We start from the raw sequence: 72,089 nt of genomic DNA on the forward strand, positions 1-72,089 counted from the left end.
GACGAGGTCTAGAAAGCATTAGAAACTATGAAAAGGGGGAAATCAGCTGGAGAATTAAGATCAGATAACTGCAAATTTGTTGAAGGACGGGGGGGGATATCGTGCTAGAAAACTGGCCACCCTGTGTACGCAGTGCCTGGTGTCATCGACGGTACCGGAACCGTGGAAGAATGCAAACATTATCCTCATTCATAAGAAAGTGGATTCCAAGGACCTTAAAAATTACAGACCAATCAGCATACTGTCTGTTACGTATAAGGTATTTACTAAGGTAATCGCTAATAGAATCAGGACAACCTTACACTGCAATCAAGGAAAGGATCAAGCAGGTTTTCGGAAATGGTACTCTACTATGAATCATATCCATACCATCAACCAGGTGATAGATAAATGCTCGGAATATAACCAGCCCTTATACATAGCAGTCATTGAGTACGAAAAAGCATTTGACTCAGTTGAAACCTCGGCGGTGATGCAGGCATTGCGAAATTAGGGGGTAGACGAGCCATACGTGAAAGTGCTGGAAGATATATATAGTGGCTGCACAGCAATCATAGTTCTGCATAAACAAAGTAACAAAATTCTCATAAAGAAAGGTGTTAGGCAAGGAGACACGATCTCCCCAGTACTATTCACAGCTTGCTTAGAGGAAATATTCAGAGACTTGGAATGGGAGCAGTTAGGAATAAGGGTAGATGGAGAATACCTCAGAAATTTGCGATTTGCTGATGACATTTCCTTGCTAAGTAACTCGGGAGATGAACTGCAAATAATGATTGATGACCTAGACAGAAAAAGTAGAAAGGTAGGTTTGCAAATCAATATGCAGAAGACTAAGGTAATGTTCAACAGCCTCGGGAAGGAACAGCAGTTTACGTTAGGTAGCGAATCACCGGAAGTAGTAGGCGAATATGTCTACTTAGGACAGGTAGTAACCGCAGATCCGGACCATGAAAAGGAAATAACAAGAAGAATAAGATTGGGATGGAGCGCATTTGATAAGCACTCGCAGATTATGACTAGCAGCTTACCGGTATTGCTCAAGCGGAAAGTATACAACAGTTGCACCTTATGTGTGCACACCTATGGAGCTGAAACGTGGAGGCTGACCAAGAGGGTTCTACTTAAGTTGAGGACAATTCAGAGGGCTATAGAACAAACAATGGTGGGGGTAACATTAAGAGATAGGAAGCGTGCAGAGTGGGTCAGAGAAATAACTCAAGTTACTGACATTCTAGTGGAAATTAAGAAGAAGAAATGGGCATGGGCAGGACATGTAGTGCGAAGAGAAGATAACCGATGGCCGCTTAGGGTAACAAACTGGATTCCAAGGGTAGGAAAGCGCAGCAGGGGGCGGCAGAAAGTTAGGTGGGCGGATGAGGTTAAGAAGTTCGCAGGGGTCAAGCGGATGCAGCTAGCACAGAACCGGGTTAATTGGAGAAATATGGGAGAGGCCTTCGCCCTGCAGTGGGTATAGTCAGGCTGATGGTGATGATGATGAGTCGGATTCTGCAGCGCTGTCGACGCAAAAACCGTTCTTGCTTGCGGTCCCATGCAATAAAGCATGGAACGCACCTGCCCTTTAGTTGTAGCGTTACAAAGTCCTGTTGCATAAAAGTGGTCTTCAAAATGCAGGACCCATGAGGATTATATACTTGGAGTCGGTGGCCGTAGCGCCGAGTAGAGACTGAGCGACAGCGGTTCCCACGGCGAATCAAATCAATGTCGTAATATTAAGACCCAATGAGTGTATTCGCCCTCGCTTATAGACGAGGGGCGCAGTGGAGACACCTCGTGACACACCACAGGCTTCACTACGCCATAATATATCAGCGAAGGACAACCGGTCCTGGTGCCTGACCTTTACAAATTGGTGTGACCTGACCTGATTAAGCGTGCTGCGTCTTCCTTTCCCTAATACCTAACATAAGAAAACATAAAAAACCGTGGATTCACAAGGCGGTGTTAAAGAGGTAATCGCGGTTAATCTCGAGGCGAAGCTCGAAGATCCCCTGATTCAAATCATCAAACCGTGCATAACCATGCCTAACAACTTTCGCTCGTAGCACTAGGTTCAAGCTGCCATAAACCCTAACAATATTTTGATGATGCGATTCTTCAAAGGAGTTCTTCATGGTATCGATGCTTGTCACTTGCTAACTACAACTACTGACGCACCCCTGTGATTTTCCGAGGCTTCAAGGCTTCAAACGATCGACACAGATGCGACTGGACAATTTTTGACATAGGGACGTTTCGTTTAGCTCTGGGACGTTTCGCCTTGGAGAGACAAGCTCGCGATTTTCTTAGGCTGGGAAGCTCCAGACGGTGGACGCCGACGGACAATTTTTTTCGACATAGTGGCACAAAAGCTATCGCGATAAAATATCATCGTGTCTAAAAATACGAAGCAATGTAGTTAAGCCATGGCTAACGCGGCAATTTAAGGTCGAACGTCAGAGCGCAAATAAAATAAAAACAAAATCCAAGCTTTGCGAAATCACTGCGTACAGAGGTCGCAGAATGGGACTCAATTATTGCACGTCAACTCGTGAGGATCCCGTGACAACAAGGGTGACTACGTTTAACCTACGTCACGGTTACAATTCTGGTTCTTGGCTGCGTTTCGATGGAGGCGAATCGAAGTGGCATCCGTGTGCTGTGCGATGTCAGCGCACTTCAAAGATCTCCAGGTGGTCGAAATTACTCCGTAGCTGTCCACTACAGCTTCTCTTTCTACTTTCACTCCCATCTTCCTTCCTTCCCTTACTGCGCGGTTCAGGTGTCCACAGAAACAAGTATGACAGATCCCCCGCCGCGGTGGTGCAATGGTAAGACCAGAGCAGCAGCTTGAGCTTGTTGGTCATTCATCTTCAAGTAACAGCGCAAAAAACCATGGACGGGACGGACACAAGAGCAAGAGCACACAACGAGCGCTGACTTTCAACAAGTTTATTCAGAGGCATACATTGCTTTATAGATAGTGAGAAAGTGAGAGATAGATAGTGAGAGACCGGAAAGCATGGCGTGACATGGTCCATAGGGTCACGAAGAGTCGGACACGACTGAACGACTGAACTGAGCATTGCTTTATACACTGTTGCGCGCCGCACGAGACACAGACACATGACTTCTGCCACACATATCATCATTCTATAACATCCAACAGCTCCAGTTCTTTTCTTTAGTCAAAAGTACAGATTTACTGATGCAGCCATCTCCAAGCTTAGCTATCTCAGCTGATTCAATTATCTCCCGAATCAGCTGCTCGGCGTGTTTATCGACAACTTTACATTGTGCATACTCTGCCATACAAGTTTTGGAAGGGCAATCTCTCACATGTATTCCAATATGTCTGCGTGCTTCATCGACGTTAACTTTATGTTCTTCCAGTCTATAGTTAGTACATCTGCCGGCCTATCCTTTGTACTTTTTCCTCATTTCAACGGCAGGGAACAAACAACACTTTCCGTGCATTCGACAAAGCGAGTCTGGGGATTTATAGTACACCCGAGTAGTGTTTCTGGCTCTTCGCCGTTGACCCGCCGGCAAATGTTGTTTAGTTTATTCGGGGCTGGGTGCACAACGTTAACTCCAGCTTTTCGGTCTATCTTTTTGAGGCGGTGGGAGATGTTGTGGATGTAAAGAAGGGCCACAATCCTTAGTTCGTCTTTCGGCTTCCTTCTGCTGTCGCGCAGTTTAAGTTTTTTGCCAAATCGTTTCGCGGCGGATACCAGTAGGTGTGAAGGGTACCCAGCTCCCATAAGGCGTTCAATCTGGCGATGAAAGCTAGCTTCCATCGTGTAAATGTACAAATTCTTGAGCGCGTTTGCCAAACACAGGTTAGCAATAGCCCTTTTAACCAGTTTGGAGTGTGCCGATTGGAAAGGCAGTGGCGCCTTGTCGCCTCTGGGTTCATTGGCCCAGCACACTTCTTCCTTAGTGAAATGAAGTCTTGGATCAAGGAATCTGATCGACCCTTGCACAGGAAACTCATGCGTTATGCTTAACGGCTGGAGAGCATGACTAAAGCAGGCTACAGCCTCTACGGTCACGTCAAGGGGGTTCGTTCTGCCGCCATCACAAAGCACTAGGTAGTCGTCGACATATCTGAACACTTTCCGCACGTTGATTCCCGTGACTTATACCTTGCACTAAAAGATAGGTATCTTCTCAACGCCCTCACAGGGAGCAGTAGCTGTATGTTACTAGACAGTACAAGAGTAGAATGTGCCAGCGAATTAACCAACCTTAGTGACATACTTTTTCAATTTACAAAAAAAAAAGATTGGCATTGCATATGTAATTCGAAAGCAAGGTAGACGATGGCAGTTAACGTTAGGGGGCCTAGGTACCATGAAAGGGGAAGCGCAGCATAGGGCAGATGAGATTATGGAGTTGGCGGGATAAGAGGCAGTCAGATGGCATACACTCTTAAAAAAAAGGTTGGTGAATTCACTACGTTACTACTAACCTTTTACTTGTCACATAGATCACTACCTTCTTAGTAACTCGAGGTAGTAAAAATACAGCTAGTGAAATTTACTATCTCAGGAAGGTAGTGAACAGTACTAGCGGCAGTTAGTAGTAGGTTAGTGAACACCAACACCTTCGTGCATTATAGTTTGCCATTGATGGGTAGTGGAATATACTACCTTCTAGGTAGTACGCACTACTACCGCACCTAGAGATTCTTACTACATAGGACGTAGTGCTTATTACAACATATACCTAGTTCTTATTATGGGTTACCATTGAAAAGGTAGTATAATGTGCAACCTTTTCTTTAGTATAAAATACTACCTGGCCTAGAGGTTCTCACTACATAGGTACTAGTGCTTACTGCGGCAGAAACCTGGTATCAGTTGCTACCTGTATGGAGCCAATATATGCATCGATAGGTAAATTATTTCTGAAAATATTGAATACCGTAATAAAGATTTGGTAAATAAAAATAATTGTATTATTCGTAATATGGGGTGAATTGTAATTGGCTTCAAGTTCGGTGCAACATTGAGCTGATCTACAAACAAGATGCTAACTAATTTTACCTTGTTCGCACCAGTCTTCAAGCAATGATGACGACAAAATTTCGGGACAACAAATACTAACTTTATTCGTATTTAAAGACAGTGTGGCTATGCCCTTTTTAATGGCAGAAATCGCCCTGAGAGCTAATGGGCATAGTGGCGATGAGCTTCTTAGGCTGCATAAATGCTCTAGCACTGCGCAAACATTTTCGTTGCGCGTTGAATGCTTGACATTTAATATCCAGTAGCTCTCAATGGCATGCGTGATTCCCACGATGACGTCCAACATTCGATCTTGATATCTTCAAACCCAGCATATATTGCGTCAGCGTCATCAGGGTTCATCCGGACGAGCTGAAAAGCTGGGTAGGTGACCTAAATTGGAACATTGAAAGTAATGAAATTAGAACTTCATAAATTAATTTATAACAAATTTATACTTACTGGCCTCACCCGGAAATGTGGCTTTCAATTCTTTCACAACCATGCAGAGGCAAAAGTTCCACCATTCAGTAGCAAAGTGATCTGCAAGTATTACACAATTCACATATATTAAAATCACTTCTTCAATGACAATAAAAGGGAGCAATAAAGACTTAGAACTTATGAAATTCATTTTTTGTTTCTCTCAAATAATGAAGTGCGCAGTTTATTGAACACGCCTAAATTCCACTGAAAAATATTACCTTTATTTCATATATTCCTGTGTTTTCAGATTTACAGGCTGTTTTGTTTTTGCTGAACACAAAACAACATTCATAGAATTATGATACCACACACAGATAAATATTTTTGGGATGGGTATTTTATACAATCATTTCCAGAAAACAACAGATTTTCAGCGCTGACAAATACACATACATAGGACAGGCACTGAATATCTTTTTTTTTTTCGAAACACCACAATGAAACTTCTTTCAAAAAAAAAGCATTTTATATGCAGTTCAAAAAATTGCTACACCTTGACGTGAACTGGAAATGATTTAGTCATGTAAAAACAATTGCTACGCTAGTTGGTTCATTTCACAAAATGAAATTAAAAAACAATAAATATAGATTCGCAGATATACATTTTGGGATGGATATTTTATAGAATAATTTCCAGAGAAGGAGAGATTCACAGCGCTAACAAATAGACACTCACAAATACACACACATAAGAAAGGCGCTGACTCCATCTTCTGTTTCGAAAGGACACCAAAATGAAACGTCTTAAAAAAAAAAAGAAAAGATCTGTATGCAGTTCAAAAACTTCCTACAACCTTGTCGCAAACTGGACATTATTTAGTCAAGTAACACCAGATGCTAAGCTAGTAAGTGCCTTTCACCAAAACAAAGCTTCTCCCAAAAAGATAGATATAAACACACAGATATAAATTTTGGGATGGATATTTTATGCAATCATTTCCAGAAAAGCGAAGGTTCACAGCGCTAAAAAATACATACTCACAAATAGACACACACAGGACAGGCGCTGACTCCAAACTTCTTAAAAAAAACAAAACAAAAATACATACGTTTCATTTTGCTGTCGTTTTGAAAATAAAAAAAGAAAGTTGGAGTCGGCGTCTATTCTTTGTGTGTCTATTAGTGCGTACTTGCTAGCGCTGTGAATCTTTCCTTTTCTGTGAAATGCACAAACTAGCCCAGCAATTGGTTTCACTTGACTAAATCATTTCCAGTTTGTGACAAGGCTGTAGGAATTTTTTGGACTGCGTACAGATTACAGAAACATATTTCTAAATACCCGCGTAGCTCGAGCAGATGCACTAGGATCCAATAACTATACGCAAAACAAAGCAGAAAAACTCAGCTTATACGGTGTTGAAGTAAGTTTGTGACCAAGTTATATGTTCCCGACAAATAACAAAAATGTCAGCAAAAGTTTGAATTTACTACAAACCTACAGTTTGCTACAAAAACTTCTAGGACTGCGGGTGCCAAAAAATAACAAAAATGTCCACAAGATTTGGGTTTACTACAAACCTACAAATTACTACAAAAACACGATGGAACTGCGATGTAATCACGTGCGAAAAAACATGATTTAGTTAGACTTGTGCAAACCTTATTCCAAAAAATAAAAAAAAGGACACATTGCTTCCTTCGCACGAGGCATAGTTTTTACTGTGGTAGGTTCGTTTTACTTTCAGCGGCGTTTATGCTCAACAAAAACAGCATGTTCACGGGACAAAGAAAGGCGACAACAGAACATGTGCTACTGTCCTCTTAAAACATGTCGTTTTCGTTGAGCTTAATGTTTGTAGCAAATGGCACTACAGCTTACTCTGTTCAATTTCACTTCAACAGAGGTGGTATTATTTCAACGGCATTTACTTCTTGTCAGGATCAGGAAACACTCGGCCACAATTTATTAACAATGGCGATAAATAATTACTTTTGCAATACACAGGTCTTTGCATTCCAAACAGTGAAGGTGAAAACGGGCAACTTACCTCGAAGCGCACGTTTTCTGCACCATCCCTAAATCGCCATCCAGCAAAGCATTTATCAGATCTTCCTGCCGATGCTGCCCGCTGGCTTGAATAACTCTTTCGGTCTTTCCAAATCACTAGACATGGGCGACGAACACAGCGCTTCGGCGTCACTCTTCCCGCCAAAATCAGTATCGGTGGCAGACGGCGAACACGAGTCGAAGCAGAACGAATGAAAATAAGCCAGTCTGACAAGTCAATGCTGGCCCAATGCGCGGCAAACGAGCGGCGGCGCTGCTGTCAAAAACGATGGGATCCTGGAGTCGATGTCTGCAAGAGCAACATTTACGTGGTGCTTGATGTGTGGACTTTCCGATGGTGCTCATGAACTTTGATATGTGGACCAGGACACGCAGACATTTACGAAAGTGTGAGACTCGACGACCAATATTCCAGCAGCACAACGATGACGCTCCCGTCCACAGCGCGCAGTTTCGCACAGCGGAAAGCATGCGTAAAGTGTGAGAAGAATATGCCCGAGTATTAGCCATCGCCCCACTGTTCTTTTTATAGCCGCGCGTGAAACCGTTTCATATTTCGGCGTCTACCGTCCGCCGAACTTCGGCCACCTGCAGCGCCGGCACGTTTGGATGCCTGGATCAAATGTCGACGGTACAGCCCCTGCCAGCCGTCCAGCCCACGCGCATTCCTCCCGGCACCTTTTTTTCTTTTTTGTGTGTGTGTGTGCGTGTGTGTGTGCGTGTGTGTCTGTGTGTGCGTGTGTGCGTGCGCGCGTGCGTGCGTGCGTGTGTGCGTGTGCGTGCATGTGTGTGCGTGCGTGCGTGCGCGCGCGCGCGTGTGTGTGTGTGTGTTTGTGTGTGTGTGTGTTTACAGGATGTTGATGCTTGGACCATACGTAGAGAAAATGGAATAAATGTTGTTTGCAGGCAACTACATGCGAGGTGGAATGGTATTGATTTCTGGCCGTTGTGCATTTCTGTTGCACTGGTGGAAAGCACAATGTTAAGATGAACAAAACAACAGCAGTAGACGCAAAAACCTTGTGCTATGCAACGTGAATACAAATTATTTTCAATTTTGTTAAAAAAAGTGTTGCTTCTAAAATGACGCCATCCGCACTTGAGCGTTTGTCCGTGACTGACTGCAGGTCGTTCCCACAAAGCATCCCAGTTCACTATACTGCAGGCTTTTCCTGAAAGAGCTAAGTGTCGCTCTGACTTTTTTCGTCACCGCATTACGCTGTCAGGAGCTCGCATGGGGCAAGAAAATTCAAATTCTGTAATGTTTTTTCTTTAGCTTGAAGAGTGCACAAAAACTAGACTTAAAAAAAATAAAACGAACGCCATTAAATGATTGAAAGTAATGTATCTCGTTAATTCTGGAATAAGTTTTAATGTATGACTGGCAAGAACAGCCAAAGCATGAATTTCTGAAAATATTGGTAAAGTTACGCTAGCAAGATACTATGGTAAAGTTGCCCAGGGATTCTAGCACTTAACTCGTCAAAACCACTAACAGAAACTCACTTGTTAGTAATGGGAGCCATTACTACCTAAAAAAGTTGCGAGTTAGTTCAAGGTTAGTAAAAAGGTAGTAAAACCTATTCGAAGTTAGTAACTGCTGCATTTACTAGCTTCTTACTAAACCTTTTTCTAAGAGTGTATGACAGTATCAATTGCATGGAGAGACGTGGATGAAAATTTCGTTCTGGTGTGGAGGAAGAACTGCTGATGAATATGGATTTATTCTCATGATTAATAAGATTCACTGCACAAAAATCTCACGAAAGGCAGTTTTATTAGAAACCTTAGAGCAACAGCGCACTGGCAAACTTTCCAAGCTTGTTTTATATCCCTCTCTGCCCCTGCACCCTAGTGTTTAGACACTGGCTGATAGTCATCTCCACATTACAGGGGAATAATATACACATTCTTTTTGCACTTTAGCTAGCACGGACAATGTTTTACTTCACCGAGTGGCTCTACAATGCTCTCAGAATTACCTTCCCTGCACCACTGGTTCAATTTCTTTGGCACGGAGAAGGCAACATCAATTTGTGTTCTCCTTCAAATCTTTTTTGTGTTGTGTAATACAGTATGTTGAGACAGTATGAAAGAGCACTGAACAAGGTTTGAGGGCTAGCCACAGTTTACCAGCTGAGCCAACATTTCGACAAGAAGGCTTGTCTACATCTGCACCCGGATGAAGGCAAGTCCTTGTGTCAAAACGTTGGCTCTGCTTGTAAACTGAAGCTTCTCCTCAACCTTTGTTCAGTGCTTTTTTATACAGTATAGCCATCTTCTTCCTCTTGTTCTTCCCAGTATGTAAACAGAGTATCATTGACAGTTTCCTTTGGCAGTTGCTGGCTTTAGGTTGCTTCCTGATAGCAGAGAGCATGCTAAAAGCATGCTCTCGGCGGCAGCATTTAAAGGATTTGCTAGGTACCTGGTTTTGGTCTCAAATGCGTCTTCCTGATTGCATCTGTATGATTTCGCAAAAGCGCTCGTGAAACAAGACCTTACTCTAAATCTCTTTACGTGCTTCGAATATGCCGAGGCATGCACAAGAGCTGGCTTCTTGCCCCCTAGCTCATAGGCTCAGCATACATGTTCAGGGCCAAAATGGAAGCACAAATTCATGTTCTTAATGTGGCCTCAGCTGAGCACTGAAATGTTACCTTTAACGTTTGAAGGCAGATAGTCAACATGGTTGCAACTTGGGACACTTGTGCCTCAACACACCCTTTGACGTAATTCAAAACTACAAGGAACGCATCCGAAACTCAAAGACCATGGCTTACTTAGAGCTCTGTGCACTGATTCTGAAACTTCCAGTCTCAGAGAGACAGATATACATATCACTCAAGACTGGCGCGACACATATGGTAATACACATTCCACTTCGTTGAGAGACAATACGACCTTCACCTTCACACGGTTTTAACAGACTTCAGCTCCACCTTTGAGAAATGAGGTCTCAGAGAGGACGATATACATCACTCAAGAAATCTCACAAACAGACGGAAACTCGAGTGAGGTAAGCAAACACTGCAGAAAGTGTAAGAACTGCACACCTGCCTTTCAAAGAACAGCTGTTCTGCACAAATGCTGTGACACAGGCACAAGACTGATAGCAGAAGCTCAGGCCATTTCAAAAATGTTTAAGTGTGTTACCATGCCGTGCATACACTTGAGTGGAAAGAGTTGTTTTTAAATGCCCATGAACTTGCTAAAGATTAGAGGGAAGGACTGGAGCAACAAAGTAATCATTTAGCAGTTGCGTGACATGTTTTTGTTTCTATTCTTTGTATTGTCTTGGAACTGGTGGCTCTATAAGTCGCTTCAATTCTATAAACAGCGTTGTTAGCTCCTGTGTTTGCATCAGTCTTCCTTGTCCCTGTCACTACTGCATTGCATTCTTCTGTTTCAAGCAATAACTTTAAGAAAAAGAGAAAAGTAACTCAACACTTTATGTGACTCCTAAAAACAAAGGTGAAACGAGAGAAATAACATGGCTGCAGTATAAAAAAGCACTGAGCAAAGGTTGTAGGAGAGCCCGAGTTTGCAAGCCGAGCCAATATTTCGACACGGGTACTTGTCTTCGTCTGGGCAGCACAGTCATCGTGCTCCTGTGAGGAAAAATCTGCCAATGCCTGTCCAAAACCTTAGTAAGCGCAAAGCCAATAACAAATCCGACACACACGAAATACCAGAACCTACAGACCTGGCAACCAGACACAAGATGGGCATAAAAAATGTTCATTCGGTGAAAAATGTAAATCTAGACCCAGAGAAATTGACCTTTGTTTGTAATACCAACAGAATCGCGATCCAAGTTTGGATGGATCTAGCTGTCAAATGACTAAGCCCGGAAAGTGCATGCTAAAGGGACCTTAGTGCCCGTGCCCACAACATAATGCTGTTATCTTGATCAACAACTATAAATTTAAGCTGGCGCACGTGTACATGAACACACATAAACAAACCCACATACAAAAATACGGGAAGTTGGACGAGCTGAAATGCGTAGAACGAGACACAGATGGGGGCCGATTAGCACTTAACATCAAGCATTTCAATTTAAAAAAAAAAGGCTCAATCTGCCTCCTGCTGAAGCTAAAATCACAAAAAGCATTGCACACACACGGTAGCATTATTTTTTAAATAAAAAACGACAAAGTCTATACCAATGCTGCAGCCTTTCTGCGCCACGCCTTCTCGCAACAAATCACCAGGACTTCAACCCACAGGTGCCGTGATCACTTTACGGCACTCGAAATGAAACGCCTACAACCCTATTTAGAGGCTGTAAAGACAAATACTGCAGCACTACGATTATTCACCTATGTCGTCTCTCTAACTAGGCTTACTTTGCAATGTAGACAAGTACTTTAAATTTAGATTGTAAACATTGCTTACCTCAAGACAACTGCCACAAAAGCTTGTAGGAATCTGAAAAACAGCGCTACAATGAAAAGCTGTACATTGACGGCGTTGTGCACCCTGGCCCATTTTCTACTCCTGCAACACAATGAGAAGTCCTCCAGACTTTGGCGTGCGCTCCACCACCGTTGGGCATGGCAAACAGTGTACTTGATTTTTTATGTGTGTCGCTTCACTTCTGAGATCGTCCAGGCGTGCAAGTCCTTGGAGGCATACAATAATTTTGAATCAGGTGTGTGCGCGCGAGGTCAGCAACGGACATATATGCTAGCTACCTATTTTTTCGTTTATTTTCTTTTTCCCCGGGGTATCGCTATGGTTCTTATATATCATTCTCCGCTTTCTCTGCGGTTTCTAGCTCGTCTTTATTTTTTTTCTTTCCGTACGGCGCACATCATCCAACGCGTGCTCGAATAGTACCTCCCCATGCTATTCCTTGAACCAATGCCATATTCACCCATTGCCTGGACCCCGGCCTGCTTTTCTCCTACCTTAGCGTTGAAGTCACCCATTATTACAGTATACTGCATCTTTACTTTCTCCATTTCCAATTCTACATCTCCATAAAAGCTTTCGATTGCCTGGTTGTCATGGGTATATGTAGGCGCATAGACCTGTACAACCTTCAGTATATAACGCTCATTAAGCTTAATTAGGATGCCTGCCACCCTATTGTTAATGCTATAGAATTCCTCTGTATTACCAGGCAAAGTCTTATTGGCAAGGAACCCTACTCCTAGTTCTCGTCATGAGATAGTTCATAAAGCAGTATATGCCTCATTTTGGTTTCCTAACCTCTCGAAGCCCTATGATACCTCATTTCATTACCGCTAGTCCCTCGAAGAGCGCAGATATGCTTCCAAACGCTACCTCCTGCCGTTCTCATCCACACCGACTTCAATCCTGAATTACCGGCCCTAGAGTTAGCACAGATGGCATAAAACGCATTTTGAGGCTTTAGAGTTAGCACAGATGGCATAAATCGCATTTTGAGGAGATGTGAGTCAGATCTCCAATAAACAGGGAATATTCTCGTCTCAAATTAACAGTCACAAATTCTCAGAGCTGTTGGCGGGCCTATAGCCTTTACGAGTTATTTGCGAATAGGCCACCACATGACAGCCTGTATGACGTTGCCTATTTAAGGCGTTTATTACGCCGAGTTTTAGGTTCTTGCAATGAATGTAACCTCTGTCTGGCATGTCATTTCGTCATCTTACCTATTCCATAAGGACAGTACACAATGTCAAACCCCACACCGCCACGGTGGTGTAATGGTTATGGCTAAGTTATGGTTATGTGGTGCGGTGGTGGTGGTGGTTATGGCTAAGAGGGCGGTATTTAATCCCGGCCGCGGCGGCCGCTTTTCAATGGAGGCGAAAAGTAAGGCTCATGTGTGCTGTGCGATGTTAGTGTACTTTAAAGAACCCCAGGTGGTCGAAATTTCCGAAGCTCTTCACTACGCACTTTTTCATACCTTGAGTCACTTCGGGAAGTTAAAACCTCCAGAACCAACTAAAAGCAATGGTTTATTTATTTATTTTATTTTTACTTATCTTTACATACTGCAGATCGGCGAGGCTATTGCAGTAGTGGTGTACAGTACAAAACAAAGAAACACAGAGAGTAAATATACGACATTACGAACAGGCTTCTAAGAGTTCCTCTAGTGATAATGAGCAAATGTTGCCTGTAGTGGTAAAGAATTTCAAGCTTCAACGGTGGGAGGAAAAAAATGTACTTAAAAACGTTAGCGTGCACGAAAAAGGAGGAAATAATCAGGATGTTGTGGCTCCTTCTAGATGAAGACTCGGAAAATACGCGATAATTATGGAGCGAAGAATATCGAGGAGAATTTACTAAAGTGTACATCAACTTCAAGCCATCAAGATGACGACGTGCAGCAAGTGTAATTAGACCTAATTGTGGAATAAAATCAAACAATGTAAAATCCATGTCGAGTCTCCAGCAAACAAAACGCACAGCATTCTTTTGTACAGATTCTAGTCTGTTGATGTCCCACTGTTGATACTGATTTCAAATCACACAAGAGTATTCGAGGATGGGGCGAATGAGTGTTTTATATATCAGGAGCTTAGCTTCTTGAGGAGCAGCGCGCAAGGTGCGATGTAAATATTCTAGTCTTTTAAGGGCCATATTAGAGATTACACCAATGTATTTTGACCAAGACATGTCGTGTGCTATAGCTGAAGACCGAGATACCTGTATTCGTGCACTTTGTGTACGTTTACCGCATTTTATGAATATGTGACGAAGGAGGGACACGGAAGTCGTGACAGTCTCAGAAAAGTTTATGTTAATTTGCCCTGTGTTAACAGTTGCAGAAATAAGCGAAGGAATTGTTGAGGCTTTCATGATCAACTAAATTTAATGGTTCGATATAATACGCAGTCGTCGGCATAAAGGCGTAATTTTACTGAAGCGTTAAATGACAGGTCATAATTGCATAAGATGAACCGAACAAGACCCAAGGCAGCTCCTCAGGTTACCTCAGATGAGACATTAACTCAAGATGAGTTGGTAGAGTTGAATTGTACATACTGGGCGCGTGATGACACACACCCCTCACTCGCCTAAAGCCATGACTCACGCGTAAGGCAATACCATTACCATGTCTAAGCATATATACTAGCGTGATATTTGTCTACAGACGCGGCATTTTTCAGTCTACCTGAGAGGCCAACTTGAATACACTGAGAGAAAAGTTCAATAAACGTAGAAAAAACTACATTTCGAGAACATAGTTCTCAGCGCAAAGGCACGCGGCCAAAGAAAACAAGAAGGAAGACTAGCGACGAACACAGCCATTATTAATTTAAACCGCGTGAACAAGAAGGCACAAGACAAGATAAAAGGAAGCCACAGTACAAGCGCTTCTACTATGGCTTCCTTTTATCTTGTCCTGTGTCTTCTTGTTCGCGCTGTTTAAATTAATAATAGATGTTTACCAACTCGCCTAACAAAGCAAATGACGACCACAGCGCTCCTTTTCTTTGGCCGCGTGGCTTAATTTGCACTGAGAACTATGTCATACCAATTAGCCCAACAACTAACTCTACATTTCCAGTTTTGTTTGCACCCTAACAGCTCGACGATGTCAATACAAAGATTCGATTTGATTTTGATTTGCATCATATCTGGCTACCCTCTGGTAGTGACGTCACATGAAAGCTACCAAGCGGTGCAAATATAAATTCAAACAAATACACATCCCAACGCCTGGAAAGCTAGCTCGCTTAACACTGTCCTGTACCCGTACCCAGGCTCAGTACGAGCATACGAGGTACATGTGCGAGGAATGGGAATATTTTTGCCTCAAGAAAACATGACCCGACCCTGCAATAAAGTATATCTTCCCAGAACAGGCCAGTGAGATAGACTTCCTCAAAAAAATTACAAGGGTTCAACGCTGCTGAACCAAAGATTGAGCGAAAGCATTAGCTGCGGATGACCGAGCGTTCTTCATTTTTTCTTCTTCCTCAGCCCACATATAAAGCCCCGCTTTAATCAAGCCGTATAAACGTATCTTAGTGGCCTACAGGGATAACGTGAATACCAAGGTCTTAGCAGGCTGTTCTGACCCCGTTATGTGAAACGAGAGACCCAAGTTGGCAGCTCCTGCCAGCCCATCTCTCGCTTTTGTGTCACGTGGGGTGTGACGTCACGCGTTGCGCCGTGGCTACGACCGCGCTACGCCGACCGCTTGAGCTAGTAGCCCAGCTCTCACCCTAGTGCCACGTGAGGTGTGACGTCACAGCTTCACGTGGGTGCGGCCACGCTACGCCGACCGCTTGAGTTGGTAGCCCAGCTCTCACCCTAGCGTCACGTGGGGTGCGACGACACAGCGTCACGTGGGTGCAGCCGCGCCACGCTGAAGGCTCGAAACCTAGAGTAGAATTGTTTTCGCAACAAAACTCGAGACACATTCACCGCGGCCATAAATCCGCGGCGTGCTAGGCGTGCTCCAGTGGGCAGCTTCCGGCAGTCTCAGGGCTGGCAGGTGGCGACGTGTACGAACCGCCAGTGTCCTCCGGGCCACTTAGACGGCGTCAAGCGAACGAGCCCCGGGGGCCGACACTCCCTGTTGGGACCGACCCAGGCTTCTATCTCTTCTTCGTCCACCAGTTCCGTGAGTATGCACATCGAGCTCACGCCGTTCCAGTGGCCGAGTGTCATGAATTTCCTTGATTCAGTTGATGACCAAAATTTTGATGTTTCGGGGAACGGCGGATCGAGTACATTTTTGATGAAATGCCTCATTACTTGTAAGCTCATGCACCGCCGCGCTTTTATCCAGTAAGTCCAGTGACGGGGCTTTTTTCGGGTGCATACAACTGGATTGTCACAACGCATATTCATTAATAGTTGAAAATTGTGCTTGCACCTTGACAACAACTATATGGCTAATATGAAAGAAGTTGTCTTGAGCCTACATATTGTTACGTGGCTGCAAGCAAGACAATTGCACACATGGCGACAGGGTGAATGATGATTTAATGGCTGGCCTAGCATAAGGGCTCCTCTCGCGCCACTGCCGATCTTCTTCTTCGCAACAATATCAATGATTATTTTCTATACAGCGAGACTTCTACACTTATCTTCTTCGTAGAGACGTTCTATGAGTGCCCAGTTACTGGTCGCGGGTAGGATCCCAACCGCGTATTCATTATTTGGAAGGCGGTAAAATGAATAACGCCCATACATAATTTAACCACTTACCAAGGAACCCCAATGGTCTAAATTAATCAGCACCCCTCCACTAGAGCCTCCCTCTTTGTATACATGTTTCTCCAGAACGTTAACATCCAGAATTTAATTGTTTGCTCTAACATAGTGCTTTCACTGGTTATGGACTTTTTTTTAGTATTTATTTATTTGAAGTGCATTTCATTTTTTTACACTTCAGGAAGGAGGCCAAAAGGCACGACGCCTGACGTGGGCCTTCCTCCCTGGGGGAAGCAAATTGCATTTGGCACATGTATACAAAACAAGCAAATACAATATGATTAGCGGTCATCATGACATCAGTTTCCACAAGCACATGAAACAAAATCCATTACAAAAATAACAATACCTGAACCTAAGGTGTTCCGAATAAATAAGAAAAAAAAACAACAACATGAAACCATCACAAGCCACGACTGCTGGTACAGCAATCTACGATGAACATACAAGAACGAAAAACTGTACAGAGCATGTTACAATAAATTAAGATTTCTTGAAAAGAAGCAATGATGAAATACAGGAAGTTATGAAAGGAAAGAAAGAAAAAGAATCATGTTTACTGATATGAATACACAGTATATCAAAGATGTACCGAAACGTCATGCAGTCAGCAGTGCAATCACCTTTCTCTTGTAATTTTTTTTTACTTTTACATTGGTACAAGAGGTAATGGATATTTCTGTTTTCATTTAAAAGCGCAGTCATTTGATATCTAATCGTTTTAAACCCGTAATTCGTTCTTGCTTTTGGTGTTCTTATTTCCATATGCCGAAGGTGATATGGATTTTGAGGTAGTTCTGGCGTTACAAAAAACTGAGGTTCAGAATGAATTGTAGTATACGTTTCAAGCGCTAGCCGAAGAGTTTTTAACTGAAAAACGGTTAATAGCCCTAAGCTGTTCCACCACTGGTCCGTGCTTTCTAAGTAAGCTAGGCTAGCAGTTGCTCTAATGGCCTTTTTCTGTAGTAGAACAAAGCATTTAAATTAGCCTGTGTTGTATCGCCCCCTACCAGCAGACAATAGTGAAGATGCGATTGAATTAAACAGAAATAAAGTTGTTTTTTTAGCCACATTGGTAATAGAAGCCTAAATTTGTTTAGAAGGCCCACAGATCGCGAAATCTTTTTTCTTACTTGATTAATATGGTCAGCCCACAGCAGGTATTCACTAAATATAACTCCAAGAAATTTTATTGACTTTACACGCTGTATAACGTTTGAATTGTATAGTATAGTTGGCTCATCTCCTATGACTTTATTTTTAGCTCTGAATATTACATACTTCGTCTTCGTGATGTTTAATTCTAACCTATTGGCCCGCAACCATAATGAGAAATTTTCTAACCAGATATTTGCTTTACTCTCTATAGCTTGTAAACTCGCGTCAGTAAAGAAAATATTTGTGTCGTCGGCGTATAAAACTGTTTCGGAGCAAGGAGGGATATTAATAATATCATTTATGTGAACCAGAAATAGAATGGGACCCAGTATTGAGCCCTGTGGCACACCAGTGCATATAAGGCCGTAGCTAGAAGGTATGTCGTTGATCATTGTAAATTGCACTCTGGATGACAAGTAGCTCTCAAGAAGACTGAGGGCTGAGCCTCGTACCCCGTAGAATTCTAGTTTGCGTAGTAAAATTTCGTGACTGACTGAGTCGAAGGCTTTTCTAAAGTCTAAAAATAGCCCAAGTGTAAACAATCTGTTTTCGATGTTATAGATTATTTTGTCTTTTATGAGAAGTAAAGCGTTTTCCGTAGATTTGTCCTTCTGAAATCCAAACTGTTCTTTGGCAATAGCTCCGGTCTTAGCGAGGTACGAAATAAGGCGGGTGTTGATAACTTGTTCGGCAATTTTCGCGAAGACAGGCAGAACGGATATTGGACGATAATTATTAGGATCGTTATAGCTTCCTCTCTTATGTATCACGCAAACTCTCGCAATCTTTAATTTCTCTGGAAACTTGCTTTCTTTGAGCATTTGGTTGCATATATGTGACAGCAAAGGTGCGATAATATCGGATACAGCTTTCACTACCTCACCCTTAATGTTATCAGCACCAACGGAACAATTACTTTTCAGACACATCGTATACCTAGAAATTTCGGCTGTTGTTGTTGGGGAGAGAAACATTGAACATTTTGGACTGACTTGAAGAAATTACATTGGATCAGTGCACGTCGTTTGTGCGGCCTGATTTTCACCAACCGTCAAGAAGTGTTCGTTGAACATGTCTGATAAGGGACGACCTCTGAGGTGGACGCCATCTACCACAATTTCTACTGGCGCTGGTTGAGATCGTTTAGATATTAAATTGTTGTATGACCTCCATATTTGATTTGGGGCATGTTTATTAGCAAACGCTTCTGCGTAATATTCCTGTTTTGCGGTTTTCAAACCGGTGTTGAGTTTATTCCTTACGGTTTTATACAGTTTCAGTATATTCATGTCCCTACACTTTAAAAAATCAGCAAAGAGATTGTGTTTCTGTCTTATTCTTTTGTACAGCTCTTTTGTGACCCACGGCTTTTTAGACTTTTTGTATTTAGAGCTGCGAACAAGAGGAAAGGCGGCATTATAGGCATTTTGAAATTTTTCTTCAAAGACATCGTAAGAGCGACTAGGATCCATTTCATTAAAAACATTTGACCAGTCCACTTCTGAGATCATGCGTCGAAAAAAATTTATTGTTTCGCCATTAATTTTTCGATAAAAATAACTAAGTTTCTAGAAAAAGTTTTCCTCGAAGGCAGAAAAATAAAAAATGGAAGATGGTCACTGACGTCGCATACCATCACACCCGACTTGACATCGTTTGGTAAAAAGTCAGTGAAGCATAAATCAAGAGCAGTACCGGTACTTGCGGTGATTCTTGTAGGCAGGTTTATAACATTTGTGCAACTGTAGGTGGACATAATAGCAATAAAGTTCTTAGATACAGTACTCTCAGTTAATATATCTATGTTAAAATCGCCCAGGACGACAATAGATTGGCTATGTCCTGTAAGCGAGTGAAGCACACTGTCGAGGTAAGAAAAAAAACGTTCAACGTTCCCAGACGGTGGTCGGTAAACGACAATTATAAGAACATCACAAGATTCTGCAACAAGTACTTCCAAATCATAATCAACAACGGAAAATGTCTGTAGACAGGCATGTGATACACCATCACGAAAATAGAGAGAGACACCTCCGCATTTTTTGCTGTCTCTGAACAAAGACACATCAGAATAGTTTTCAAATTGAACAACATCAAGGGAATCAGTGAACCACGTTTCTGTAAATGCTAAAACATCAAATTTATGGGCAAGTGAATTGAGATAAGTGTCAACGGCGTCTCCTTTATTTCGAAGACTTTGCGAGTTTAAGCAAAATAAAGAAAATGTCTTATTCGGGTGGGAAGGTAATCCCATTACTGCGCTGTTAAAATCATCTATCGCGTAATAGCTGTAGTTTTCTGGAAGTGCTCCGTAGTCCATACTGCCAGAGATAAAGAAGCAGAAGGAACTCAATCGATTAAGGTTCACTCCTCCAATTCATCGCTTTCAGCCCGAGTCGTTTCCCTGATGTTGCACAAATCTGCCTCACATGCAATGCGCAAAATGGGTTCTCCGGGGCCCTTGCGGACCATCACCTTTCCGTTCTTCTGACATGTGAAGCGATAACCCATTTGCTTTGCCCTTGTGCGTGCCAGCCACAAAAGATGCTTGTTTCGTCGGGTAAGGTTATCGTAGAAGCGGATATCTGAACCACTATCGAAGACTTGCCTACCCTTGTCCTTCCAGATCTCTTGTTTTCCTAGAAACGAACCTTACAAGGATGGGAGCCTCACGCCCCTTTTTTGCGGAAAGACGGTGGATGCCGTCAATATCGTCCTCGTCAAGAGAACAGAGACCAAGGGAAGCAGCCAGCTCATTGATTTTAGACAAGAGGTTTTCATTTTCTTCCGATTTGAGCCCATGTATCTCGAGATTCTGCCGTCTGCCATACTGCTCAAGTTCGTTAACTTGATCCTTTAAATCTAACATCACCTTCGAACTGCCGGAGTCTTCGACTGCTGCAAGACGCGCCTTGATGTCTGTTAGTTCACGGTCCTGCTTGGTTTGACGCTGGAGCACTTCATCATACTTATCAGACATGAGTCCAATAGACTCTTGTACATCAGTTACTATTCGCTTCAACTCGGGAAGTGCATTCATCATCTCAACTAAAGGCATCAGAAGGCATAGTTTTTTTGTTTTTTTTTTTTTGCATATCTGATACGATAGCCATTAGTCCCTGTTGGGAGAACTCCTGCTGTTCGTTATTTGTATAGCTATTCACCGGGGAAGAGTCATCTGAACAACTTTGTTTGCTAGACTGCCGCGCAGTGCGCTCTGACGCCACTACACATGTCCGACATTTCCACTGCGTAATGCTGCTATCAGCCTTTTTATTTTTGTAGACTTTGGCTGTTAGACCTGAACATGCTTTTCCGATGTGGTAGTTGAATTCACACGTCACACAGGTTACAAATGGGTCTTTGGGCGGGATAGCAGCATGGCAAGAAAGACACAGGTCAGGGTCCTCTAGTCCCGTAGGGTTAAACATAGCTATCACTAAGCAGTTGCACCCGGCAGCAGCAGCAGATGCAAACAAAAAAAATAATAAAACAAGCAAAGCCACCAACCTGCCAAGTGGAAGAAATGCGTCAGACACTTTTCAAGACAAGCGTCGTCGATGTATTACTGCTGCTACTGCCGAATGCAAATGCGGAGCGGTGCTTCCCAGTATCGCCGAAGAAACCTCGGTAGTTCGAACGTCGTAGCTGGGGCCAATGGGAGCAATCCAGACACGGTGGATGTTAGACGCAGATATGATCAGCAATCTTGGTAACCCTGCTCCGGCGTCGGCAGGAAATTTTTCAGGCGAAGCACAGCCGCAGTGGAGCCATGCGTCAAGGGTTGAGCTCGAGCGGAGGCCCAGCCGTAAAACTGCGAAGTGGAAGAAATGCGTCAGGCACTTTTCAAGACAAGCGTCGTCGATGTGTTACTGCTGCTACTGCCGAATGCAAATGCCATCCAGAATTAACATCCAGAATTTAATTGTTTGCTCTAACATAGTGCTTTCACTGGTTATGGACTTTCAGTGGTACATTCCCGGCCTTTTAATCAAACTGAATGCAAAATGAAGAGCAGAAAAGTATTTTTCGAATACTGTTGTATTTAAATGGAATCTGCTGTGCCAAGGTGTGCAGGGCCTCTTTTCCGACGACGGTAACGAAAGGCCGATAAGGATGCATGCTGATGAACGTGTGGCTAGCTTACACCCCATCCCTTCTTATGTCACTATTTCAACGTGCTCCCCTCAGGCGTGGTGCTTCTGGCTTTCCCTCGTCCTGTGTTCCGACTGCCTCCACAATGACGCCGCATACTTTGTCACATACTTCTTCAAAGCGCTGGCCAACGCTTAACGACCGACCACCACTTCTGGTGCTCTGCGAAACGAGAAAAATATTGCGGTAAGTTGTGTTTACATGTGTTTCTATGGGTCGCCCTCCCAACGCGCAACCCCCTCGCGGTGTTTTAAGATACTTCGCCTCAGTAATGAGATTGCATACTTTCACGATCTGTTCTAAGATGCTCACGGTTACTCTCCGGCGAATAACCACATCATAGGTTCTCCGTGAAATGAGAAACCTTGCTTTGAAATCTTTCGCTTTGATGTATTTCTATGGGCGCTAACCCTACTTTTCACCCCCAGTCGGCTCCGGCGCCGCGAGCGCTCTCTTTGTTTGTAACCACGGTGTTGGTCTATAGCGTGAGTGGAAAAGGCAGATCAAGAAGGAAGCTTTGATAGCTCAAGGGGCAGTTTCTTACTTTTTGAAGCTAGATCAGGGTGCCTTTATTAGAAAACGCAGCTATAAAAAGAAGCTTAACCATGAAGATGACACATGTGCAGTATGCGGTAAATCCATAGAAACAATTACCCATCTTTTACTCGAATGTGATGGTATCCATCTAGAAATCCATGCAGGTGCAGTAACCCTTCCTGAGGCCGCGGGGTTTAGATACCAATGGCCAGGTGAATGAACCTGAGGTGGAAGCTAGCAAAAAAACGATTGGAAGATTGATGGCATAAAAGCAGAAAAGGAAAATGATGTTAGTATTGTAGAAACAAAAATTCAATAAATGGAATGATGGTATAGTTAACCGATCTAAAATAATAATTCAGATAAAGGGGAAAAACGAGCGTGATAGCAGCTGTTACCACTCCGTTTCAAAGTGGACGTTCCTATATTCCATCCATCCATCCATCCACCCACCCACCCACAATGTACATGAAGACAAGCAAGGGCGCACGCACGCGCGCACGCCTTCATCGTGTCTACTTGACAGTGCTCGAGCTGGAAAGGAGTGCGTCTCCCGAGATTTGAACCAGTAGCGTGGCGACAAGTAGGTCACGAGACTACGATATGCCGCGCATCAGAAGCAGACGAGACTGTGCGGCATTTCGGCGTCAGTATTCTATTCGCGTTCGGCTGGAGGGCGCCTCGATACCGGCAGGCTTCCAATTCGTTCGAATAAATTTTGCTTCTCGTCGGTGGCCGACAAAATTCGGTCACTGCTCGTAAGTTTCCACGTCGCCGTCTGGTTCTCAGTGTACCCTGTTTATAGCGTATGCTCCGACAAGGGCACCAACGACTGTGCTCTCCTGGCATCGTTTTTATTTAAGCGCAGAGCACCACCATGCTGGTAGCAGAGACGAAGATGAAACCTGCGAGAGTCACGACCTAGGCAACGTCAGAGTGACGAGGATTTGGATTTCTTCTTTATCGACTAGAAGAAGACAAGATGTCGAAACTTGAAGTCATGCACGAAGTTCGCGGCGAGTATTTTATTTTTATTTCACCCGAGTTTTCCCTCGTGGTTCACCACGAGGCTCCTCCGAAGCGCGAGCTCGTACTAAAGAGTGCAGCCCGTTGTCCATTATTTCGTATAATTAGGAGTCGCCCGTTCGTGAGACTAAAATTACGTGCTTGGTTGCATTGTTTTGACCTAGCGTGGTGGCGAGTAAGTCAGTCAGTCAATATGATTGCTGGCCTGGGCGCGGGTTTCTCGAGAATTATCCCGCTTAACGAGAGCAAATGCTGAGGGAAAGTTCCGAGGGATTTCTCTTTTGAAGCTTCCGTGGTGCGAATGCGCTTGCGTTTGATAGAACACTCTCAGAATTAGTAAGGTTGAAAGTTGAGCGAGTTGAATCTGGTTCATTTTGAAGGTAGCGCGAAAAACGAGAACCAAGAGTTCTGTCGTTTTGTGTCCTTCTACTCTTAGTCCTCGTTTTTCGCGCTACCTTCAAAATGAACTCCCGGAATCTGACGTGGCAGTATTAGTGTTCCACCATTGGAACAGCTGCCCATGGTTGACGCTTTTTCTTGAGATTCCCGCTTGATTTAAAGGAGTTTCTTTTCTGTTTAAAGGTGTTTTCTGTTACCAAGGCGGACTTTATTCTTTGCACCAGCAATACATGTCGCGCGCACGTTTATTCGTGTCGCGGTATCACGAAGGCTCGGTTACTTCGGTTCACGCTATGGTGGCGAATTGCGCTTATTTGTCGACCTGTAGTTTTTCATCGTAATCGCAGATTTAACGTTCAATTTGTCACGTCGCTATTCTGGCGTATTCAAACAGCGAAGGGTTTTGTTCACGGATAAATGAAATAGTTACTATCGGCGATCGGGAAATAGCTTCAATCTTCTCTTACTCGTTTCTACTCGCGCTCTGGAATATATATTTTACTCTCGCGTGTTTGTCGGCCTGTAGCGAATTTGCTGGTTTTGTTTCTTTTTCCTCGAACAAAATCTTTATAGGCCGATTTTAGTTTCGGTTTTGTGCTCGTTTCGTTCGCTTATATTCATATATTTTTACCACATATGTGTGTTGCTTGATCAGTAATTTTTGATTAAGCTTGATTCGTACTGCCGACCACACGTGCTCACGCCATGGGGAGATATGTTCTTTACATCTTAGGACTTGCCCTGAGCGGAACCTTATTTCCATAGTGTTTTTTTTTTTTTTTTGCTCCTGTTAGGTTTACGTTAGCATTTAGCTTCGCTGCCTGCAAATCTTCGTGATTTGGCGCGTCTTCAAATGGAGTGGCATTACAAGGAAGGCGCTCATGACAGCAAGGGAATCTAAACGTAGGCGAGTGGTTTCCGTGGTCGTCGTCGGATGCGCGAAGGCTCGAAGTGTCACTGTCGTAGTTCTGTATCCTCCCTCCCCTTCTGCCTCTTCGCCGGGCGTGAGTGTGCAGACATCGCCCGCTATGGTAGCTTAGTGTTGAGAACGTTCGGATACTGAGTCGGAGTTTCCGGGTTTGAACCCGGCTGCTTTTTGATGGAGGCGAAACCCGAGACGCACTCGTGTGCTGTGCGATGTCAGTGCACGTTCAAGGCTCCAGGTGGTCTAATTATACCGCGGCGCTCCTGGGACGGCGGCATTTTTCTTTCAGGCCATTCCTTACCCTAAGACATGGTTCAAGTATCCACGGTGAAGTGAAACGCTTACTGGAAGCCCATGCTCAATGTTGACATGTCGGCCACTGCTTTCAACGAGCCTCTGCTCGTAACCGACTTCATATGCAAGCTGTTTAGCGATGGCCGGCGCGAGATGTCGGCCAAAGAGTTCAGGGATCTGCGCGACCGCCAGTATACGTTTGTCTCGACAAGGAGATGAAAAGCTTGCGTGTCAAGGTTACTCACCTTCCCTACCCGCGCAAGTACCAGGTGGTGCCCGTCACGAAAGAACTAACAAAGAAGCTTTTCTTCATTATGATAGACGGCTCCCGCTGCTGTGTGGGTGACTATTTTGATAGCAGCTATGACCGTCTAAAGTACCCCAACCTACCCTGCATCCAGACCGGCAACGCAATCCATCCGGTCTACCTTCCATTGCAGGTCTTCTCGACTGTCGAAGGACTGCAAGAAGAATCTTGTCGAGAACCAGACGTCAGAGATGATAAAGCGCACTGCTCAGCCTCCTGCCAATCGTTTCAACGAGATCCGCCAGTCGGTGCGGGACTTAGTCAGCAACATCAATCCGTGCCTGCGCGAGTTTGGCCTTAAGATTAGCACCGAGCCTACTCAGCTGAAGGGCCGCGTGCTCGACCCGCCATCCCATGGTCTTCGAGAACAACTCCGTCGGTAAGCCGAGCGAGAGCACCAGGGAGCTGCGCGGCCGCCACTTCTTCAAACTGGCCACGGTGACCCGCTGGACACTGCTCTGCCTAAGCCGCTTCGCTCAGCGAGACAGTCTGGACAACTTTGTCAAAATGCTCATCCGCGTCAACCAGGTGCTGGGCATGCGGGTCGAACAGCTGATGAACGTGGCCACGACTAACGCGGACCGCAAGCCCATGCGGAACATTCTGCTCGATGAACAGCGCAAGACTGCAAACCTAGAGATGATCATCATCGTGCTCGCCAAGAACTCGAACTACGCCGAGATCAAGCAGGTGGCCGAGACCGAGATCGGTCTGCGCACCCCTTGCATGATGGACACAGCCTGATCAAGAAGTGCAACGCTGCGCTTATCACCAACCTGTGCCAGAAGATCAACGCCGAGCTTGGCGGCATCAACAATGGCATATTGCCCCAGGAGAAGCCAGCCATCCTCCAGAAGCCGCTGATCATCATAGGCGCGGACGTGACTCGCCCGGAAATAAGCTGAGGCTCTCGTGCGTCGGCAGCAATGCACTCACCCCGTCCTAGTTTCACTCCACCGTTCGCGTGCAGATGGAGGATTCCGCCGACAGTTCGCACCTGGAGATCATGAAGGACCTCAAGGACATAATAAAAGACATGATCAAGGCATTCTACCGAGCCACAAGGCACAAGCCGGAGAGCATCATCTTCTACCGGGATGGTGTGAGCGAGGGGCAGTTCATGGAGGTCCGCAACTGTGAGGTGAGCCTGAAAAGCGAAATCATTCCCCCAAATACTGCCCCGGTATTTCTGGGGCCTGGGATCACCGGTTGTTAAGGTGGCATATTATCGGCTCGTTGGTTCATCGAACAAATCTAGTGTGGTGGCTGATTGTTCTTAACATAGATGCCACTACTCTTATTCTTGCTTGCGCCAGGTGAGCGCTATCCGACAGCCCTGCCAGGAGCTGTTCCCGAACGAGACGTACGGGCCGGTACTGGCGTTCATCGTTGTCCAAAAGCGCCACTGCATACGTTCATGCCCGCCAGCGACAGGGATGGGGTGGGCAAGTGCCGCAACGTGCCTCCCGGCACCACCGTCGACTCCGTGGTGACGCACCCGCTTCACTTCTACCTCTGCAGCCACTTCGGCATTCAGGTGAGCAGTGTCGTGGCATTGAAATGCCACTAGTCTATATTTGATTCTAATTGTGTAAAGGCTGATCGGATCGCTGAAAGTAATCTTATTACAAATTAACGGGGTCACTTCGGCATTCAGGTGGGCGGTGTCGCGATAACGGAATGCCATTATTTGCAGCTGTAGAGAGAGAGGATAACCCAGCCGCTTGAACTCTCTAGTGTAGAAAAACGAATTGGGATAGCTCAAAACTTGTGGGTTTATGGAATTCTGTGGAGCAGCACGATGCAGTGCAACATTAACTGGTGGGCTAGTTGGTCGGATGAAGCTTCAGGCGATGCAGCATAACGGCACGAGGCCAACAAACTTACGTCGTCAGTTGAACGCTGTGTTTGTCCCCACCGCTCGACAAGCCTCGTGCTGCTACTCTGCGTCACCTGAAAGGTTGCAATGGCCACAGGATGCCTTAAAAAGGAGCTCAGAGTGTTTGTGGATTTTTTGACGCCAATAAAAACACTGTGTTTACAAACGCTGCGACACGCTGATAGAAATACCGCTCATGAAAATACACGAAACCGAATGATTTCAAATGCAGCTTGTGTTTCAAAGGGCGCGTTAAATTTTCCTTGCCATAGAATAACCAAGAACATCCTAGATTGTGAACATTTATTCAACGGCAATTTTCAAAATGCCGCGCAACGTATACGGGCACGAGTCGAGGGCGTGACCCAAACAAAGGAATATGCCTAAGCAGAACTTCCCGTATTTTTCTCATTTCCCAAAGCACCAGTAGAGGTAGCTGTTTGTTAAAAGTTGGCGAGTGCTTTGAAGAAATGTTTGACACAGTATGATACGTCATTCCAGAGCCTTTTTTGAAAACGCGGCTATAAATATTTGTGAAGACAGACGTACCTCTAAATGTCGCCATTTCCGCCGGGTGTTTTTCCGAATTACGCAAGCTTCTCGTGCCTGACACGCTTCCGTGTGCATTAAATTTCCTCAATAATACATTCGTTCAAATTATGTAGCAAAGTCAGAACTGCATTAAATGGACCTGCAAATTCATGAAAAGGAAACGAGAGTAGGGCGGTAGCAGACCGCGGCGCAGACAATGCCGATTCGAGAATATCAAAGGCTACGGCGTCCGCGAACGCGACCTTTGTTTCCAGACGGGTTTGGGTCGTGTACTGCTGCTGCGCGCGGTATGCTTTGCCCATTATTTGTGAGGACTGCCGTCAACGTGAACGTTAATAATATTTTAGCGGCAGAATATTCAAGAGAGAAGGTAGCTTGCATGACTTGGCGCGATTGAGAGAAGCATTCAGCTTATGAATCTTACCAAGATAGGTCGGGGTTCACTAAAATTATCGGAACAATAATTCAGTAGAACGTTAAGCTAATTGGTCTTCCGACATGATGAAACATGCAGCTGAATAGGTAATGCACAGAAGACACACACACGCACGCACACATGCACGCACACACGCACGCACACACGCACGCGCACGTAGACAAGAAAGAGGCTTCACTAATTATTTCAACCCGCTGTTACGACCGTGCATCATCCGCACTTGCGCGCTCTATTGTTCGCCTGTGGGCATGGATAAGTGCTGTGGATATGTGGTGTTGGCACAATGGCTCTAAGTGAGCCTGTTTCCAGGAATCCTGTTTTGTAAGCCTGTTTTGCTTTGTGGACACCCTGCAAATGCCAAATTGACCCTGTCAAGAGAACGTCTAGAAAAACACAAAGAAATGTCCCCCTGCGGGAAATAGCCGGAAGTGCTCTCTTTCTTTTGTTCACCCTTCCAGTCGAGAAGCGCCATCGTCCAGTGAGGAATGCCTACTATCTAAAGGAGACGACAGAGTGACATGTCCGCTGACTTGCAGGACAAGAAAGGAGCATGACGCATACGGCCATTAGATGATTTCCCGGGAATGCGGGAAAGATTTGCAATTGCCGGAAAGGGACAATGCTGGAAGCGTATGCGGCGAGCACGTGCACTTGGGTTTCTGAGAAGTAAATCCACTTGCCGGAACCAGCCTATCGATTCTTGGCTGAAGAATAGAAATGTACCTCCTCGCCGTTCCCAAGCTTTTCCCGCCAACAAGTGACCAGGCTCAACGAAACAATGCCGGGCCAGTCAGTGCTTCAGACCATCAGTGCAGTGATGTGTTCGATTGGATGCCGATATCTGAGGGGCGTGCCCTGGATTTGGTTGGTCAGCATCTTCAGAGAGGGGCTGGACATAGGGGGTTTTAAGGACGCTGCAGAGCACGAAATGTCGCTCTGAGCCCTGGGTAAACGGCTCATCCAGTCGCTTCTCGCTATGAACTCTTAACGCTTGCCATTTTGCTGATGTACCCTTCTTTTTCTTGTAAATAATCTTGTAAATAAGTTTTCTCAAAGTGCCATTAAACCTGCTTGTACATATTTCACCAACTTCGAAGATTCAATCCTTCTTCAACCCGGAGACTCTGCACGCTACCAAGTGAAGGCCGGGTCGACATAGCCCCAGCGTCACGACAACTGGTGGCAGCGGTGGGATCTGGATCTACAAGCTACAACATCTGGTGATTCGAGGTGGATCAGAATCTACAAGCCACAACATCTGGTGATCGGAGGTGGCATCTCAAGCAACAAGCAGGAGCAACAATCGGCCAACAAGAAAGCAGCTCGGAACATCGATCGCATGTGTGGGTGAGTGCTTGGCTTTTCTTCTGATGTGAACCAGGTTCTAGAAGAGGATTAGATTTTACAACTGGTAAAAAGTGTTGAAACGCCTTTAGGTTTGGTAGTTTGCACTGTTGTTTTGGAAGTAGCCGACACTCGGAGCGATCATGGACCTACAAAAGCTGCAGAAACCGGAACTGTTGCAATTGTGTGAGGAATTGGGAATTGATACAAGTGGTTTGGCACGAAAACCCTTGATTATAAAGGCAATCACTGATCTGGGAACCGATGATGAGGAGCTCAGTGAAGCATGGAACCTCATCGGTCAAAAAAAGGAGCAGCTCAGACAGCAGAAAGAGCGGGAAAAAGAGGAAAAGGAGCGCGAACGTGAGTGGGAAAAAGAGGAAAAGAAGCGTGAAAGAGAAGCAAAAAAGCTGGACCAAGAAATTGAGCTCCGGAAATTAGAACTAGAGTTGAGCAAGAGGTCGGGCAATTGTCCCCAGCTAACGGTACCTCTTCTCAACAAGGAGGCAGATTTCAAGATGTCAAAGTACATGCAGCCATATGTGATATCAGGGGATATCGGTCTGTATCTGGCTAACTTTGAGCGAACCTGCGAAAAACTGTCCTTCCAGCGAGACACTTGGTCTCAGAGATTATTGACGGTTCTGCCCTGCGAGGCAGCGGAGGTTGTCGCGCGGCTAAGCAAGGAGGACGCGGACAACTACGAGAAGGTCAAAGCTTGCCTTCTGAGAAAGTATAGGCTTAGCGCCGAGGCGTTCAGACAACGTTTTCGGAACGTTACTAAGTCCAGGGACGAGAGTTACCCTGAATTCCTGTACAATTTAAGAGTTAATTTGGGCGAGTGGCTAAAGAGCACTGATTCCTACAGTGATAGGGACGCTGTAGTCGAGCGAATTCTTTTGGAGCAGTTTTATAACTGCCTCCCAGAAAAAGAAAGAAATTGGTTACAGGACCGAAGCGAAATTAAGTCGGCAACTGAAGCTGCCGAACTTATTGAGGAGTATGCTTCGCGCCGACAATTCAGCAACCCAGCAGTGGATAGGCCCCGCAATCCCAAGTTGAGAGTGAATAACCGTCAGGAAAGGCACTTTGCTAGAGTTGGAAACGAAGAAATGAAGGTTTCTTCAGGCAAATTCCCTAGAAAGGACGGCAGTGAGAAAAGTGGGGAAGTGACCAACGCGCAGAACACAAAGAAAAAGCTTGAGGCTAGGAAGCCGCTCACATGCTTTAGGTGTAATGAGCAGGGTCACATTGCCGTCAACTGCTGGAAAGAAAAGATTGCTTTCTCGTATGTCAGTGACTGCGATGAAAATATGCAGCTTTTAGAACCCTACCTGCATGACCTAGTAGTCAACGGGAAGCCTTGCAAGGTACTGCGCGATTCGGCCGCAACGATGGATGTTGTCCATCCGGCGTATGTGTCGCCTTCCGACTATACAGGACAGTGTGCATGGATCCGCCAGGTAGTGGAGGAACAGAGTGTGTGCTTGCCAATCGCGAACGTGGTCATCGAGGGCCCTTTCGGCGAATTAACAACCGAGGCTGCCGTTTCAGGAAAGCTTCCTAAGTGCTATCCGTATTTGTTTTCCAACAAATCGGACATGCTACTGCGAAAGAGGGGAATCCTTTTCGGAGACAGAGTTGTGCAAGCCTTAACACGTTCAAAGGCGCGAGAACTAGCTACACTGCTCATTCCAGAAGAATCCACAGCGGAGGAAACGGCAGTTAAAACAGTGGTAGATGCGGAAGATAGCAGGTCAGAAAACTTTGAGAGCGAGGCATCTCAGATAAGTCAACTTGAAAGTGAGCTTGATGAGACGCGGAATGAGGACGTTCTTGAGAGTAACCTCTTGCCGCCAGTGTCTAGTAATCTCACGAGACTTTTAAGTGGAACCCGAGAGGACTTAGCTATGGAGCAAGCCGTGGTAAATCTAACGTTAAACCTTCCCGAGGAGATGGGGGACAACTTGATTTGCCTCAGCGGGAAAGGAAGCAACGCTCAGGAGCTTCTCAGAAAGACGGAGCAGAGAGGAGAACTAAAGAAATCCCAGCTGTCCGATCTGGGCGAAATAATAACAGAGTTTGAGGCCTGCTTCGTGGACAGGCCAGGCAGGACTGATTTGACTGAGCACGATATTGAGCTGACTTCAGACGTGCCAGTGCGATCAAGATGCTACCGATTCTCTCCAAGGCAAAGAGAAATTTTGGATAGGGAAGTAACTCGCATGCTGGAATTAGGAGTAATAAAACCCTCGGAAAGCGATTATGCTTCGTCTATTATCTTAGTAGAAGCTCCAGGTAAAGACCCTAGGCCTGTGGTAGACTACCGAAAGCTAAATTCTCTCACCAGGGATCAAGTGTATCCTATTCCGAATATTGAGGAGAGAGTAGAACAGGTCAGTAGAGCGGCATATGTGACTACGCTGGACCTTACTCGAGGATACTGGCAAGTACCGCTCACTGAACGCGCCAGCAGATACGCGGCTTTCGTCACTCCGACGGGCAGCTACCAGCCAACAATGATGAGTTTCGGGCTCAAAAATGCTCCATTTTGTTTTTCCCGACTCATGGATAGGGTTTTAAAGGGGTGTGAAACATTCGCGGTGCCTTATTTAGACGACATTGCGGTTTTTTCCGACTCATGGGCGGACCATATGGTACATCTAAGAGCTGTACTGAGCCTTTTGCGTCAAGCTGGACTAACCGTAAAGGCCGAGAAATGTTGCCTGGCAAGGGCGACCGTGGACTACTTGGGTCACAATGTAGGTCAAGGTTTCAGGAAACCCAGCGAGATTAAGATTTCTGCGGTAGCAGACTACCCGCGGCCGAGCACGAAGACGGAAATTCGAGCATTCCTGGGTCTGACTGGGTACTACAATCACTACATCCCTAACTATTCAGCTTTGGCTAGCCCTCTGACCGACGCTCTCCGCAAGACAGAACCGACAAATGTAGTCTGGGGCGAACAAAAGGAAGCCTCCTTCGTAAACCTGAAGGCTGTGCTGATTAGCCGTCCGGTATTGCGAGCTCCAGACTATGGCCGAGAATTCACGGTCCAGTGTGATGCCAGTGATCGAGGGCTAGGTGCTGTTCTCTGCCAGAGAGATGACGACGGTAATGAGCACCCCGTGCTCTACCTGAGCAGAAAACTGAGTTCTAGAGAGAGAGCTTATTGCGCGTCAGAGAAAGAGTGCGCTTGCATTGTATGGGTCATACAAAAATTGCAGTGCTATCTTGGAGGGGCCAAATTCACCGTAGAGACGGACCATTGTCCCCTGGCTTGGCTGCAAACTGCGACATCGAAGAACAGTCGCCTTCTTAGGTGGAGCTTGATTTTACAGCAGTACAATTTTGAAATAAGATACAAAAAGGGGAAGTTAAATGGGAATGCGGACGCGCTTAGCCGCTCTTTCTAAGCGGTCCGAGATGTTCCTCACCATGTATCCAAATTGATAATCAGGTTTTTTTTTTTTTCGTGCGCTTGTATATGTGTGACTATGTAAAGCAGCACGTTTGGTTTTCTAGGAATACGTGGGTCCTGAACGTCTTGAGAGTGGGCTTTTCTCGAACAACAATGGCAGTTTTCTTTTGACCTGGTCTCTTCAGACGGGAGCCGAGTACTTGCTTCGACATGTGGTTGAGTTTCAGACAGCTCGAGCAATTTGGCCTACGACAATCAAGACAACGCGACAAGCAACAGCGAGCTTCAAGCGTTCATGTGCAGGCCATTAAGTCGTCTCTTCATGCAGCAGCTGCGACTGCTGCCCTCCGAGACTCTTCTGGCGGGGGAGGAGGCTGTTACGACCGTGCATCATCCGCACTTGCGCGCTCTATTGTTCGCCTGTGGGCATGGATAAGTGCTGTGGATATGTGGTGTTGGTACAATGGCTCTAAGTGAGCCTGTTTCCAGGAATCCTGTTTTGTAAGCCTGTTTTGCTTTGTGGACACCCTGCAAATGCCAAATTGACCCTGTCAAGAGAACGTCTAGAAAAACACAAAGAAATGTCCCCCTGCGGGAAATAGCCGAAAGTGCTTTCTTTCTTTTGTTCACCCTTCCAGTCGAGAAGCGCCATCGTCCAGTGAGGAATGCCTACTATCTAAAGGAGACGACAGAGTGACATGTCCGCTGACTTGCAGGACAAGAAAGGAGCATGACGCATACGGCCATTAGATGATTTCCCGGGAATGCAGGAAAGATTTGCAATTGCCGGAAAGGGACAATGCTGGAAGCGTATGCGGCGCGCACGTGCACTTGGGTTTCTGAGAAGTAAATCCACTTGCCGGAACCAGCCTATCGATTCTTGGCTGAAGAATAGAAATGTACCTCCTCGCCGTTCCCAAGCTTTTCCCGCCAACAAGTGACCAGGCTCAACGAAACAATGCCGGGCCAGTCAGTGCTTCAGACCATCAGTGCAGTGATGTGTTCGATTGGATGCCGATATCTGAGGGGCGTGCCCTGGATTTGGTTGGTCAGCATCTTCAGAGAGGGGCTGGACATAGGGGGTTTTAAGGACGCTGCAGAGCACGAAATGTCGCTCTGAGCCCTGGGTAAACGGCTCATCCAGTCGCTTCTCGCTATGAACTCTTAACGCTTGCCATTTCGCTGATGTACCCTTCTTTTTCTTGTAAATAATCTTGTAAATAAGTTTTCTCAAAGTGCCATTAAACCTGCTTGTACATATTTCACCAACTTCGAAGATTCAATCCTTCTTCAACCCGGAGTCTCTGCACGCTACCAAGTGAAGGCCGGGTCGACATAGCCCCAGCGTCACGACACCGCGCACATTCTTTCTTTACTTCTATGTACACATCATTTCATTTTTCACTGTCCTCCCAGTGATCTTAAAATTATTTCTATTTCTTCAATATGAGAACGGAAGGCATACTAAGAACTCACTAGCCACAATTATCGCCCAGGCTTTCCAAATCTTCCTCGTCAAATTATCCTTATTCTTTCTAAAAACTGCTACGTTATTAAGGTTTGCTGGGCACTTTTCGTTCTTATAAAAAGTACAGCCTTTGCAGTGCAACGCAAGGTTAGTACCAGACCTATCCAATATTGCAGTGGCGTGTTCTCTTATCCTGTCGTTGATACATCTACCTCCCAGTCTAGCCATTGTATTTCTTGCCACAGAACAGGGGAATCTGATATAATATCCCTTGCATACATTCTTGATATCTGTTTCGGTGCGCTGTTTTACATCTTAATTTGTTCTCGCTCTCGTTTCACTCGCGCACACATTCTTCTAGCTTTGTTGGAAGCCATAGGAATAATGTTAACGGCATGTTGTGTTTTTTTAAATATTCATCAAGTTGTGGGTAAAACAATGGATGTAGCGCACCAGACATCTTTTCTTCCTCAGCATCAGTTGTCCATTACCTATCCTTTTTCGCTATACTGTGTCGCATTTTTCCCTTAGAACACACGTTAACTTTAAATTACCCACCGCCTTTGCTGGTGCTCTCGGAAAGGGGAATATTATTTTCTTTTCATTTCATGTGCTTTAATGGGGTCCACTCCCGACTCGTACCCCTTTGTGTTTCCGGGTCTTCTGAAGACGCCATGCCTTTATAGTCACTTTCACAATATGTTCTGGGATGTTCATTGCGCGTGACATCACTAGCGCAATGTGAAGTGAGAAAACGCCATTCAAAACTTATGGTTCCGCGTATTCCGATGGCAGCTAAGCCTTTTAACCATCAGTAGGACTAGCCTCTTGGCAACAGCACCGCTGTATCTCGCCGACGTCATATACAGGTCGCAACATGTTGCGCCTTTTTACGATGCTTCGTGGCGCTACAGGCATTAAAGGTACCTGGTTGCGTGCGATGTGTTTAAAAACAATGTCAACTGCCCGAACTTAACTTCAGAGGCAGCTACGTTAGGACTTTGTTTATTGCATGAATCATGGGCGTTGTGACGCGACGTGACCTGAAATAAGTCATGATATGACGCGGATTGATCGTGCTTTCCTATGGCCTGACAGCGGCTGTTTGTGGTTGCGCAGGGCACGAGCAAGTCGCCGCACAACTACGTCGTCTGGGACGATTTTAATCTCACGACGGACTACCCCAGAAGCTGAGCTATTACCTCTGTCACACCTACGCCCGCTGCGCGAGCGCGCAGCGTGAGCATCCCGGCGCCGATGTACTACGCTCACCTGGCCGCGTACCGCGCCAAGACCCACGTGATGAGCAAGGTGGACGTGTCAAGCTCGAGCAGCGACTCGTCCGGAGGCGGTGGTGACTCGGTGTCCACCAGCTAGTACGTAAGCCGTCAAGGTACTTGACTCCCTGCAGACCGCCATGTATACTTCGTCTAAAGAGGACCGCTGCCAGGTGAGCGAAATTCACTGTTCACTTATCATTCCTGACGCCACCTTGTAAGTTTTGGTTCGGCGTGATTGTTTTTTTAACGCATAGGACATCAGGCATCGTATTGCAGGCCCCTGGATTAATTTTCGACTATTTATGGAATAGGTGATAAGGGAGTTCTTCCAAGCGTCCGCCGCGGCCAGGATTCCATCCTAAGTCAAGGTAGTCGGCTGTATGCCGTCGAATGCAATGGGTTTCTTGGCAGATCAGCTGTAGGTGCAATTATTACAGTGTGTAATTAAGAGCCAAAGTCTCGGAGCGAGGATGATTGAACAAAGGCACAGAAGGAACGATGCGAACTGATCGATTGCTCCCACTGGCGATTCTATCTTTTGCCATGGAACGTAATGCAACCGTCGGTATCTACGGTGTTTCGGCAATGTTTCTAAAATTCATGCAAATAAGGCTATGGGCTCAGTACAGCATTGTAAATCGTACTGCTCACATTTAGAATTGGGTGTGCTATGGTAGCAAAGCAATGATCACCTCATCGTCATTCATTGTTGCTTTAAAACAAAACAACCGGCCAGTGAGCAGGGAACGACACAGAACATTGGTGCGCAACACAGATGTCGTTCCCTGTTCGCCCCGCCGGGGTGGCGCAGTGGTAAGACGCCCGACTACTGTGCCGGAGTACCGAGTTCGAATGTGACCTCGGTGGTTGCGTCCGTGTGCTGTGCGATGTCAGCGCACGTTAAAAATCCCCAGGTGGTCGAAATTACTCCGTAGCCCTCCACTAGGGCTCCTCTTTCTCTCTTTCCACTTTCACTCCCACCTTCCTCCCTTCCCTTACGGCGCAGTTGAGGTGTCCACAAAAAACAAGTGAGACAGTTACCGCACCTTTCGCTTGCTATAAATCAATCGTTCCCTGTGCGGTGTCTGTTTTTTTTTTTTTCAAAAATGCAACAATAAATTACAATGAAAGCTACAGACTAGCCCAGTTGGAAACCGATCGACTATTTGGAGGGCCCTCAAGCTCACGTTTCGGGGTATGGCACAACGGATTTGTAAACGCTGAGTTTGACAGCGTAAGCCTCCCGCTTACCGGCTCACTCAGCTATTCTTTGTTCGCGTAGAAGCCTTTTGGTTGACGCCTAATCTTTTATGCCTGCCTCTGACTATCTCACACGTACCCCTTAACAAACAGTCGTATAGATAGCACATTATGTGAAAGGCATACATGAAACCCCGCTAAAAAAGGCAGGTCGAATGCGTTATTTTGTCAAACTCAGGATCCCAGGTTCGTAGAAGGCTGGATTCGGATCTTGCCCTTTTGTCTCAAAGCTTGAATTGACAGCGCCTAACAATTTGGCCATGTATCTGTTCTTGTAACGTCACAAAACACGACGTCCATTCATTGTGTTCTGGAAGGCTAAGCTGCCACGGGAGGTAATGCAAGCACCCTTATACCAGGAGTTAAGATGCCGTGACAAAAGCCATGGTGGGTGGACGGTATATATATATGTATATGTATACTACTCAATAATTACGTACAGTAAACTGAAATGAAAGCCCCTACAACTCAAGCCTCAAGACATAAATTGTTTCTCGGCGTAACGAAACCACATTCTTTATTCGTGGAAGTAGCTCAAGTCCGCTGATTTTGTAAGAGCTTCAGTTGCCAGTGCTCACGGAAAGCCGTGATGACACCATGCGATCAGCGGTATGACTAGTGAGCTTCAATTTTAGTTTCACTAATTGTCTTGGTTGCACCTGCTTCTTTATCCGGGTCTGCGGCAGCAGGAGAGACTTGTCACACCTTTTTTTCTTTTTCTTTTCTCTCAGCCACCTCACTCAAAGCAAATTTCCTGCGTACTCCAGTCGCAAGGATTAGATTCGGACACTTTTTTAAACAGGAGGCATGTTCGTATGCCGAAGAAAAGGCATTCTTTGCGAATTATATTGACAGCAGACCTATTTACTCTGAGGCTGTATACCGCTGCTTTGACTAGTTTGTAAGGCACTGTGGAGTGCTTCGCACCTAGATTTCGTGCTTCTGGAACTGAACATGCAGGCACTGACCACGTTTTCTTCATTCGCATGGTATGGTACAAACGACTAACTTGAATTACCAAGTAAAATTAACATGGAGACTTGGGGCATTACGGAACTCGTCGCAGTCAGACACATCATGCTGCCAATGTGCTGTAGAAGCAAGCATCCAGGTTCACACCACTGGCTTAGAGGGGAAAAAAAGCCCTAGCACTCGTTACAGTTTTCGCGTGAAAGACTCGTGTTTCAGGTGTGCCACAGCTGCCTCCCATCACCAATAGTCCTGATGGGAACATTCACCTAGCGCGAAACAAACAAGATACCAGGTGTGCAGGAAACGTCCATTGAGATCGTGTTATTCTTTGTGAAGCCTTATTTTTCTGATGGCTCAATAGTATTCAGGAGCGCTTTCGGCTTGCAAATGTAGCGTCAGAAATTACCGCAGTCTCTTTCACGAATTACATTTCCCAGAGCAGCCTGACCACCGTCATGTGCTGACCACCGCCAGTGTCAGCACATGACGTTAGCATGTAAGTCTGTTTTCACGGAAGCGTCGAATGATAGATAAAGCCATTGTCAGCATCCACGAAAGCTAGCTGGGAGATTGAGTCCAAAAAACGCCAGCATTCGTGCCGTACACAGGGAGGTAGAAACGTTATTGTTAGATGTGGCTCGCGGCCCTATCGCTAGCGTTAGCTTGGCAGCTCCGTGGCTCGGCGGAAGGCATCAGCTGTCCCGGGTATAGACGAGGCGTCGACTAACAAAACCAACGTTTAACTCAGTATCACGTAGGAACGGGCCAAGAAGCAGGCCTGGAGAGAACTGACACGTTCGCAAAGCAGGTGTCTGGCGTTGTCTTTGCGTGGTCTATTCTTCTTCTTCTAGGGCCTTTGGAATATTATCGGGAGGGGGGGGATACCGGACATGGGTTATGCCGGCCTGCGGTCTCTGAAGAATTCATGTCAGAGCAAGCGTCACAGTGGCGCAACAAAGAAAAATCCTCCGCGTCTTGTTGACGGGTGAGGGCGACACTCTCTCCCTCGAGCGCCGGGCTCGGTCAGCGTTTGCACTTCCCGGCTCGGAACCAACTTTCTGCTCACCGGCTCCTCCTGACTTATCTGGAGGAGTCTGTCCTCAGCTCTATTCTGTAGGCCTGCACGGGCCTATAATGCCTCGTGCGACAATTCCGGCGTCAGCTACCTCCCCCTCCCCTATCCCTCCCCCCCCCCCCTAACTCCAACTTCCCCATCCCCCTGGTCGCCGAGATTGATGCCACAAATTTGGCCAATATAAGACGCGACCAGTATCCCTCCCCCCCCCTCCCCCCCCCCCCCCCCCCAAAAAAAAAAACACACACACACACACGCACACACATGACGGCACGCGTAGTTCCAACACGTCGGAGCATGTTCGCGGGAGCAAGGAGGGAGATCCCGAAGGGCAGGGTACTGCATCCGCTGTCCAGAGGGATTGTTGAGATGATGCTGCTAGCCGGGGTCGTTCCACTCTGCGGCCTCGTTCACACTTGAGCGTTCGGCGGAGCGAGCGAGTGAAATCCGCTGCCGCCGGCACGCTCCTTCCTTCACACTTCTGAGCGAACATATCGCCGCCGTCGCCGCTTCGATTGCGAGCTCCCGTTAACCCTGACCCGACCGCTCGACTGCAGCTACGTATGCCACCAGAAGCACACAGTTATGCTAAGTGCCGAAGGGAAAACCTATTATTATTCTTCACTAAATCATGGCACATCTGACCCACGTAATGTGGCAACAGAACCTTCAACGTGCTATTTACAGCCATCGTAAACAAAAGGGGCATATTTGTCTCTCATACCAAGGACAGTGTCGATCTTATTCCAAATGTCATTCTTCCTCTATGGCATCCTTCCCTATTACGCTGGTCACCCAGCAAAAGGGGGTCTCGGATAAAAAAGTAAAAACTAAAAAGTCACGAAGCACCTCAAATACATTAAAAAGCTTTAAAAAATCAAATTGTAAAAGAAAAAACTGGTAGTGCAAGCGGGATTCGAACTGATGATCTCTTGCTCCGTAGCGTCCTGCGCTAACCACTCGCCAAAGCCGAGATTTTTTTTTCTTTATTGCCTGATTTTTGCAAGACAACACAAACACACACAAGGCATTGATATAATAAGCCTGCCAGGGGCTGGCTTCGTCGTTATAATATTCCTTTAGATCCATCAAAGGTTCTACCTTTGGCAACCACTAAGGATTATCATCGACAAACTTCACAATCTCGATAAACCAATGGAGAGCCTCGCGGAAAAGAATTCGTGCAGGACGCGCATCAGGATCACAGTGATATCCTGCCATGCGTGAACACCATATAGTGTGGATGCCCATTAGCATGATTCAGTCATATGGAACCCCCTCCTCATTTTGCGTGGGTAAGTACAGTATTTCGTAAGGATTAATAGGTAAATCTTTCTTTACGGTTCTTTGAAGTACGTCCCAAAAATAAACCCCTTCCCAACCGTGAAGAAAAAGACGATGTATTGTTTCTGGCTGTTTACAAATTAAGTCAAAGTGTTTTTGCAAGAAAAAGGTTTATTTCTTCCGTGGGGTGTTCGTCAACGCCAAGATGTACGAACGTATGAAAACGTTTTGTATTTTATGTCAAGGCCCCATTTATAATGTTGGCACTTCACGTTTCGAGGTGTACAGGCCATTGCTGCCGCTTTAAAATTTACAACTTCTTGGCCATCAGAGCTTGCTGCCTGCTCTCAGGACTTCCAAGTAATGTTCTGGATACCTGTGCGCACTATATTGTGCACTTGAATCATTTTAATATGTGGAGTTTCACAGCGCTGGCAAATTTAGGAGCGCCGGCTCTTCGGTAATGCTCTGCTACTGTGGACGTAATTTTCGCTGAACGCGGAGCAGTAGCACAAACAGTCAAGGAAAAAAGTGCGACGAAGCTTCAAAACCGGCAAGCGCAGCAGCGAGGACACTAGTTGGCTGCTAACAAAATCTTATTTGTATGTAAGCGTTTCGGGGAAGCGTTGCGACGACCGAGGGATCGGTTTGTTTATATACGCAGTGCAAGAAGGAGCGCAAAAGCTTGCGAAACACGTAACGTATTGTGCATTACATGCGCTCTATGTTGTTGTTTTTTTTTTTTCTTTCATGGACCCATCCCTCGGTAAATTAATCTCTTCCTCGTTTTACCTATTTTTTTTTTTTTCGCTGTTTATACTGGGCCATGGTGCGGGGCTACGCTCTCTGATGCGTAGGCCCTGTTTTGAGCCTGCAGTGAACATTTCGCCAGTAATCATCGTGTTAGAGTGACCTCAAGAACACTTGTGAAGATTGCTATGCATGTAGACCACATTATTCAATTCCACATTTAGTTATACGGTAACCGCCAGTGTGTTATGGACAGAGCCGCACCGATTATTGTCTCTCTCGAAACGCTCGAAACGACGTAAAGAAACGTAGAAACTATCGAAAAAAGATACCGCCGAAAAAAGATGCACAATATAGCTTGACTGTGGCGATCACAATTATAGTGATCCGATGGTCGATTGCCAGTATGCTGTTGCCATGTTGGCCCCTGAGGAATTCTAACCGGTCGACGCCGCGGGCCGCGCCGGCTGAACTTCCTCGCCTTCCTATTGCCCGATGAATTCGGCGGAAAAAATATCCGGCGGCGAGAATCGGTCCTGGACCGATTTGGCTTTTCGCCGATATTTTCGGCAGATTCTCTCCCGTGGTGGCTGAATTCGCTCGCTCTCGCCGCCGAATGCTCAAGTGTGAACGAGCCATGCTTCTGTTGAGCTCAGTCAGCCAGAAGGCTCCCTCCGCACGTTCTGGTTCCCAAAGCACTCTGCAAAATGGCTTCCGGTGAGTTTTTCGTCGTACCCAAAAGCGTTGCAATTACGCTGAAAATTCAACCGGTCAGCCAGTAAGCACGGCATTAACTTCACTAAGTTATGCCAGACTCTTTCCGCTCTTATACACCCATTTACATTAAGGGGGGGCTCAGCAGCACTTGGAACGCGTCCACAAATTCGAAAACTGCACTTCAAATGCACATCACTTTCAGACAAAGATAATAATACAATATGTTCAAAATCGTGTGTCAGGAATAAAAATACCAACAAATGACAACTTTGAGGCTTGTATTCTCACGTTAGGGGCTCCGACTTCCGACTTAAACCACCGGCGTTACCGTTGAGTCCCCCTTTTCATAACGCACCTCAAAAGAATACTGCTGCAAAGAGAGGCGCCAGCGCAAGAGGCGGCCATTTTCGGAAGAGGTTTGTTTGCAACCATTGGAGAGGGCTCAGTAATCCGAGGGCTCAATTCGTCTCAATAATAAACCTCGAGCCGGTAAGATAGCACGATAGTTTCTGGACGGCCCACGTGAAACACGCACACTAGCTTTGCTGAACGATCGTACCTCTCCTTACGTTGTGCGCACCGTCGCGCTTTTTCTCAGCACGGGCGCGTTTCTGCCGTTGGGATAGTCGTTTTTTTTTTTTTTCGCGATAATATCAGCTTCCTCACCTTACGGTCGCAGCATTCTTCCTCACGCTTGCCTTTACGCGTTTTTCGGCGGCAGGACTTGAATGCCAGCTTTCTGCTATCTTTTAGCGCCAGCTCTGGCAAGCTAGCGGTAACCAGAGCGAGTATGGCACCGGCGTCGTCAAAGTGGTCAAAGTGCGGCGCCGCGTCTGCATAGCGGCCAGCAGAGTATGACTCACTTTCAGTCAAGTCCAAATAACAGCTCACGCCAGCCCCCAAGCTAAGCATTTCCTCTGGCGGCTCGCCACTCAGTTTACCTTGGTCATCCGTTGCGCCGCATTGCTCAGTGCTAACCGGCGCACGATCAAGCTCCTTCAACAGCTGGGGCGCTTCGGATTGCGTGATGACCATGTGTGCCGCATTCGCGCTGGGGTTGTTGCTCTAGCGAATACAACCCGGCATGGTGTCAGGGCACGAACGATGCTCACTCCGTTTTGGTCGCTCGCTGTCGCCTTCGCAAGTGTGGCTCTCTACAGCGGATGCGCACCCATCGTCGATCTGCCCTGGCTGATCCCAACTCGTGGACTGCGCAGTTTCCCTGACCGGCACTTCATTTTTCTGCGTGCCCTGCTCTACCACACAGCTGATTTCTGAAACCGCAATTCTCTCTACTAGCTCGTTTTCATCTCCGCCACGCTCTACACAAGCTTCTGCTTTTCACTCGAGAGGTAGTTCAGTTATGCCAGTTCCTCACTCTCATTTCATGGAACCGTATCATCTACAGCTGCTTGGGTCAGCGGGCAGTTTACCTCGACGGTGTCCCTGCGGATTTCTCGCCGATGGAGCCAGCGCTAATCAGCTGCCAGTGGCTCGATCAAGATAACCCGATACTCTTCTGTTCGAGGCTCGGTCGGCTCGCTGCTGCGGTCGCGTAGCTCGGCCGCTTCTCCAAGCTGTAGTTCACTCTCTGGTACCTTTAACTTTTCAGGCTTACTCGTGTCTGCAGCGTATGTGGTCTCAATCTCAGGGTGCTATGCCTCTCATCCTTTCTCATTGTTTGACAAGGTCGTCTCCGGAACTACCGTCTTTGCAGCAAGCTCCCGAGCTCTAGATCTAGTAGAAGGCTAGTACGCTAGCCTCTGCAAACGCAAGCCCCTTTTCGCTCAGGATGTGATCGGACTTGTTTGAAAATGGGTACAGGTACTGAGGAGGAAGCACAGATGGCACCGCAGCTTCTTTCTCAAGTGCACCGAAAGGCCTCTCAATAAGCACGTTGACTATAGTCAAACACACGCAGTGAGCTTCCACGGCTTGTTTGATCCACGCGCGCTCACCCGTGAACATTTCTGGTTTTATGTAAAAGGGGTGAACAACATCCATGGTAGCCGCAGAGTCACGAAGCACTCGACACTCTTTTCCATTCACGAGGAGGTCTCGAGTGTATGGTTCGAGAAGCTTCATGTTGTCGTCAGTGCTGCATAGAGACAAAAACACGACCTTTGTTTTTGTTTCTAGATGATAGCAGTGAGGCCAGATGATGAGTTAAAATCAAACTGTTTATTAAAACTTAAAAAGAGATTCGGTTGATCTGCACAAGGTCGCCTGGCTGGATATGGTGCGCCTTCGTGCGCGTCTGTGCTTCGTCTCGTCTCGGCTCCGAATGCTTTCTTCCCGAGGCGTCGAGTCTTCGCGTTTTTTCTCCGAAGTTCGAGGGGAGACATAATTCAGGCGAGGTTCGTGGGCCGCAAAGTCTCCACGTGGTCGTAACGGAGGTGTGAATAGATAACAGACCGACCGAGCGAACGTGCTCTTCGCGGTATCCACGCGGTCGTAACGGAGGTGTGGATACATGGAGGAAGGAAACAACTTAGGAGAGGCCCTTGCCATTCCCAATGCATTGGAAAAAGTGTGGCGGAAGTGACGTCAAAATTTAGGGTTAGGTGCACCCCCTCGAAAAGTGGCCCGTTATACCGCAATTGAAGCAGGTACGTACTCGCGTGGCCCGCATCGGTTCTCGCTGTTCTCGCGGCCTTGACTGTTCGCGGAGATTATTGCGCCCGTCTGTCGCCGCCCTTAATCCGTCGCTGTTCATCTGGTTAGACCGCCCAGGACCAGATTGTCGGAACTGCACCTTGACTTTCTTGCGTCGTCTGGTGTCGAGCAGCACTGCGCGGTCGATCAAGGTGAATGATGTTGCTGCAGGGCTGTGCAGCGAGTGGATTAGCCCATGTGTCGTCGTTGATTCCACTGAGAATCAGAGAAATTATCTCTTCGTTCGCTATCGGTACGGAGATTTGTCAAGCAGATCATTTTTCGAATACATGTACTCAACCAATGTCTCCGAAGTGCGTAGTCTTCGATCAGCCTGCAAGTCCAGGAATTCCTGCATCGTGGGCCTCCTACTGAAGCGCGAGGCGAAGGCTTGCTTCCATGAGTGCCACAATTCGCAACTCATGCCGTAAGAGTTGTGCCAATCTTTCGCGGCTCTCTGCAGCCGTGTTGCTGCAGTAGCGAGCGTCAGTGATGGGGACCAGAGCGCGAACGCAGCTACGCGTTTCACCTGCGATATCCACGTCTGGACATTTTGTTGCTCATTGCCGTCGTACTCGGGGATGGCGGACGCGGTGTCGTTCGTTGACTGGATCAGAGCGGGCTGAGCTGGCTCTGACACTCTCGACAATACCTCCGTCATCTGCAGTTGCGAGCGTGCGAACATGGCCACGATTTCATTCAGGCTTGGGGAACCCTCGGGAGCTGGAGCGTTGTTCTCCCGCGAGGACTGCGGAGGTGTACCACAATTTGTGTCTGCCGGCCGTTGGTACGTTGTTGTAGCAGGGGCGAGACTTCCGTTGTTCCATTAGGAGTCCGCATCGTGCCCCGTTCGTGTCGACACTGGATGCAGTAGCCCCGTTGCATCATTCGCTGCGTGTGACGTGCGTCGTTTGGCTACAAGCCGCTCCAGTTTGTCAACTCTTGCCTGCGGAATTTCGACTGTTGTCGGTCCCTCCGTGTCCGCTCCTCCGTTGTCATCCTGCTTCAGCCTGGCTGGTAGCTGAGTCGGACGCAGCCAGCGATGCCTGAAGGCGAATGTTGTCGTCCAGGAGGCCTGTGAAGAGAACATCCTTACGGCCACTGCACGGTAGTCCACGGGTTCGAAGCTCGTCGGCCAGCCGCTGTTTTTCAACCCGATGAGAACATTGTGCATTGTCGATTTCGCTGCATGGTGACCAGATGAGGGTGGGCTCGGAACTCGTCGAGGTTGTTCTACGGCGCACTGTGGAGTCCGATGGTTCTTCGCGTGCGCGAGACGCCTCTGCAGATCCTGTCGGCTGCGCCATGATAGCAGTGAGGCCTGATGAGGGGTTAAAATCAAACTGTTTATTAATACTTAAGAGATTAGGTTGATCTGCAGAGGGTCGCTGGGCTAGATGTGGTGCGCCTTCGTGCGCGTCTGTGCTTCGTCTCGTCTAGGCTCCGAATGCTTTCTCCCGGAGGCGTCGAGTCCTCGCGTTTCTTCTCCGAATTTCTAGGGGAGACATAACTCAGTCTCTGCGCGGCCGTAACGGAGGTGTGAATAGATAACAGACCGACCGAGCGAAGGTGCTCTTCGCGGTATCCGCACTGTCGTAACGGAGGTGTGGATAGATGAACAGACCGAAAGAGACTGCTTTAATTCACTCGCACCTGCACCACGTTCATTCTCCTTGGCTCTAAAGGACGCGAACTTCGGCCTCTCAAACTTAGAGCCGAATTCTTTCTTTTGACCGTCCTTAGCTCCACGAGCCCGACGCGTCACAAACTCTTCCGCTAGCTCGGCAGCTTTATCCACCGTACTAACGTCTGGCCTTCTCAAGACCCAGTACCGCACGTTCTCGGGTAACCGACTGTAAAACTGTTCCAGCCCGAAACACTGCACAACCTTATCGTGTTCACCATACGCTTTTTATTCTTTAAGCCACTCGTACATGTTTGACATAAGCTTGTAGGCAGACTCTGTATACGATTCACTTTGCTTTTCTCACACTCCCGAAACTTCCAAAGGAACGCTTCTGCTAACAGCCTGTTCTTTTTTAGTAGACTCGATTTCACTTTGTCGTAATCCTCTGCCTCCTCTTTTTTTCAAGCGAGCGACTACGTCTGCCGCCTCACCAGCTAACAAAGTGAGCAAACGCTGAGGCCATGTTTCTCGAGAAAACCCTTGCTTCTCGCGCGTTCGCTTGAAGTTAACCATGAACAAACAAATGTCCTCTCCAAGCTTAAACGGCCGCATCAGGTCACTCATTTTGAATGATTCTCGTTCTCCTGCACCGTGAGCCCAACTTGCAATACGAGCGCGTTCCGTCTAATTCGAGACGTGTCATTTCCAAAGCGCGCTAACGCTCCTCTCTCTCTCATTGTTCCTTGTTCAAGTTTACGTTCCTCTTTCTCCTGACGTTCCCTACGTTCACGTTCCTCTTTCTCTTGAAGTTCCCTACGTTCACGTTCCTCTTTTTATTGACGTTGCTGTTCCTCAATGATCTCAAAGCATTCCGAAAGCTCGTCATCTTCAGCTTCCAACGCAAGAATAGCCTTTAGCCCTTTTGGTTTTCTGAGTTTATCTGACAGATTCAGACCCAATTCCTTCGCAAGCTCTACCGACTTCGGCTTGAGCAACGACTTTAAATCCATGGCTGTTCCGAGTGCTGCCTTCTCTACTGCCCACTATAGAGGGTTTACAAAAGTAAGTCTGGCAACCGTGAACGGCACGCTGATCCCGCGGTGGCCGCCATATTTTGTTCACTCCATTTGTTAGCTTCGTGTCCTTCCGTCAGCGCTCACCGTTCTGTTCGCGCGTTTCATGTTTTAACCTAGTGTGCTGTGCTTGGACCTCTCTTCTGTCCCTGGCGGTTTCTGTTAGCGACGCCTAGAAGCGTATTTTGACAGCCGAGACGTGGCGGGGCCCACCAGCCGCGCTGCCGAGCGCAGTTACTAATTGCTCTAGGAGTCGTGCATGGGCCCCTCGGCAATCCGCAGCGTCATCCCTATCCAGGTACAGTATCCAGAGTTCTGTAATGTGGATTTTTTTTTCTGTGCGTCTTTGCTGTTTACTTCAACGCCTATGAGAGACGATCGCGAGTTTGCTTGGTTTGTGCAATCACCGTCGCTCATCCCACTGGTAGATACTTGGTTGGTGAAATGAGCGAGGATGCATTTTATTTTATGATAAAAGGATCCTGCGTAATTCCACGTAAGTTGGAATGGCGCTTAGCACTTTCCTTTCCATGCCGTCGACGCAGTAGCTTGCATGAGTGTCGGAAAAAAACAGGGGCTGCGTAAAAAAAAGTGCCATGGTAATTTGTGCTTCGATCCAGTGATCAAATATTGATTGGTGTGCAATAGGCGATGACGAGTTAATAAAATCTTTGTAATTATTTGATCAAGTGATGAAATAAAGGAACGAAAAATAGGAAAAATTGGAAATTAAGGGCTCAAAGGTGTCAGAATGAAAATGCAGTGGTTGGTGATGCTAAGGAATAAAATTTAGAATGTGTAATTGATTAATTGAAATAATTGAAGAATGTGTTCAAAAGTATCAAATTGCTCAGAATGGAAAGCCGATTGTTGTTGACGCATGCGTATTGGTGTATAAAAATATAAAGCATCAAATAAAATAAAAATAAATAAAGAAATGATAGAAATATAACAGAACATAGAAATATAACATACATAACAACATATAACATACTACACTTGTGTGTAGTATGTTACTTTTGATGAATTCATATTTCACTGCATTGTATTCTTTTCGCCCCTCCTTCTAGGGCCGTTAGGGCCTGCAGTATTTGGTAAATAAATAAAACAGCTAAAATATAACACGGGAATAAAACATCGTGCGTGTGTGTGTATGAGAGAGAGACACTATCGCATTATACCTTTAACGGCGGAGCTTAAGTGACCCCCTAATTTTTCTATAACGATATACAATATAAATCTGACTTTATGAACACAGCCAGTTGCACAAAGCACAAACACTTCGCAGTAATGTGAGTTGACTTTTCAAATTTATTTTCCTTACAGCCGAGTTCCTCCTCCTCCGAGTTCCTCGAAGCTTCCAATCTCAGCGCTTTCATATGAGATTACGGCTTCAAATGTTTACTTGCTGACTGAGGGAATAAACAATAAATCGACATATTTAAAAATTGCACTGAATTTCAAGTAGCTGTGAATTAGCGAACCATCGGGTGACTCGAGAAAACACACAAAAGCGCACGCTTCGTTATTTTATCGGCCGCGCTGGCAAGCAACGTTACTAGATACTTTTCCAGTTCTCAAACTCCGGCGCGCCGCCTGACGTTTCTTCGTTGCGCTCCGCGCGGGGGCGCGCGCGACGCAGTTTGCCCGGACACGGCCGGACTGAACGCAACGGCGCGCGCTCTTTTCAAAGCACGCGTGCGTGCCTTCAGACGGGCCGTGGCCTGGCGAATAGCAGCATAACGTTGTTTTTGACACCAACGTGCTACTAGGCGCAGCGAACGTAGCGAACAGCACGTTGTGGTGGGTTCCGGGCTTGTCCTGCGGCAACGTGCACGTCTGGGAACGTTTGCTTTTGTATGCGCGGTTGTAGCGCAGTGTGTGACAGTGAATCATGCCGCGCTGTTTCGTGCCGAGTTGTAAAAACGGCTACGGTTCTGTGCAATCTATTGGAGAGAAGATAATTTTTTTTTCAGGCCGCCCCGCAACGCTGGATGCCTGCAGGTATGGAAGCGCGCAGTACCAAGGCAGGACAAAATGCTTTTGAGCTCGTGTTCAATTTGCGACCTCCATTTCCACGATGCGGATATTTCGAAAGTGTTCAAGCGCAACATTTGTGGGAATTTGGTGACAATACCACGGGAAAAATGGGCAATAAAAGACGATGCCATACTTAGCCTGTTCCCAAATTGTCCGAAGTACCTTTCGAAACCTTTCGAACACGACTGAAAAAAACGCCGTCGAAAAGGGCACGAAGCTGTTTGCCTCGCAGACGACAACGGAGTACGGGTCACATTGTCATCGACGCTAGACATTATAAGTTACCTATTCGACAAGGGCGCTATTGACATATTGACCGTCAAGCTTAACCACGACCCGTTGGGGTAACAGAATGGCTTTGTTTCAGTTTGCCTTTAAAGTTACTGATGCGCGCGTTTACTCTATAATGCTTGTTTTCGTTTTCAACAGCATTTTCCTGGCAAGTTCACTTGAGGTGAAGAATGCAATCCTGCTGTCGTTAATTTATCGCAGATATTTCGCCTGCTAAGCTTGTACACACCTATAAAAACAGCACTGCGTGAAAGTGCTCAAAGGGAACTGAGGGCTGTACTTGTAGGTGTGGAAGAAATATTGAAGACCGCTAAAAAGGCATATCGCTCGAAAAGGCTTTGCAATTGCAAAGTGAAATTGAGGCTAGGTTGTTAGAAATTACTTCGTTTCTATTGTTCCTTCCTGAAAAAACGAGTGATGAACACAGCTACTACAGAAGTTCTGCAGAGCACAGTGTTGTATACTGCTTAGCTTGATATGTAGTATATAAAGTCGGCAAGCGCGCAGATTACCAGTTTTGGCAGCAGGACGACATAAGTTCAGAAGCTCCAGTAGTAGGTGCCGATGCATATTTCACCCCATATCGGCGCTTCAAAGAAGGAAGCCTGAGGCAACCCAGCAGGAAGATGCTGGAGTTGCAAATGCGCCAATTTTGCTTTCACATGATGAGGAAGGTCTCTGTGGCGACCTATTTTAGAAGGTCCTGGATGACTGTAGTCTAACACGGCTGGTTTGCGATCAGCACAAGTACACGTTGCAACTCTTGTATTTTTTTTATCGTAACGCGCATTCACTTTTATGCAAGGGATGTGAACCGCCGCCTAGAATCCGTGCATGTGTGAAAGCCGCCATCACGAGTAGGAAAGCTCGTCTGTGTAAAGGGGTATTGACCAAGTGCAATATGTTTGTGTGTTCTTTGTGCCTCACAATAAATGCGCTTACAGCACTCAGAGAAGCAGTTTTCTTTGCTTATTGCTTGTTTTCAGCAATTACTGCACGCGAATTGAGCGGCAGTGAAAGTTTGTTCCAGGCAGCTTCGCCGCTCATGCTTTCTCGAGTTCATTCCGCTCAACTATAGCCTCTCCCCAATGTCTTAATAGAACCCTGATGAGTAGCAAAAATATGCGCAACGCAATGCATGTCACAATGTTAAGGCAAACTACGCGATTTGCCAGGAAGGCCGTAAGCGCTTCGCGTTGCGCTGCTAGGGGTGTCGGGCTAACCGTGGCCGCCGCGCCATCTGGCGAGAGAAAACGCAAAGGGACCATGCATCGACGGCCGCCGCGGAGGGAGTTTGAGAACTGGAAAGGATCTAGTACAGTGAACTAGTTCACTGTAGATCTAGTAACGTTGCTGGCAAGTATAGGCTTCCAAAGCACCGTCGAGCGGCGCTGCTGCTCCTGACAGGGAGCGCCATCTCTGACAGAAAAATAGAAACTGGGGATACACGCGGCGGCGCCACCTAGGCATCCCGTGCAAGTTTTCTCCTTTCGCTTGCTGGCTTCCGCGCACGTGCAGACGTGTCGCGCTGCTTTGTCGCTCGGACAGAAAAGCACACACTGGACGCCGTCGGCTCAGATCGCTGCCTTCACGGTGTGCGCCGTGCGCTTTCTCTCGCAGGAGCACGCACCTAGACGAGCCCCCGCAGGCGCACCGCGATATGCCACCTGCATTCCGTCATGATTAGGCAACCTGACGCGTATTTTCCTGAAGGATACTTATTTATAGGCGTGAAAAGTTTTATTCACGTCTGTACTGTAGAGCTGACGACAGACTGCGATGAGTAAATATTGATTGTGAACGTTTCCCACGTTAGCAAAAACGTAGGAAGTGCATATCGAGGTAAGTCCGCTATGTAAATATATTGTCGTATATAATATGTTTAAAAACTGCTAAAGTATCATCAGTACTGTGAAATAAAGCGGTCCGCTCGTTGACCCTCGTTTTGGCCTGTAGCATGCGATCTTTATGCGGATTTGTTTTTTATTATTACGACGTTACCAAAGGAAACCTTGAAGTAGAAGAATAAATATAGTCCGAAGGAGGTGTTTCTTCAAAGACAAGAACGCCAGCAATCTCATAAGCACATGTGTGCTCCGTGCGCTGCACGCGACATAACCAGCTCGCTGGCTCGGAAGGCAGGTGAAATTCAAGCTTGTACTACATTGTGTTTTATTTCGGTTCTTATTAAATGGTTGTGTTTCATTTATGATAATATTTGGTTTGCACTCACGCACCCTGTGACGCGAATGGGGTGCTCCGTGCGAGTAGTGTCAGTCAAGTCATAGCTAGGATAATTTTTCTACTGCACTTTCGACATATCTTCGTTATTAATAATAATAATAAAAATAATTGGTTCACTTATTGGCCAATTTGCGAAAATTTGTAAAAGCGTCTCAGCAAGGCATGTTTCCAACGCCGCCCCACCCCTGAAAAAAAAAAAAGGCCTCGTTCCTAGATATTTTCTTGGTCAATCTAAAAATGAAAAGGCAGCTGTGGGTACTTAGGGCCATTCACACATCAGTTTCAATCGCGGCCGTCGCATCTGTTGATTTGGTTACTTTCAGAGCACTCACAAAGCAAGAAGAGAGCACAGAAAATCGGCAAAACTAGACACGCGGGAAGCGAAGAGCAGGATAATCTTCCATCCTCTTCACTTTTTATCATCGTCGTCATCAGCCTGACTATATCCACTGCAGGGCGAAGGCCTCTCCCATATTTCTCCCCTTAACCCGGTTCTGTGCTAGCTGCATCCACTTGACGCCTGCGAACTTCTTAATCTCATCCGCCCACCTAACTTTCTGCCGCCCCCTGCTACGCTTTCCTTCCCTTGGAATCCAGTTTGTTACCCTAAGCGACCATCGGTTATCCTCTCTTCGCACTAAATGTCCTGCCCATGTCCATTTCTTCTTCTTAATTTCCACTAGAATGTCGGTAACTTGAGTTATTTCTCTGACCCACTCTGCACGCTTCCTATCTCTTAATGTCACCCCTACCATTTTTCGTTCCATCGCCCTCTGGGTTGTCCTCAACTTAAGTAGAACTTTCTTGCTTAGCCTCCACGTTTCAGACCCATAGGTGAGTACAGGTTAGATGCAACTGTCATGTACTTTCCTCTTGAGCGATAACGTAAGCCGCTTATAGTCATAATCTGCGAGTGCTTGCCAAATGCGCTCCATTCCAATCTTATTCTTCTTGTTATTCTATTTATGCATGGTGTTAAACCACTGTACTTTAATGATGCCTCTCCAAGCCGTCTTTGTCAACTGTCAACATTTCTGAGTTTACAAAGAAAGGGAAAATTGGCTCTTTTCGTTTCCACAAAGAACGCGAGACTTCTCATAACGCTGTCATGCGGTTGGAAAACAAGTCTTGCGGACACGCTTCCAAAAGGATCTCCAAAGTTTCAAACGTGAGACTCTTCTTTTGGTGCTTCGCCTACTATTGTGGCTTCCCATGACACAATGCTACTTAGTACATCCGTTTTGCATCAGCGGAAGTGTTTTTGTATCGGCAAATAACCGCCAGGCGCAACGAGATCGCCGCGCATGCACAGGAAGCTAGCGCAGCGTCTGCTCCGGCGAAGCCCCATCCTTTCACATTTCGCCACCACGCCAGGAATGCGGCGCTGCCGTCGCGCGGCGAAACTTGAGCTTGGGTTCCCTTGCGCGCTCTGGACGTGGACCGGTCGAAACGGGCTGCACGTGAACATGTTACAACACACTAGTGAGATGTCATCTTTTCCTGATTTTCTAGACGCCGCGGGTTTGGCCACAGCTTGCTTTTTCAGCGTGAAACACGCATCTCGGGCGCACTAGACAACCGTATTTCTCTCTGCGCCAAGCACTACCATTTCGTACGACTGTGAAAAGTAGTTTCGGTAATCATGTCCGTGTCTTAAACCCAATACACAATGGTAAATGCAACCTACGTACAAAATGTTTCAAAGAACGTATTTGCACTATAGCGATCGTTATACATGCATTGCTCCTCCTCCCGTGTCCTCCATCACAGCATATGCTTATCCTTCAAGTTCACAAGGCTCCATAGCACGCAAAACAACCTTGCTGTTTTAGGTGATAGCACATTCTGTGAGCTAGCTCCCAGTCAGAAGGACGTGCAGTAATGCATTACATGATGCAAGTGACCCTTGTAAAGCCGATTAGGACTGCAAACGAACGGTCGCATACACGCGTATACCTTGATTCCGTGCGCGTCTACGACGGTGCGCTGGCTGCAGAAGGGCACGCAACAATAAGAGATTGGAGCTAACAGCGACTGCTGTGATGTTAAAAAATGAAACAATCGCTTGTGAGCATTCCAATGCACCTTTCGGTTCTACGAAGGCGTACGATGACAGCGTACTCGATGGGAGGCGCGGGCGGACTGAACAAAACATGGCCGCCGCGCACAGTTTCTGTTTCTTTCACTAGATGGCGCTAACTTTTGTAAAGCCTCTATTGCCTTGCTGCAAATTAACCAAGCAGCATTGACAACCCAATTACCAGCTCTGTTTTCTACACTAATAAAAGCCTGGCAAAACTCAGTAGAAGGAAGTCTCGCACTCACCAAACCTCGCAGGCACAAATCCAGCGCAGTCGTTCCGCTGCAGGCAACCAGTCATCACACAGGGCTCGTTGCACTGCTCCGGGCCTACTGTTGAGCTGCTTGTTGCACGGGTCACGCCTGGGACATCCCAGCTCTGCTTACCAGTTGTTGCACCACGGTCAGGCCTATCACCGACCATAGTCACGGCTTGGTCATCCACCGCTGATCACCAGTTGTTAGATGTGGCTCGCGGCCCCATCGGTAGTGTTGGCCTGGTGGCTCAGTGGCTCGGCGGAAGGCATCAGCTGTCCCGGCAAAGACGAGGCATCGACTAACAAAACAAACGTTTAAACGGGCTGTTACTCTCTGTGGAATAACGAATTCTGCCTCCCATACATTCCTGCTCAAACACTATGTCCATGTCATCATTTTATTTTGCTTATAGTGCAGGCTGATATGGCAAATATGTCTATAATTTGTATGACCCAACGACTGTGAATGATGTGCCAACTAGAGTTTTCTTTCAAGCAAGTCAAGTTATGCTAGATTAGATTTGTATGCTTGATTGTTTCCCCTCTTGTATTTCTCTTTCTTTTTTACTGTTTAATTTTTAGTTCTTCATTTTTTTTTTATTCAGCTGACAGGCATGTACGCTCAGACTTGTCTTACGCTGCTAAAAACTGCCCTACAAGCCTTCTGTTGGCTTTGGCAAGCCCATATATGCATCATGGCATTCCACGAATGAATCAATATTATGGTATACTTACATGACTCGTTCAATGCTACATGGCAGTGAAAGTGCACACTATGAGATGACTAAAATGTTCAGTCCCTAACTTCGGGCTGCAACTCGAATAAAAGGTCTTCAGTGATATGCCTTACCATGAGATGCACAAAAACCATTATGATCCTGCTTATTTTTAAGTATATTCAGCTTCATTATCGCCATTTCCCCAGCCTGCTAGGGGACACATTATGCTAATTTTAAAATGTGAATGATCGAGTGTTTTCAGCGGCATCTAAATTTGTTTTAGAGTAATGTTTTGCATCGCTAATACATGCGGTAATAAAGACGATATTATTTAGCGCATTTCTGATTTCTCATAACTGCTACTCCGTATACTGAAGAACAAACAGCTGTTAAAATGGCTGGAGATGATGCAGTGGTGAGATAATCCCATTGCGACATCGTCCCACGCCAGAAAAGATACGTCAACTTCATCCTAAGCGAAACGCAAGGTAAAAAAATGCACAAGATCCACAGGAGTTAAGAAGCCTTTAGGTCTCCTCGATTTGGCTGCACTTTCGGCACTAGTTCACAGGTGCTGCACTCTGGCCCTCGATTTGACAAGTGCAGTTGGCGCCACCTGCACTGACATCCTCGATTTGACATCGCGCAGGCCTTTTGGGGCACGAGTTCTTTGCACGCTTGCACGCCCGGAGTTGTCAGTTCACATCGTGCACGAGGTGTACAGCAGACGACAGCAGTTGAGATGCGCGTGGACGTGAATGGTGTGGAGCGGGAAGTGGTCCCAGTTTTTGATGATTGCGGGTTTCACGCAATTGGAGACGAAGGAGGACTGCTCTATGAAACGGATGGTGAGTGCTGTTTTTGATGGGTTGGTAACACTTTTTTTGTCTAGGAAGGCATGGGTAGGCAGCAATGCTGTTTTTGATGGGTTGGTAGCATGTTTTTTTTTGTCTAGGAAGTCATGGGTAGCAAGAAAGGCATGCTGCCCGTACTACAGTGGCTTGCTGACTCTCTTCACTTTCTTTGTTTCGTAGACGGCGTCCGCGTAAGTATAATATTTCGGGATGAACTCGACGGCGGCGAGGGTGAGGCAGCTGCGGTAGCGGCGTCTGCAGCCAGCCAGCCGAATGAACCGACTCTACAGGGACGTCTGGGTGATGGCCAGCTGCCGGAGGCCGAAAGAGAAGTTTGGGCCAAGGCCAAGACTTTGTATTTATTATCAAAATACAAAGAGCTCAATGAGCATCAAAATAAAAAAGGCGGCTTCAGGTGAGTCGTGCGCAGCGACTACTAAGTTGGTTAACGAGAAACACGGTGTTATGCGAGGAGTTCAAGCGGTGAAAATGTAAGGCTTAATCGCATGCACGCGAAAACTCACGCGAACGCGACGGCAGCACGCGTCGCGTGAAGCCTTCGCGCGAACAGAAATGCATGTGTCGCTTGGCTCGTCGCTCGGATCTGCCGAAATAGAAAATTTCGCTCGTTCGCCCGGACGTAACCGTACGTCACTGCCGCTCATTTCGCATGCTTTCTTTATTTTGCTGTGTTGCATTGTGATTGTGCATTACCGCGTAAATATTTCGCTTTGTACGAACAATGGTGAATAGCCAAGGATTCAAAGAATGTCTAATCGCAACCGAAACAAAAGAAACAAGGGGTCACGTGAGTATACTCGTACAGACTACAGTGCAAGTTAACACACATTCAATACGGTTTGTTGTAAATACATTTTACTTTGCCATGTTAATAACTTGCAATCGTTATGACTGTTGTTGCATTTGGCACTAGTTTTGCTGTGTACTAAGCCACTATGGCAATCGCACAACCAACACAGAGCGTCGTCGCCGTTTCGTTCGGTTCGCGCTGTCGCGTGCATGCATCTTCCCCAGTAGGCGACGGAGCGAACCATGATCGCTTTCGCCGCGCCGCCTTGTCGCGTCGCTCACTTTTTTGCTCACATGTGATTCCCGATTTGTTTTTGGTTCTTACATACGTATTACTCCAACCCATACAGAACGAAGAAAATGATGTGGGCAAATCTGGCCGAAGTTATGAACAATTATTTTGGTGGCACACTGACGGCGCTCCAGGTAGAGAACAAATGGAAATCATTGGAGCGCAGATACAAAAAAAAAAAAAAAAAACAACTCTTCGGGGCATTCCCGAGTGTCTTGCGATTACGAGAAGTAAGTAGAGTGCGATATTTCCCTAGCGTTTTTTTTTATTATTTATTTTTCAGAAAACTTGTAATAACTGCTTGAATTTTTCAGCGAGCTCTCGGAAGTTTTGGAGAAACAACATCATATTGCCCCGACCGTGCTGCTCACGCAGGGCAGAGTGCTCATTGCAGAGCAAGGTGAAGACGACGCTCGCTCAGAGTGAGTTGTTTTATTTATTATGGCATGAGTAAGAAGCTCATTCCCATGCAATTTACAGGCACGAAGACATGCAGGAGGCGCCTGCACCAAGCTTTGACGGACCGCAACAGCCACCACCAGTCCCAAATGTTGCCAGAAGGCGGCGCAGGGACACGCCCGTTGAATCCCTGCTTCAGATTATGAGAGACGCGGAGGCGGCGCGTGAAAGGCGGCATCGAGAAAGGATGGCCGTGCTACGGGAATTGGTAGCTGCCGTCCGCCAAAATAAAGAGGCGTAACGACACAACACCAGGCTACTGTTTCATTGCGCAACTACGCTGTGTTTCAGCACTGGTGACGAGCAATCATTTGCCTTCGGCTTTCACAGCATGCTGGCGAAATTATTCCGACATCTTCATCGTCGTTGCCCACGTCGTCAAGGTGAGGGAGTTCTGCTAATTCAGCCATGAAATCTCTTTCGGCATTGCACAAATTGTGCAGCACACAGGCGCCCATCACAATCTTGCAGCACTGGAGAACTGTTTTTGCATCGACTAAATAGAGCCGCCTGAAGCGCTGTTTCACAAGCCCGAACGTGTTCTCTATGGCTACTCTCTGCTGGCTATGAAACTTGTTAAACTTCTTCTTCCACTGTTGAAAGCTCGCTCCATTATCTCTGTAAGGCGTCAGCAGCCACGGTAGATGTGGGTATGCGGAGTCTCCTAGTATATAGTAGTCTCCACATTTAGCGGCGGCCTCTGAGAAGAAGGGGCTTTCCTTCAGCACGCGGGCGTCGTGCGCAGAGCCAGGAAACCCTACGAACACATCAAGGAGTTTGTTGTTTTCGTTGCAGACTCCCTGCAGGATGATCGATGGCCACTTTTTCCTATTGATATAAGAAGCAGTGGATTCTTCAGGCTTGCAGATTTCCACGTGGCTCCCATCAATACAGCCAACAGTGTTACGAGGGCCTTTCCCACCACTCTTGGCCAGAAAACGTGCCTTGCTACGGGCCATCTCAGCATCGTCTGGCCAAGCGATCACATCGTCGCTGATTTCGAAAAGGAAGTCCAGCACTCTCCGGAGACACAGCACAACAGACGACACGGTAACGTCAAATCGATCTGCCACGGAGTTCATGCTAGTCTGGCTTCCGAGATAGCTGAGGGCGATCAAGATGGTCTCTTCGGCAGAAATTTGTCGACGCCCGCTCACAGCCTTCGGATACAAGGAGGAGCGCCTGAAGCGTTTGCACACATTGTCAAAAGTCTCTCGGGACAACCTAAAGAGTTTCTTGAACTCGAAATCAAAGTACCTGGAGGTCACATTTTGGAAATAACCTCTGATGCGGTTGCGGTCCACACGCAAGAAGCTTGCACGCAGCAAGGGAAAATGCAGCTTCGAACTCAGCGTCGAACTCGTCGTCACTCTCGTCGTCCTCCACAAGTTCCATGGCTAACTGAACAATGTCACCCATGTTCATCCACGAACCACGCACGTCGCAAACGCGATGCAAACAAAGGAGAGTGGCACGGCGCCGGGGCGCCGGCGTTCGACTTGGGCCCAGCAGACGACAAGGCTTGCACTGCTGCACTTGTGCACTCGAAGAGCGCTAGTGTCGCGCTGCACTCGCACCGCAAGAACTGGCGCTGCACTAGCACGGCACTTTTGAGAACTAGTGCCGAAAGTGCAGCCAAATCGAGGAGACTTTTTGACATTTATGAAAGAAAAAAAAATACGCACACAAGGCAAATCAACAGTAAACAAACACGAGCACCCTTTGAAATTTACTGTATGCAGCACTAGCCATCCCGGATAGACCAAGAAGGGCCGTTGCTGTGGAATTCGTCACTGTTTTTTTTTTCTTTAATATACTGTGGTCGCCGCCTTGCGCCAAAGCAAATTTCTGACGTGTTTTCAGGTGATCGGGCACAGAGATGCATGTGTCCTCGGCAGAAGAAATGCATGCGAAGCGCGTAACAATCGCAGGGATAGCCGACCTTACGATAACAACTGAGAAGGGGCAGGACACCTATGTGATGTTACAGTAGGTACGCGACGCAGCATACCACCAAAAATGATCCAGACGCAACGATTCTGCCGTTGTTTACAGCACCTACTTTACAGTAGCATAGTAGCCGCCAGTTAACTGCACGCCGCCATCTTCCCACGATGTAAGTTGCCAGCTTCAAACCATCTTCATGCGCCCGATTTAGCAAGTACAAATCATCTGGCAACCATTAAACAGTGTGATGATGGCGGCAATCACGCGGTCACTACTCGAATGCATTGGCTGAACGGGCAGCTTTCCCTCTAAAGTCCTTGTATTAACTCCATGGGGATTTTAGGCCGGTGGCGATGGCCATGGCTACTAGGCTGCAAGCTGATAGAGTTCTGTTGTTGGTTCTCGTTGCGGAACTCTGGCGTTTGTGACTGCGCTCCTTTCGGAACTCTGGAGTTTGGGACTGTGAACACAACGTGAGGAGTCTATACAAAGTTTGGTCTTCCGCACGTGTTGGCATGCATGAAAAAAAAAAGAAATGTGCCAGTCGATAGCCTAAATAGTTCCTTCAGAAAAAAAAAGAGGACCAAACATTAAGTAAACATCTCTCCCCTGTATGAGACGACACATGCGCAATATGTTTGTGCTATAACTTCAAGTTAAATATACATCCACCCAAAGCATTTAAGCACTTTACCCAGATTTCTATACAATGAAAGAACATCCACGAAATAACATCTTCAGAATATCCACTACCTAAATGATTATTTTCATCGAATAATCCTCTCAATATCCACACAATATCGACAAGTGACATTGGACATTAGGACTATTTGTGGACATCCTCTGAATATTCATGGTTACTTGGGATGAGCTGTGTATATCGCGAAAATAATAGAGAACAGGCAAATGGCTCTATTGTAGGTATGCAAACATTCTATTTATTGAGGAGGTACCGTCGGGCGAAATCTCGCCTGAAAAAGGACCTGTAACGTAGGCCACAGTCTCGCTGCTCTCCAAGATATTCTTCTCCCGATAGAAACACCTCTCACAACACCCCGCCGCGTGACTGTAATACACGTACACCAGTTTCACTAACTTATAAGAACATGATGAGTATTCTGCAGGCCCACCATGCACTCTCAATGCAGTCACCTTGCATGTCGCGGCATCCCAGGCTTTCATCGATTGTGCTCCGTGCAGCCCTTCTTTTCCACAGGTTACCTAGCTGAACTTGAAAGCTCAGGTAATTCCGGATTATAGCATAGATTTTTCGAATTTTGTATTATGTCATGGATTATTTCCCGTCTTTAACTGCTTCTTCATATTAACTGATTTCTAGTAACTGGCAAAATTACAACACATCCACGCATCATGCATGCAGTTTAGATACCTATTTTGAGGCATTTCTAGCCTTTTAAAGCACTTCCTACAATACAAGATGTTTCTAACGTTACAGTGCTCTAGAATCTTGGGCAGTGTGTCGTCCGCGCCGGGGAACAATAGAGGAGCGAGGTCGCCGCCGCGATGAAAGCGCGCGTGACACCCAGGGGGCGCTGCCAGTAACAGGTGTGCCAAGGGGTGCGGTGCGCCGAGCCGAGCTCCATTCGCTTGCATGCAAAGACGAGCGCAGACCGTCTTTGCGCGTTGATTTGAGGAATTCGTGTTTCGTTGTTCTGCATGTTCCTCGCCGTTCGTTGCGCTTTCTTGGTGTGTTGTTGAAACCTCGTCTGTGCTCTCCACTTGGAACATCTAAGCAATGCGTGCACGACGACGGAAAGACGACGCGACACAAGGGACAGTGCCGGACTGCAACAGCGGTTACAGCTTGTGCAAGGGAGTTCCTCTCTCTTCCGTGTATCCATCGACGCCGATCGCTGTGAGATTTGGTCACAGAACATCAAGAAAGCAGACAGAGTGCTGAACGAAGCAAGCGTTGTGTGCGAGCGCTATTTTGAACAAGTTTTCATTCAGCGCACGTATAAAACAATCAACGGTGAACTAGAGTAGAGGCCGGTCACATGCTTACTGATGACGCCGTTCCGACCATCATTCCGGACGCACCAAAATATGTTTCAAAGTCGCTGCCAAAGAAAATGAAAGTCGGGAACATCTGTGAACAGACAATTCATGCAGCGAAGCGGAGACGGTGTTTACAAGCTAGTTCATGAAGAGCAGCCGACATCTGACGGCGACAGTCCCGAAGAGCCCAACAGGGGGAATTTTGCCAAGAAAAATGAATGTGCCGTCTTTGCCAAAAGTAACCAGGCTGCATGTTTTGCTTCTCACTTGTATTAAAAGCCAATGAGGATTTCCACTTTATCACAACTAGTTAAGAAGTGAGGACAGGTGCTCGCCTTTACATTTGAGATTTAGAGCTTCAGAAGTTTAGTATGAATCCACTACTACATGGCTGAAAAGCAGATCCTGCAGCCTGGTCACTAAAACACCCGAAATGTGGTCAAGGATCGCCTTGCCACGCTGAGAAAAAGCTTTCCACTACGCCAAGTGCATGTGAGCTGGATGCTGCCGGAGACAGTAGCAAATTGGCCCTGAAAAAGCTGTCGAAATTGATATGTCGGCTACAAAATCGGGTGAGGAGGCTCTTGTGGCGGAAGTTTCTATATGAGGAAAAACGTTGTTCGCAAGACATTTCAAATCCAGTGGAGGCGGAGGCACTAATTGAACACGTTAGTGGGCTACAGTGCCCTAGCTGGTGCAGGCATACAACCAGTTGCTGGTGAGTGCTCGTCGTTCAGCGGAAATTTATTTTCCCAGAAGTGTACGCTTGTGGTAAAGGACGGTACGGCCTACCAAAGCTCTGATTTAATTGCATGTTGTGCCATGTTTGGAACCTGAATAAATGACTGTCTGCAGAATGACGTTTATTGTTTGTTTGTTTTTTGTTTTGTTTTTTGCACAACGCAAGAGCTCACTAAAACACTTTGCTGTTCAGACAGAATTCTAAGATTCGCGAGTTTCGAAACAGCGCAGGCTTCGAATGAATTTCTTTCTGTGCAACATATTTATCAAAGTGTGTGCAATAGACTCACATAGGTTCGGAAACACGAGATGTACTCATAACACACGCGAAGTGCGACCTAAGCTGTATTTAGCTCGTGGTTCATAGCGCGCACCGCACCAATATTACAGTGAAATATTCTAGTTCACTGTACCAATATCGCCGCTGGCATTACAGCGCCATACAGCCGCGCAGGCCATGGAACAATGCATTACGGTTGAAAGGTTAAAATTCTTAAGCAAGTAGGCGATCACCAAGCATTAAATATCGAATTAAGCGCACCACGCAGTGCAGATACGATGAGCCGACGCTCACGGCAGCGCAGCCAGCGGACGGCTTGCTGCGCACACCTGTTACACGAAGTGCCCCCTGGCCGATGGCGCAGCAGTCATCGCAAAAAGAGCCCATGCTCTGCCCTCGCACGAGACACTGCCCAATATTCTAGAGCACTGTACTAACGTGTCCCCTTTGTAAACTGCCCACACGATTCTGCTCAAGACGCAGGCAAAAGGTGCCAACGACATGGTCATACCGGTCAAAGATCGTACACTATACGTTTTTAAACTCCGAAACCGAAACTGGTGGCCATAAAGGCACTTGCTACACACTGAGATATTCAAAATACGTTTTTAGTCCTCAAATACCAAATATTTTAGCCTGCAAACACACATACAAAGATAAAACTGCAGAATTAAGCGCCATGCACCCTAGTCTTCCAGCCATTACATCCGAAACTGAGGGTTAGAGCACAGTGTAAGAAATATTTTTTACGCCGTGGGTAGGGTGTCTACCGTGGGTTACAGTACTGAGGGCATGAAGGAAAAAAAGGGTTAACTAATGATGAAAATGATGAATGGATAGATGGATAAAATATAGGAGCGTCCTCTTTGAAATGGGGTGGTAGTAGTTGCTATCATGCTCATTTTTCTCCCTATATCTTAATTATTGTTTTAGACTGATTATAGTTAATCAGTCATTGATTCTATTTATTGAATTTTTCTTTCTACATTACTAACATTATGTCACTTTTCTGCTTTTAAGCCACCAATCTTCCAATCGTTTTTTGCTCAGTTTTATTCACCCGGCCACTGGTATCTCTAAACCCCAGAGCTTCGAAAAGGGGGACTGCCATGTGACTGAGCCGTAATGGTAATGTTGACTGCACCTGCATGATGAGGGTTAGACTAGAGGGAAAGCTGAGGGCGCTGCACTTCAGCCACCATGGGCGCGCTAAGAATCATGGGCCGGTGTGCTACTTGTTCCGGGACAGTCGGTTTTTCTCGGGTACGTGGAGTGGCGTTACTGCGATATTTCTTTTTTTCATCATCATCATCATCTGAAGGTTGTTACGACCAAGCATCCGCATTTGCGCGCTCTATTGTTCGCCTGTGGGCATGGAAAAGTTTTGTGAATATGTGGTGATGGTCCATTGGCTCTAAGTGAGCCTGTTTCCAGGAATCCTGTTTTGTAAGCATGTTTTGCTTTGTGGACAACCTGCAAATGCCAAATTGGCCCTGTCAAGAGAACGTCTGGAAAAACACAAAGAAACGTCCCCCTGCGGGAAATAGCAGGAAGTGCTTTCTTTTGTTCACCCTTCCAGTCGAGAAGTGCTATCCTCCAGTGATGAATGCCTCCTATCCAAAGGAGACGACAGAGTGACATGTCCGCTGACGTGCAGGACAAGAGAAGAGCATGACTCATACGGCCATTAAGTGATTTCCCGGGAATGCAGGAAAGATTTGCAATTGTCGAAAAGGGACCATGTTGGGAGCCCTATGCGGCGCCACGTGCACTCGGGTTTCTGAGAAGTAAAACCCCTAGAACCAGCCAGTGGTTTCTTTGCTGAAGAATAGAAATGTACCTCCTCTCCTCGCCGTTCCCAAGCTTTCCCGCCAACAAGTGATCACGCCCAACGAATGAATGCCGGACCAGTCAGTGCTTCAGACCATCAGTGCAGTGATGTGTTCGATTGGATGCCGATACCTGAGGGGCGTGCCCTGGATTTGGTTGGTCAGCATCTTCAGAGAGGGGCTGGACATAGGGGGTTTTTAAGGACGCTGCAGAGCACGAAATGTCGCTCTGGGCCCTGGGTAAACGGCTCATCCAGTCGCTTCTCGCTATGAACTCTTAACGCTTGTCATTTTGCTGATGTACCCTTCTTCTTCATGTAAATATTCTTGTAAATACGTTTTCTCAAAGTGCCAGTAAACCTGCTTGTACATATTTTACCAACTTCGAAGATTCAGTCCTTCTTCAACCCGGAGTCTCTGCACGCTACCAAGTGAAGGCCGGGTCGCCATAGCCCCAGCGTCACGACAACTGGTGGCAGCGGTGGGATCTGAATCTACAAGCCACAACATCTGGTGATTGGAGGTGGATCTGAATCTACAAGCCACAACATCTGGTGATTGGAGGTGGATCTGAAGCTACAAGCCACAACACCTTGTGATCGGAGGTGGCATCTCAAGCAACAAGCAGGAGCAACAATCGGCCAACAAGAGGGCAGCTCGGAACATCGATCGCATGTGTGGGTGAGTGCTTGGCTTTTCTTCTGATGTGGACCAGGTTCTAGAACAGGGTTAGATTTTAGAACTGGTAAAGAGAGTGTGGAAACGCCTTTAGGTTTGGTAGTTTGCACTGTTGTTTTGGAAGTAGCCGACACTCGGAGCGATCATGGACCTACAAAAGCTGCAGAAACCGGAACTGTTGCAATTGTGTGAGGAATTGGGAATTGATACAAGTGGTTTGGCACGAAAACCTTTGATTATAAAGGCAATCACAGATTTGGGAGCCGATGATGAGGAGCTCAGTGAAGCATGGAACCTCATCGGTCAAAAAAAGGAACAGCTCAGACAGCAGAAAGAGCGGGAAAAAGAGCAGAAAGAGCGGGAAAAAGAGGAAAAGAGGCGTGAGCGTGAACTTGAGAGGGAAAAAGAGGAAAGGGAGCGCGAACGTGAGTGGGAAAAAGAGGAAAAGAAGCGTGAAAGAGAAGCAAAAAAGCTGGACCAAGAAATTGAGCTCCGGAAATTAGAACTAGAGTTGAGCAAGAGGTCGGGCAATTGTCCCCAGCTAGCGGTACCTCTTCTCAACAAGGAGGCAGATTTCAAGATGTCAAAGTACATGCAGCCATATGTGATATCAGGGGATATCGGTCTGTATCTGGCTAACTTTGAGCGAACCTGCGAAAAACTGTCCTTCCAGCGAGACACTTGGTCTCAGAGATTATTGACGGTTCTGCCCTGCGAGGCAGCGGAGGTTGTCGCGCGGCTAAGCAAGGAGGACGCGGACAACTACGAGAAGGTCAAAGCTTGCCTTCTGAGAAAGTATAGGCTTAGCGCCGAGGCGTTCAGACAACGTTTTCGGAAAGCTACTAAGTCCAGGGACGAGAGTTACCCTGAATTCCTGTACAATTTAAGAGTTAATTTGGGCGAGTGGCTAAAGAGCACAGATTCCTACAGTGATAGGGACGCTGTAGTCGAGCAAATTCTTTTGGAGCAGTTTTATAACTGCCTCCCAGAAAAAGAAAGAAATTGGTTACAGGACCGAGGCGAAATTAAGTCGGCAACTGAAGCTGCCGAACTTATTGAGGAGTATGCTTCGCGCCGACAATTCAGCAACCCAGCAGTGGATAGGCCCCGCAATCCCAAGTTCAGTGTGAAAAACCGTCAGGAAAGGCACTTTGCTAGAGTTGGAAACGAAGAAATGAAGGTTTCTTCAGGCAAATTCCCTAGAAAGGACGGCAGTGAGAAAAGTGGGGAAGTGACCAACGTGCAGAACACAAAGAATAAGCTTGAGGCTAGGAAGCCGCTCACATGCTTTAGGTGTAATGAGCAGGGTCACATTGCCGTCAACTGCCGGAAAGAAAAGATTGCTTTCTCGTATGTCAGGGACTGCGATGAAAATATGCAGCTTTTAGAACCCTACCTGCATGACCTAGTAGTCAACGGGAAGCCTTGCAAGGTACTGCGCGATTCGGCCGCAACGATGGATGTTGTCCATCCGGCGTATGTATCGCCTTCCGACTATACAGGACAGTGTGCATGGATCCGACAGGTAGTTGAGGAACAGAGTGTGTGCTTGCCGATCGCGAACGTGGTCATCGAGGGCCCTTTCGGCGAATTAACAACCGAGGCTGCCGTTTCAGGAAAGCTTCCTAAGTGCTATCCGTATTTGTTCTCCAACAAATCGGACATGCTGCTGCGAAAGAGGGGCATCCTTTTCGGAGACAGAGTTGTGCAAGCCTTAACACGTTCAAAGGCGCGAGAACTAGCTACACTGCTCATTCCAGAAAAATCCACAGCGGAGGAAACGGCAGTTAAAACAATGGTAAATGCGGAAGATAGCAGGTCAGAAAACTTTGAGAGCGAGGCATCTCAGATAGGTCAACTTGAAAGTGAGCTTGATGAGACGCGGAATGAGGACGTTCTTGAGAGTAACCTCTTGCCGCCAGTGTCTAGTAATCTCACGAGACTTTTAAGTGGAACCCGAGAGGACTTAGCTATAGAGCAAGCCAATGATCCCAATATACAGGAGATAAGGGAGCGCCACCGCGCCACTAAGACAGCAAACAATATTTCTTTCGAGATGAGAAAGGGAGTGCTGTATCGCTTATTCAAGGATAAGCGCGGAGTAGAGCGGGACCAATTAGTCGTTCCCCAAAAGTACCGCGGAGACTTACTGCGACTTTCCCATGGCAGCTCGTGGTCATGTCACCTTGGAATAAAGAAAACAAAGCAGAGGCTGTTGCAAGAATACTATTGGCCTGGATGTTTTAAGGACACGGAAAATTTTGTACGGTCATGCGACACGTGCCAGCGGGTTGGAAAGGCGCAAGATAAGTGGAAAGCTCCGATGGTGTTAGTACCAATCATTACCGAGCCGTTTCACCGGTTAGTAATAGATATAGTTGGGCCACTTCCTGTGACCGAGTCAGGGTACCGTTATATCCTCACTATGTTATGCCCAGCCACAAAGTTTCCAGAGGCTGTTCCGCTGCGCGAGGTGACGTCCGAGAGTGTAGTGGATTCGCTGCTGTCAGTGTTTGCACGAGTTGGATTCCCTTCCGAGGTCCAAAGTGATCAGGGTAGCGTTTTCACGAGTGTCCTCACCACCTCATTTCTCGAGCGATGCGGCATTAAGGTAGTGCATAGCTCGATCCATCATCCGCAGAGCAACAGCGTAGAAAGATGGCACTCTGTTCTCAAACGAGTCCTGAGGGGACTGTGCTATGAAAACAAGCGCGAATGGGATACCTGCCTGCCTGCAGCGCTTTTCGCTTTGCGGTCAGTGCCGCACGAATCCACTGGATTTAGCCCAGCCGAGTTGGTGTACGGAAGGTCACTGCGCTCACCTTTGCGAATGGTGCGCGAAGCCTGGGAGGGGCGCGGAGAAGACCCAACAGTAGTAGAATTCATTCTGAACCTCTTGAATCGCTTACATAACACTAAGGAACTCGTTGAGGCCAGCATGAAGTCAGCCCAGGCTCGTTCCAAGGTGTACTATGATAAGTCAGCCCGTCAAAGGACGTTTTGTATCGGGGACCAGGTGATGTTGCTGAGAAGTTCAAGGCAGAATAAGCTCGAAGTACAGTGGGAAGGACCGGCTGAAGTCGTTGCAAAGCTTTCTAACACTAACTACGCAGTGAAAATTCCCGGTAGGCGTAAAGAAGTGCGCATTTATCATTGCAATCTTATGAAGCCTTATGTGCAGAGGGAAGCCGTGGTAAATCTAACGTTAAACCTTCCCGAGGAGATGGGGGACAACTTGATTTGCCTCAGCGGAAAAGGAAGCAACGCTCAGGAGCTTCTCAAAAAGACGGAGCAGAGAGGAGAACTAAAGAAATCCCAGCTGTCCGATCTGGGCGAGATAATAACAGAGTTTGAGGCCTGCTTCGTGGACAGGCCAGGCAGAACTGATTTGACTGAGCACGATATTGAGCTGACTTCAGACGTGCCAGTGCGATCAAGGTGCTACCGATTTTCTCCAAGGCAAAGAGAAATTCTGGATAGGGAAGTAACTCGCATGCTGGAATTGGGAGTAATAAAACCCTCGGAAAGCGATTATGCTTCGCCTATGATCTTAGTAGAAGCTCCAGGTAAAGACCCTAGGCCTGTGGTAGACTACCGAAAGCTAAATTCTCTCACCAGGGATCAAGTGTATCCTATTCCGAATATTGAGGAGAGAGTAGAACAGGTCAGTAGAGCGGCATATGTGACTACGCTGGACCTTACTCGAGGATACTGGCAAGTACCGCTCACTGAACGCGCCAGCAGATACGCGGCTTTCGTCACTCCGACGGGCAGCTACCAGCCAACAATGATGAGTTTCGGGCTCAAAAATGCTCCATTTTGTTTTTCCCGACTCATGGATAGGGTTTTAAAGGGGTGTGAAACATTCGCGGTGCCTTATTTAGACGACATTGCGGTTTTTTCCGACTCATGGGCGGACCATATGGTACATCTAAGAGCTGTACTGAGCCTTTTGCGTCAAGCTGGACTAACCGTAAAGGCCGAGAAATGTTGCCTGGCAAGGGCGACCGTGGACTACTTGGGTCACAATGTAGGTCAAGGTTTCAGGAAACCCAGCGAGATTAAGATTTCTGCGGTAGCAGACTACCCGCGGCCGAGCACGAAGACGGAAATTCGAGCATTCCTGGGTCTGACTGGGTACTACAATCACTACATCCCTAACTATTCAGCTTTGGCTAGCCCTCTGACCGACGCTCTCCGCAGGACAGAACCGACAAATGTAGTCTGGGACGAACAAAAGGAAGCCTCCTTCGTAAACCTGAAGGCTGTGCTGATTAGCCGTCCGGTATTGCGAGCTCCAGACTATGGCCGAGAATTCACGGTCCAGTGTGATGCCAGTGATCGAGGGTTAGGTGCTGTTCTCTGCCAGAGAGATGACGACGGTAATGAGCACCCCGTGCTCTACTTGAGCAGAAAACTGAGTTCTAGAGAGAGGGCTTATTGCGCGTCAGAGAAGGAATGCGCTTGCATTGTATGGGCCATTCAAAAATTGCAGTGCTATCTTGGAGGGGCCAAATTCACCGTAGAGACGGACCATTGTCCCCTGGCTTGGCTGCAAACTGCGACATCGAAGAACAGTCGCCTTCTTAGGTGGAGCTTGATTTTACAGCAGTACAATTTTGAAATAAGATACAAAAAGGGGAAGTTAAATGGGAATGCGGACGCGCTTAGCCGCTCTTTCTAAGCGGTCCGAGATGTTCCTCACCATGTATCGAAATTGATAATCAGGTTTTTTTTTTTTTTCCGTGCGCTTGTATATGTGTGACTATGTAAAGCAGCACGTTTGGTTTTCTAGGAATACGTGGGTCCTGAACGTCTTGAGAGTGGGCTTTTCTCGAACAACAATGGCAGTTTTCTTTTAACCTGGTCTCTTCAGACGGGAGCCGAGTGCTTGCTTCGACATGTGGTTGAGTTTCAGATAGCTCAAGCAATTTGGCCTACAACAATCAAGACAACGCGACATGCAACAGCGAGCTTCAAGCGTTCACGTGCAGGCCATTAAGTCGTCTCTTCATGCAGCAGCTGGGACTGCTGCCCTCCGAGTCTCTTCTGGCGGGGGAGGAGGCTGTTACGACCAAGCATCCGCATTTGCGCGCTCTATTGTTCGCCTGTGGGCATGGAAAAGTTTTGTGAATATGTGGTGATGGTCCATTGGCTCTAAGTGAGCCTGTTTCCAGGAATCCTGTTTTGTAAGCATGTTTTGCTTTGTGGACAACCTGCAAATGCCAAATTGGCCCTGTCAAGAGAACGTCTGGAAAAACACAAAGAAACGTCCCCCTGCGGGAAATAGCAGGAAGTGCTTTCTTTTGTTCACCCTTCCAGTCGAGAAGTGCTATCCTCCAGTGATGAATGCCTCCTATCCAAAGGAGACGACAGAGTGACATGTCCGCTGACGTGCAGGACAAGAGAAGAGCATGACTCATACGGCCATTAAGTGATTTCCCGGGAATGCAGGAAAGATTTGCAATTGTCGAAAAGGGACCATGTTGGGAGCCCTATGCGGCGCCACGTGCACTCGGGTTTCTGAGAAGTAAAACCCCTAGAACCAGCCTGTGGTTTCTTTGCTGAAGAATAGAAATGTACCTCCTCTCCTCGCCGTTCCCAAGCTTTCCCGCCAACAAGTGATCACGCCCAACGAATGAATGCCGGACCAGTCAGTGCTTCAGACCATCAGTGCAGTGATGTGTTCGATTGGATGCCGATACCTGAGGGGCGTGCCCTGGATTTGGTTGGTCAGCATCTTCAGAGAGGGGCTGGACATAGGGGGTTTTTAAGGACGCTGCAGAGCACGAAATGTCGCTCTGGGCCCTGGGTAAACGGCTCATCCAGTCGCTTCTCGCTATGAACTCTTAACGCTTGTCATTTTGCTGATGTACCCTTCTTCTTCATGTAAATATTCTTGTAAATACGTTTTCTCAAAGTGCCAGTAAACCTGCTTGTACATATTTTACCAACTTCGAAGATTCAGTCCTTCTTCAACCCGGAGTCTCTGCACGCTACCAAGTGAAGGCCGGGTCGCCATAGCCCCAGCGTCACGACAAGGTGCATACATAGACCGCGAAAGCCATAGTAGCGAAGGCGCAAAACCAAACGTCGCCAATAAATGGTTTGTTTCCCGAAATGCTACTAAAAACTTCCTTAAGTGATTCCACAACCATGAATATTTTCATAACGTTTTTTTATTTCAAAGTTTGGCCATTAAGTGCGAAATATTGGTTATTTGTGCTGCTCAAAACTAAGCCAATAGGAGAAAGAGCCATCGCTTATATTGGATAAATCTCACAATGACATGCTGTTTCTCTCTCTTTTTGCAATTTATAGCAATATTCAATCTTAGGACATTATTTATGGTAGAACAACGTTTATCTTTGCATTAGTTTTGGCCAAAAGTTGTAGTTCTGCACTCGGTAGCTCACCGGCCCATGATGCTTTGAGCGCCCATGGTGGCTGAACTGCATGAAGAAAAAAAAAGTTTTTTCTTCCTCCATGCTGAACTGGCCGTCTGGAAACTCCATGTAAACTCCCATAGACGGCAGCACAGCTTTCCCTCTAGGTAAGAGTAAGAAACTCTATAGGTTAGACGGTTTAGACGGTCATCTTTGAGCGCCGCGTTGCAGTCAATTCGTGCAACGTCGCGGCGATCCGTGAGCTTATTGAAATCGAGGGGGCGCTTCAGGTGCTTCAGGCATGTTCTTCATTGGCCCACGGTGGAAGATCTTGCACCGTGATTGGCCCAACTAAAAATTCTTCCTCCGAAACAGTCATCCATCCAGTCATCAATCATCTTTGTTTACGAGCGTATGTGGTTGCACCTCTTGGCTATCTTGGCGCTCTTGGTGAGACGCGACAGTAGCCATTCAAGCTGTAGCTGCCAGTCTCGTTAGGCTTACAGCGGCCTCGTCGAGCTCTATCCATTGCTACCTTGGAACGAATGGCTGCTTGGCCAGCCTGGCTTCTACGAGATGTTCGCATCGCCTCGTTCTGGAGGAGGCGATGGTCCTCGTCATGATGAGGGTTAGACGCGCAATGCAAGGGTTAGCAGCGCAATGCAAGGTGAGCGTTTTGCGCCGCGTCTAGGCCTCGGAACACCGTCACGAGTTTGCACTGAATTTGTTTTTTTATTTTCATGCTTTGCTTGTTTTGCAGTCAAGACCACCACCTCGTACTGAAGGCTGCTTTCATCATCGTGACAAGTCCTTCGGCCACCGCAGGCGACACGAGGCCAAAAAAGGAGTTCGTCCAAAAAGCACTCGCAAGCCTGCTGCGTCTTAAGGATTTAGTC

The 72,089-nt window shown here is 46.8% G+C and overlaps 1 pseudogene; it reads left to right on the plus strand.

Annotated features, from left to right (window-relative positions):
- Positions 1-12,016: 12,016 nt before the first annotated feature.
- Positions 12,017-38,551, plus strand: LOC146183227 (protein argonaute-2-like; annotated as a pseudogene).
- The last annotated feature ends 33,538 nt before the right edge of the window (positions 38,552-72,089 follow it).

Source organism: Amblyomma maculatum, chromosome 7 (assembly GCF_055883805.1).
Source record: "Amblyomma maculatum isolate TAMU_Amacu chromosome 7, ASM5588380v1, whole genome shotgun sequence".
NCBI lineage: Eukaryota > Metazoa > Arthropoda > Arachnida > Ixodida > Ixodidae > Amblyomma > Amblyomma maculatum.